This window comes from Grammomys surdaster, unplaced genomic scaffold (genome assembly GCF_004785775.1).
Source record: "Grammomys surdaster isolate TR1022 unplaced genomic scaffold, NIH_TR_1.0 125679, whole genome shotgun sequence".
NCBI lineage: Eukaryota > Metazoa > Chordata > Mammalia > Rodentia > Muridae > Grammomys > Grammomys surdaster.
In genome coordinates this window covers 1,191,760-1,263,848 of record NW_021620516.1, presented here as the reverse complement: position 1 = coordinate 1,263,848, position 72,089 = coordinate 1,191,760, and positions in this window count along the sequence as shown.

The following is a 72,089-nucleotide window of genomic DNA, read 5'->3' as shown; positions in this document are numbered from 1 at the left end:
GGGGTTGTGAACTTGTCTAAGACCCCCCATAATTAGACATCCAAATTCAAAACTCACATAGTTGGGATTGAACATAAGACGCCTTCTCTAACTAAACAGAGAAGGGGGAGATGCCAGAAGCCAGGACCCTCGCCCTTACCCTTACCCCCTACCTTTCCCCACCTGCACAATGTCCTCTGAAGCTTGGCAACTGCAAGATCCTGCTTAGCAACTGCAGATAGACTCAAAGCAGAGTACCATGTCTTCTTAAGAATAGCAGGGAGACCATAACTCAAGCAGTGTACCATATCTTCTGAAGAACTGCAGGTAGATCATAATTCAAAGCAGTGTACCATATAGACCATGACATGTTTCAAGGCACAGGCCAAGAAGATTTTGTACTTTTCCACCACCTGGACCCTCTTACCCCCTCCCCTTGTAAAACATGCTATAAAAAAGCATTTCATGTTCAAAAAAAAAAAAGAAATTAAAAAAAGAAAAAAAAAGAAATGAGAGTACAAGCAGCACTTTAAGTAAATCACGAAATATATTAATAAATCACTATCAAAAAAAAAAAAGAATGGGGCTTATCAAAAAGGAATATTGTCAAGCTATAACTTAACGAAGTCCCAGGGTAAGTTTATAATCCCCAAACTTCTGTGAGTGCTGGCTGAAAACAGAATATTCATGAAAGCACTTGGCAGAAGATCAGCAGGTAGGAACTACAGGTCGCTCCATCTCTTCTCAGGCTGTAATTCCTGCCAGTGCTGATGAAGTATATAGTCTCATTTTTCAATGTTTATCAAAAATATTTTCAAAGAATTAAATATTTTTCTAAAAAGATCACAGCAAAGACCCAGTGTACTTACTCTACAGAGTCTAATATTCACGTCTCGCCATGTCTGAATCCTTATCTGTTGCTTCATCCATCCTTTTTCCATTTAACAATCAATCCAGCTTGTTTGTAGCACATTCCAAAGTCAGTTGCTGACACTGGTAACTTTCTTCTCAGGCAAGTCTCCGTGCACACTGTTTTACTTTTGAATGATCCCCATGAAGGATGTTGCAAAGTAACTTTATACACGTGATACAAATGCTGGTATGCTTGTAGGTCTCTGTCCCTGACAAAATGTAGGTCAGTCTTTCTCTGTGTCTCTCTGTCTCTCTGTCTCTCTGTCTCTCTGTCTCTCTCTCTCTCTCTGTCTCTCTCTCTCTCTCTCTCTCTCTCTCTCTCTCTCTCTCTCTCTCCCTCTCTCCTGAAATTGAAAAGCACCACTTCTCAATGTGTATATGATAGAACACTGAACTGCAGCTATGAGAGAGAGAAAAGTTTCTGTAGACAAAATGCTTGAAAGGCTCTGGATTAAGTAAAGTTTTGAAGCTTTTTGTAACTGAGACCTTTATTTATTTTATAGAGTATGCATATAAGCAGAGGTAACACTTTTAACTTACTTGGGCCAAAGACCCTATTTTTCTATAAGAAGCTGTAGTAGAATGAAGTTCTCATAGGGTAGGTATGCCTATCCCTAAGCCCCACCCTCTTCTCTCTCTTCCTTTTAGCTCACACACTGTATAACTTCCAGTTCTTAGTCCTGCCTGTGATTATTTGGAAAGTGCCTCTGAGTTACTCAAGTCACTTATGCCTTCAATTTTCTGGTTTCTTGCAACTGACTGTGTTTCTGAAACACATCTCTTGTTAATGGTAATGTCATGAGTTTGGGAATATGAAGGGCAGCTTTAACCCTCATGGAATCTTCTTTGATATTAAGGACAGCAGGACAGATCATGCATTGTTTGATATCTCACATCTCCCACGTGAAATTTCATTTAACCTTGAGGTTGCCTGAGAGTGAACTTGGTCATCCAAGCTTTGTCTTCTCCACCAGCTGTCAGGGGGAAGGAATCACAGGTGGAGGATTCTGGAAATGATGTGAGTTCATCGTTAGAGAAGCAGAATAACAGGATCTGAAACGACCTTAATGATGTCACTGGCCTTGAGTCCCATCCTCCAGCAGGAACTGTCATGGATTGTTGACCTTGCTCTCTAATTTCTCCCATGAAGAAAGTTGCTTTCAGTTCTTTCTTATGAATTTGTCATGATATTGCAAATAAATTTGCTACCCTCAAAAGACACCAAATATATTCTAAACACCAGTTTTTCCTTGTCATCTAAGAAATGCCTTTATCATATAAAGTGAAGGAGAAAAGAAGTACAGCCAGTATTTATACCTATGTATGTTTTGTTAGAGAGTCTGGAAGCCTTATGTGCAAGACCACAACAGGGATCGAGCAAGTGTGGTCTGACTCTTTGGAAAGGAGACCATGTGGTGGCTAACCTGATAAAATGGAAATAAAATCCAGAGGCACTGCTCCTGGAGGACTCCATACAAAACATAGAGAAATGAGGGAAGCTTAAACACAACTAGTAGCTCCTGTCATGTCACCCCTTCTCGTCTACATGTATGTCCTTGCTCACTTTTTAAACCTGGCAAAATCCCACACATTCTCTCCCCTGTTTGAGGGTCTGAATGGACTTACCTTGACCTGTAGTATCTCAGCTATCCTGTAAAAGCTGAGTGCATGATACCATACCAGAAGTATAGTGAAATAGTACTAGAAAAGACAAGACCCTACATATGCATTAGCACTCAACGCAGCAGCTTCAGTCTCACTCATAGACACTGGAGAAACTAGTATAAAGCAGGAGTTGAGATTATTTCAAATATGAGGTTTGAAGAGATGGGAACCTTGCGTGATATGGACTTATAAATAGTATGGATATCTCAAAACACAATGTTTCACTCTTCCTTTGCGAAAACCATTGCTGTGCTCTTCCTAATGTCCCAGTTTCAAATCATTCTCTTTGGAGCTTAGTAGTGTAGGCGCTAGTAGTCCTAACTACGTATGCTTGGCAGATGGATGTACTCACTGATCTTTCTCAAGTTCATTCATATGCACATGGGTGATGGGTTGAGAATTAACATGCACACTTTTTAAAAAAAAAATCAGGAAATACAATCTCACACAGAGGAAAGGACTTAAACAGGCACAGATGATTCGGTGTGTGCTGAGATGCAGATTCTAAAGGAGAAGCTACTTGCTCACCACTGTGCAAAGTGTCTTAAAAATGATAACACTAAGGAAAGTTCTGAATAGCTAAGAACATCGGCAGGTGAATGTTGATTCTAAGCATCTTGATGGCAGCATGATACAGGCAGAATAAGATTTTCTTATTCCATTTTCTTGTTCCAACGTTTACACTGATGGCATTTTGTATAATTTCTTAACCATTTGTGTTTTGTGTTCTTTAAAGGTAGAAAGGAGGGATTCCTATCCTATAGATTTCTTTGATACTTAGGTTTTGTGCATACTTTTGGCAAAATATGCTAAGAGCATGTTAATGCCCTTCAAATGTGCTTAAGCATGGTATGGATTGTTGGTGACTGCCCTTTAAAACAGTAAGCACATCTGGTAGAAGTCATGACAGGGAAATTTACATGACTTAGGGAACAATGGGAAGCCTTTCTCCTTAATCAAGAAGGATCTGCTTAGAACAGGTTTATCTTTAAAGCAAGCTAATAATTAGGCATTTTCTCCATCTTCTTCCTGCTTAACTTCTCTGTACCATGGTATCTCCTGCTGGATGAGAGCCATGGCATTTAAAAGAACCAGATCTGGCACTAACACACTGAGCTGCTGGGTGACTTTTTTTTCCTGTTCCAGGTGCAGTTATAAAAAGGCCACTTGAGATCTATGTGTGCACTACAAAAAATAGTGAGATACTCAAACAAACTTTAAAGAGATATAGACAGAAAGAAGTGCTTTTCTTAGTATTTTTTTTTTAAGGTAGGAAGAGAATTCAGTAAGTCAGGCTGTGAGAAGTCCCTAAAAACTGCTAGCTTCATTTCAGCTTTGACTTTGTAGAATTTTTTTTTCTAGGTGACCTGATTTCAAAGCGCTCCATTTCCCCAGTGTGGTTTCTCTGTCAAACCATCCAACATCAAGCTTGATATTTCCATATACATTTCTATGGGAACAAAGGCTTGGTACAAACGTCCCCTGTGCAAGGCTGGAATGGAGCAAGACTGAAAGCTCATCAGATCATTTTCTCCCGTCTCAACTCTTTGAGGAATGAGATCATATCTCTTGAGTTGTTGTTCTTGACTGAGTCTAATCAGGTCACCCAAAATGACCTGGAATTTGCTATGTAGCCTGAATTGGCCTCAAACTTGCAATCCTTCTGTAACCTCTTTTAGAGTGCTGGGATTAGGAGTGTGTTCTACACACCGACCTAAGATCTTATCTTTTATCACAATGCCTTGCATATCATAACCTTGTCATTATTAAGGAATGCATTGGCTAAGGATGTACTGAGAGCTTTAGCTAACAAATCTCTTCCTGTACCATGAACAAGGCATGGTAGGAGCTTCTGTCTTGTTGATGTTCCAAAATGAGCATCAGCTGGTGCCTCTCTTCCATGCATTGATTTCAGTACCCCAGGTCTGTTCATCTGGTGCTTTCTGAACCTTGGCTGATGGCTCCTGGGTTTACCTCCAGTCAGCTGGTTAGAATAAAGAGCCTGGAAGATCAAGTGTAGCATTAGTGTTTTCCTTCAGAGTCCACTGGCTAGAATTTAGTCATGTGCTCAACTCCACCTGCCAGGGGGCTGGGAATGCAACTAAACTATAAGGCCAGAGGAAAAGGTAATCAGGCTTAGTTCTGTCTATAGAACTTATGTTCCATTCAAGGTTGTTTGACAGGTGTCTAGCCTGTGTTGTGGTGAATATCATTGCATGATGATGTGGAACCCTGCTTGTTCATCTGAAAAATGAAAAGTTGGATTAAATGAACCTTTATGTTTCTTACACTCAGTGTATGCTCACTGGACTCTTCCTGACAAGACCAGAGAGAACTGTTATATTTTAGGGAAAAGAGAGTGGGGGGGGGGAGTGTTCTCTGATCATTTACTTAGAAAACCCAGCTTTCCAAAGCATCTCATTCCCCACACAATTTGTTGAATGATTAATATACTTTGTAGTGAATCACATATTTTGCACTACACCACTACTTGCTCCACACCTGAGCTCCACTCCCAATGACAAGAGACCTGGGCCACAAACTCCAACTACTATAGCTCTAAACCAGTGAGTGTATATCTCTCTGTATGTGTGTGTGTATGTAAGTGTGTGTGTGTGTGTGTGTGTGTGTGTGTGTGGTGTGTGTGGTGTGTGTGGTGTGTGTGTGGTGTGTGGTGTGTGTGTGTGTGTATGTGTGTGTATTTTTGTGTCTGTGTGAGTCTCTGTGTTATGTAGTATGTCTCTGGATACCTCTCTGTGTGTATGCATGTTTATGTATTTATGTGTGTGTATATATGTATATGTGTGTGTTTGTGTGTATTTGTGTATGTATCTCTATGTGTATGTATGTCTGTGTGTCTCTCTGTCTCTTTGAGATAGAATGGGAGAGAAAGAAGGAGGGGGAGGAGAAAGAGAGAAGTGGGAGAAAGAAATGGATGGAGGAAAGGAGAGAGCAAATTACACATGGTTTGGAGTTGCTGCCTTCCAACGTCCTTATAACTACAGTGTTTCAGAGATCTAAGTATCAGTCGGCATAAAAATGTATTAGAAAAACTGCACCTATGATCAGGGCCATCATTTTATCTCTTCTTTAACAATGAAACAATCTGTAAATCAAAATAAGAAGACTGTGTTAGGTGAAACCCCAAATGGGTTGAGTTTATGTGGCAAACTATTGATTCAAATTTTAACTATATTCTGGGAAAAATAAGCTGAGATGAATGTGTCTATACTCCTGTCCAATGGTGTAGAACATGCTTGTAATTAATGGGAAAAGAATCTAGTTGTGCTTCAGCCAGTGAAAGACTTCATTTCTTCTTATAGTAACAACAGTGACAAGAGTGAGAATCATATTTATTGAAGGCTTAGTGTGCATTCTTAATAGGAAGCCTTTAACTGAATAAAAAAGCTTTCTAGGGGAGGTAGGTGTTTTTTCATATTTTAAAGATAGAAAAACTAAAGCTCAAGGCCACTCACTTGGGAAAAAGCAGATCTCAGACTGACTATGACACGTCTGTCTCTACAGCCATCTCTAGAGCAAGAATGTTGTCTCCTGAGAAGCCTTTGCCTTATGGTTGAGGGTAACATTCAAGGTTTGCCTCTCCTTCAAAATTTACCTACTCTGGGAATCCTGTGGGGAGCCATCTTTCTCATGTCCAATCACCTGTGCAGCGTGTGCCACTGGCACTGTGGGTTTTACTGATGACATAGTTTGGTGATAAATGTTCTGCAAAGATTAGTTTACTGACAGAGATCTTGCTCCAGCTAATTGCTATAATAAATAACCCCAAAGCTCAGTGGCATAAGCTCTGAAGCCTTATTAGTTCACACTGTGGTTCACTGTAAGTTAGTGGCAGCCTGGGGACAGTATTGAGAATTGAGGGATCTTACTCTGAACGTCTTGGCCCTCTCTACAGGTTCTGGAGTCTTCTAGTGGGTCCTCTAAATCTTGCTAAACAATAAAGAAAAGTCAGTGGATAAGCCTCATACATGTGTAAACACAGGCTAGGAAGTTGGCAGTATATGGGTCTGTCAGTAAAATGGCTGTCACGCAAGAACAAGGATCTGGATTTGGATCTTAAGCACCTACATCAGACCCAAGGGTGGTGACATGAATGTGCATCCTCAGTCCTGGAGGAGTGAGAAACACAGATTCTTAGAGATTTCTCATCAGCTTGTATAGTCAACTGTGAGCTCTGGGCTCATGAAAGACCCTGTCTCAAAACACATGGTGGAGAGGGTGGAGAGTAATGAAGGAGGACATTCTGTTTTCAAGGTACACCCATACACTACACACAAAAAATTAAGGAAAATAGTAAAGAGTGGGTAACATGTGAACCATCACTTCCACTTCCTGTTGGTGAAAATCGGCCGTGTATCCTATCCCAAAGGGAACACAGATAAGTAGAATGTCCATTCTTTCCTAAAAATCACTTCCCTTGTCCATTAAATGGAAATGACAACAGTAGGCAGGAGGTACTTAATAGTAGTTTATTGCTTCTGAATCTCAATTTGTCACATAGAGCTGGAAACCAATACTTCTCTGTATCGCACTGAAGGGATGAATCAAAAGGAGACTTGGAAAGAAGGGTGACAAAATGGAAGAAGGAAAAATAGAAGAAAAGACAAAGAGGAGACAAGGCATAGCTGACAAAGCATCTTGGTGGCACCTACAGCTTCTACCTTGCCTCTCCTGATGCCTCATCGGAGGGAGGGCTGCACAGTGACAAAGACTTGCTACTCAGAATTCCCACAATGACTCACAAAGTAAGGTGGAGATAGAAATCAAGTTGGTGCCCGTGTCTTCTGCAACTAATTAAATAAGAGACTAAGTTAGGAACATGTGCCAGGCCTTCCGAAGACAGTCGCACTATTATTTTTTTTTTACAAGAGTAGGAACACAGAGAACACCATTAATCCTAACCTTTCCCAGACGCAGCTCTAACCTGCTTTCCCACATGAATCACTGTCTTTGAAGACAGACCCAGCCCACTGGAAACTAAGGGTTTGCTCGCCACCGTTGCTCCAGCTTTTGGTTTTGTCTTTCACCACACTTTCTCTTCCCAGCTTAGGGGGCTCCTTTGGTTCCCTGCAAGAGTCTGTTCTTCCTCCCACCGTGGGTATGCCATATGCCATTCCCTGAACCCGTGAAGTTATTCATTGTCTTCTTTCATTCTTCCTGTTCTCTTTGAGGTCTAGCACAGACATCATTAGTTCCACAGAACATTCCTGGCTTGCATGAATGTTCACTCTTGAGTTTTCATGATACCTTGTTCTCTCCTCCCTTGCAGCCCCTGTCACAGTTATTTGGTGCTTCCTGCGGTGTGTGATGGATGTCATCATGATCTGCACTGTACCTTTCAATCTCAGATTGGGGCCAGGCAATGCATATTCATCAAATGGTGGTTATCATTTCACAGCTTTTTAAAGTGCATGTAAATGTTTTGCCTGACAGTCTGTACATCATGTTTCATGCCTGGTGCCTGGGGTTGGATAGAGAAGACCATTTGGTTCCTTGAAAATGGAGTGAAAGGTCATGTGGGTGCTGAGAATCAAACCTGGGTCCTCTAGAAGAGCAGCAAGTGATCTGTCTAGCTCATTGTTTTCAGAGCCATTGTTTTAAAATATCTTGATTTGTTTAATATTCACAGCAATCGAATGATCTAAGAACTATGATAACAACATGTGCACTTTTATATATGTCTACATTTTAGACATAAAATACGTTTAAATATACTATTTGTGAATCTTCTGTATACGTTGTTTTCATGTACACATGTATTTACGTTTATATATTATCATCACTATAATTAAAATGTGGAAACCCTGAATATTTGGCAGCTGCTTATTTGGAGATGTGAAACTTAAGTTCCAAAGTGGCATTTGTTTACTTCCAAGGCCCACTCTCAATCCTAATAAATAGGACTGAGGTGAACCTCAAGAACATTGCATTCAAGGTTCTCCAATGACAGAGCTATCACACAAGCTACGTAAGGTGTGCTCAGCTCTGAACCCAGCACTGATAAAGCTAAGGAAGAAGAATCCATTTGAAAACAGCCTGGGGTATATAGTGAAATTGTATCAATAAAATCAAGAACACACAGCGTTTAGCGGTTGGTTAATATCATTAATAATGTAATCAATACAGCAAGAGTGAAGCAAAAGAGGACTGTAAGGGAATGTTGTTTTAAGGAAAGATATTTTTCTGCTTGGGGTTTGGCCCTAGATTTCCAAAATTTTCTCCCACTGGAATCACCCAAGGTCAGATTAGTGATTTCTGGATAAGTGTGTATTATTGTGTGGTTTGTGAATCAGATAAGGGCTTATTAAGAATTCTTGGAACTAAACCCATGAAGGTTGAACATCATTGGTGAGACTAGGGGATTCATGATCTTACCAGAACCCACTCTGTTGTCAACCAAATAGTATCCCCCAAGTTCCTTATGCTGAAGTCTATATCTCAGTACTTATGCATGGGACTATTACAGGAAATAGGATCTTTATATGGATAATCAAAATAAAAGAATGTAATTAGAATGGGTCATTTCTTGGATGCAAGAAAGCTCAGGCACATTGAAAGGACAAATCGTATAAGGACACAGAGAGAGAAGAGATGCCTATAAGATAGGAAGAGAAGCCGCAGCAGAGACAAGACTCCCAATACCCTAACCTAGACTTCATGCAAAAGGCACTGCAATATTGACTAACATACTTAAACCATTGTAGAAGCTATACTGTATGAGTACCTGATGATCTACTATCCTCTTCCTACCTGTGATGTTTCCTTTAGATGGCTTGTGTCCCTCCACCAAAAAGTGGCTGCTCCTCTCAAGTGACTTCCTATGACTCTTTTCTTCTGCTTGCCAGTGGACAAGGAGTTAGTAACATGACATCTGTGGATGGACTGACTTCAAGAGTTCTGTTAACTTTACTAGAGAAACTAAAAACATGTATTTATAATCACCAATGTCTCATTCAAACTGAGTTTCCTTCAGTGACCGAGTCTGACCACACATGTACAATGCTTGTGGTCACCCATCACTTCACAAAGGCACAGTTATTTCAGTCATTCAAGATGTGTCTTATTCTCATAATTGCTGTGGATTTGCAGTGCTCATTATACCCACCTCTGGTTCTTGGTAGATTGGGTGTTAATAACAAGGGTGTCTATCAGTACAATTTTTTAATTTATATGGTTTCTTCCTGAGATTTTAATACTATTGGTTTCTTTTATAATTCTAGGTATTACATTAAATTCATTGAAAACATTATCCCAAGATGGATGGCATTTTAGAGAACAACACCCACAAAGTGACTACTTCTTTCTAGGTCCCTCAACATGGTCTTGTGACTTCCCCAGCCTTACTGCATCCTCCATACCTTTGTAAGTCAGTCTATAATTAGCTTACTTTAGCACCCTGTCTGTGTCCTTCTCAGACACTAAGAGATTCACCTTGCCAACCATTTCTACTTCATAGTTACGAATAGTAGTGAAAATTGACAGGTCACAGCATCAAAGTCAGCCCATGCTTTCTTATTTGTAAAAGGAAAATACCAAATTCAATGACATCAAAACACTTGATATGATTGGTCAAATCAAATAAATAGACTATATTGGAATATTGAGTAACATACTGAAAATACTGTAGAGACCCTGCTGAGTGCAGCAGTGACTTGTGTTCCTTCTTTTTTATCTGTTCTGCTTGGCCAGCAGAATACCCGGAACACTATGGTTTGTTTTTCCTCAAGATATGAGCCATTTCAGAAGGGAAAGTATACTGATGTTTTTGTATGGAGGAGGCCACACTATGTTTACAATTCTTCATTGTTAAGTTATATCTAGATGAAGTAGACTTCTTTGTTTGTTTGTTTGTTTGTTTGGAAATAGAGTCTCACTGTGTAGCCCTGTCGGGTTTAGAACGTACTAAACCAAGCTTGATTTGAACTCACAAAGATCCTGTTAAGTGCTGGATTTAAAGGTGTGCTTTATCCTATCAAGATTCAGATAGAGAAGGTTTCCATTTACAAGTTCAGAATGTTTCTAAATACAGCTATCTATAAATACCCTTTCCAAGAAAAGCCCAAGAATATCATGCTTTCTTGGTGCTTTTCCATCATTTTAATTGTAGCACTGCTTAAAGACGATCAGAAAGATTGCATGTGTGTGTGTGTGTGTGTGTGTGTGTGTCCTTATGTACACTGTTCTCACGCAGCTATGCATCAAGAGCACACTTGCAAGTTAAATATAGGACAGGATATTATATTAAAATGATAAATGAAGCATCTGCTAAAATTCCCTACTCTAAACACATGGACTAAAATTATTCATAACTGGGGTGGAAAATGAGAAGGGCTAGTCTACATGGACCAGACATGATAAAGAATTCTGTAGAGCTTTGCAGCAGATGGTAGATGTATAATTGATGGAGATGGAGTTCTAAGCATACCCAGGAGGCTGTTGCTTCACTTGGGAGTGTCTTTGAATACTGAAATTTAGGCTCAAGACTGGATTCTGCAGCAGGATGAACCTCCAGGGAGCCCTCCACAGCCAAGGTGATTTCTTAAATACCATGGTGGCTAGAATAGGTGATCTACATGCCCCAACCCCAGAATCATCACTACAATGTCTGTTTGTGAAGACCTGAAGAATATCATCTTTACTAAAGTGTTGAAAGTGGAGGCACTAAGTAGGTCATGCATTGTTTCTCAGATGCCTCATCATTAGCAGCAGGCAGGGTATTGTAGGTCTCAAGCAGACAGACATAACTTCCTGTTGTATTGTTTTGTCTGGTTGGCTTTTATGAGACAGGGTCTCTCTATATAACCCTGGCTATCTTGGAACCCAATATGTAAAACCATGCTGGCCTTGAACTCACAAAGATCCAAATTTCCTTTCCTTCTTGATGGCTGGGATTAAAGGCATGTGCCCTCAAACAAAGAATCATTAATTTTTTTGAGATCATCAGTCTCAACACCAGTTAGAAAACTCAACCAACGTTTAAGTTTGTTCTTAAAGAACTAAGGAATTCAAATTATTAGACATTGCCTTCAAATAAGAAGAATCAAGACAGGATTATTTATGTATGGAATCGTTGGTACAAAGGAGAAGCAACACCCACAATGACAAAAATGGTGTCATTCTGATGAGCACTAGAAAGCACAAAACTAGCAGAGAGAATGTGAAGCTGGAAGACTCTGGAACATGTTGCCAAGAATTCAAAGTAAAATGGCAAAGGTTTAAGGGTTTAGAGGTCCTAAGAAAGTGTGTGTGTGTGTGTGTGTGTGTGTGTGTGTGTGGTGGAGAAGAACACAAACTAAGTGTGAATGAGCAGTTAAAAGCAGAATAAACTGTAGATTTACAAAGATATTGGCTTTCAGGTTTAAAGAGATTATTAGATGCCAGCAGGAGGAGGATGAATGGCTGACACCTACACAGATTGTAGAAAATTTCAGACCATCAAAGGAAAAGAAGAAATACAAAGACACTTTATAAAGACAAGAAAATCGTTGTTGTTTTTTTTTTTTTAAGTTTGCTTACTTGTCTGGGGAGATGGCTCAGTGGGTAAGACTTCAGTTAGAATCCTCAGAGCCCACATAAACTCCAGGTGAGTGAGTATGCTTCTGCAACTGCAGTGCTCCTATGGTGAGAAGGAAGGTGAGGACAGAAGAAAATCTGCAAGGTCAAGGCCAGCTTCCTGGTGGAGACAGCAGTGGAGAACCAAAGAGAGATCCTGATCTCAAGGTGAAAGGCATGAACCAATAGCTGAAGCTGTTCTCTGACTTCTACAAACACCACGGCACGTGTGTAGTACATACACTCACACATGAATATGTATGCACACGCGCAAACATCACACACTCACATGCTCATATGTCGTAAGCACATGCACATGCGTCACATAGAAATAAAATAAATTTAAATGTTTACCTACAAAGGAGTAGGCATAAATCCTCTCATTCATCACCTAAGATGTCAGGAAAAACATGCATTTTTTATGAGAACTCTAAACCCAGGCAGATTGTTGTTCAATCTAAGTAGGTGTATATCAGGAATTTGAACAAATAAGAGAATTCTTAGAAAAGGTACTTAGGAGAACAGATCCAAGGAGATCTAAGTTGAAAATATACAATAAATGGAGAAAAAAGAATATATTAAGTATTTATCAGTAATGACTGTGCTATCTAGTTTACTAAGATATCTAAAACATGAATCTCCAATACTAATAGTGGAATAGCTGAAAAGAGATCAAAGGGAAGGTAAAAATTAAAATGTACTTAGGTTTGTCTAATTTCGGAAGAAGCTATGAACAGACATTAACCTAAACATTTATCTTAAAAAGAAAGCAGATCACGAACACAAAGCACTTGTTACACAACATACACAAAGGACCTAGCCAAACTTTATGACTTTACCAAGCACCTGGCCAGGCTTATACCTGCCCCAGTCCATTCCCTGAGAGGTGACATCAGGCCCAGGAAACAATTCCTCCAAGTTGCAAAATGTACACTGACCCAACACACACCGCCAAAGCATCCTCATTAGTCTCTGCTTCTGTCCTCTGTAATTTTCCATTTCTCTATACCCCACCCCATGACTCCAGTGTCATCTACACGTCTCCAGTCACACTTTGTTCCTTCACTGTTCTCCCTTTAAATCTCTAGCCACTTTCACCTTAACTATAGTTGGAATTCAGTTTGCAGTGGGATTTCTCTCCTTCATTTCAATAGGTTGAATCTTGCTGCATTCAACAAATATCTGGCCCTGTTTCTCACTGACCAACCTAAAACTATGTGCCTACAAATTAAGTGGGAAAATAGGAGTAAAAAATAAGATGACCTACTTCAGAAAGTGTAGCCAAGAGCTGAGGAAAAAAAAAAAAAACAAAAAACAAAGTAGACTTCCCTGGAGTGTCACGGGTAGTTTGAAGGTAAAGGTGGATGAGACTTCTTGCAGCTGCTGTTTAGGGTAACAAATGGTAGACATGTGTGGAAAAGCACAGAAAGAACAAATGGGAGAGAGCTTGAGCCGAGGCTCAGGAGGTAGCTGGGTACTTACACTGGACTATTTGTTATATTTAACCATCTTTTTTTCTACCTAGAACTCTGCAATCATCCTGATAAGTTGTAATTTGTGTTCATGCATATCTAGCTCCTTTCCTAGACAGAACCTTGAAGAAGGCAGACTGCCTTTACCATCAATCTATCTCCCCTGTGTACTGCACATAGTCAGTTCTTACTAAGTACTTTCTAGAAAGCTATTTTTATGAGTGTTTTCACATTAGGTTTCTTCTACAAAATTGATGTTTTGAGATGTAGCAGATGTCCTCCTGTAATTCTTCGTGGAACCTTAGGTAGCAGGGAAAGAAAGGCTGGAACTGCAGACAAGTTCACTCCACAAGGCATGGCTTCAGAGAGAATGGTCTCCTCCAATAACATCCTCTGCCCCCAGTACCAGTGTTCATCTACCTCAATGTTCAGAGAGCTTAGACTCGAGAACTTGAACAGAATGGCTCCTGAGCCTGGAACACCACACACTCCTTGAACCGCAGGCTATCTCAGAGACACCCTACTTACTGTTCCACTGATGCTGCCCAACATACTCATTTGTAACCTTCTTAAGTTTTTCACCCAAACACAATTAGGTGACATAGGATAAAGGGTGCAGTGGACAGAGATTTTACTGGATCCCCTCCTCCTATAAATAAAACAAAGCAGGATAAACCAACATTGAACTCAATATGAATTTTATGTTGTTGGAAGAATGAGGCATGAGTATCTGTAACTGGTTGTTTTCCCTACCATTGAATGTGTGTGCTGACTAGAATCACAAGACAGAGGCCAGAGAATTAGGCCTCTTCCCAAGCGCAGAAGATGCCAATTTATTCTTTGAAAACTGAAGCCTTTGTATATCTTATCACAAAAATTAGGTGTTTTGACAGATGTGACTTTTCATTTTGTACATAAAATAACATCTATATACATATATACATTTTGTATATATCTATTTTGTATATAAAATATCATACACACATATTTGATACACATTTTATTAGTTATAAATATAAATTCATTATAATTTATAAATAGTTATAATATATTTGATATAGTAAATATATTTAAATACTACAGTTGATATATATTGATAACTGATAAGTCATATTCAGTTTTGAGGATTGAACCCAGGCCTTGCATATCCAAGGCAAGCACTTTACCACTGGCCTATAGTTTTAATATTTTTCCAAATTAACAAATAAGCAGTGTCCCTAGAAGATTGTTACTTTCACATAGCTAAAACTATCATTTGAAAATGAACGAAATGTATATCGATGGTTTCTTTTTATTGTTTTTTTCTCTAAATACTGAAATAAGTTGATTGACAAATGCCATCCACTTAAAAATTGGTTGGTTATATTTTTCATGAAGCTTTTTCTGACTTACCCAAGAAAATTTTAGCCTTTCTTTCAACAACATACATTATGTAATGTTGTTAATAAAGACCTTTTACACGGAATGGCTTAGAACACTTCCCTGTAACTTTAACTAACCCATTCATAGTTGTTTGCTGATTAACTGAGATTGAGTAGCCTGAGTAATATATTCTCAAGGATTTCTGATATGTCAAATAGTGAAAAGAGTAGTAACTGGGATTCATAAGGAGTGTTTGATCTTAATTAACCTTAGTGAATATGTGCATCTTTTCCCAAGAGTTTGGCTCTAGTTGCATGAAATTTATTTTTGCCTCATGGTTAATGCACCATTGATACTAATACTGCTGTCAAATGAGATGTCAGTGGCTACCATGGAATCAAAATCAACAATAGTAAATGGACAAAAATCATTGAAAACATGATGCCTTGTGTGGAAAATAAAAACAACAGTACAATCTAGATAACTGGGATCATTGATCATTTTCTCATTAACCCTGTAGCTGATTACAGGTTAGAACTGGTAGGAAGAGTTGGCTCTGGCATCTAAAATAAGATGGGGTGGGGGAGAAGACCTCTGGGTTTAAAAAAAAATGAAGTCTTGATTTCAGTTTTATTCCATACATTCTCAAAAGAAAATACACAGGATCATCAGTAGAACAAAGAAATATACACATGGTTGGTTTTGTGTTGTAGGAAACAGAGATATCACAGTCTTTAATTTATCTATAAATAGGAGATAGAGGAATTCCTGCATAGCCCTCGCGTGTGCTTAAGACAGTGAAACAGAAGAGGCTCATGAGTCCCAGAGGAGAGAAGAGGATGGCAGAAAACTTAAGTAAAGTATAAGCATAAGAAACCCAGGATGAAAAACCCAAGGTGTTAAAATACAAAGGGCAAGCAACAACATCTACTTAAAGTACTATGGAATTAGAAAGTGAGAAAAAATAAATGTATGTTGATGGAGTTCTTATGACAAAACCCGACCAAATGTGAAAGGAAACTCTATACAACTATAAAGCAGTATTCCAAAGAGAGTCAGCTGAGAGATATGAAAAGCAAAACAAAAAAGCCCTCTGTGAATCATAATAACTACAGTGAAGGAAGGAAATATTATCCTTCTCTTCAGTGGCAGAGCCAGTGATGAGTTGCCTCATGCTCCACGCAAGCAACTAAAATTAAATTTAGTGAGTTTTAAAACATCAAAAAACGAAAGAGACCTGTTGGTAAGAAAATGTTGAATGCAAGAAAGAAGATGTGTTGTAATTATGACACAAAAATGTAACTAACACACACACACACACACACACACACACACACACACACGCCCGCACGCCCGCACGCCCGCACGCCCGCACGCGCCATTGACAAAGAATAAACCTCCCCAAAAATACCTAGCAAGAGAATCAATAAACAAGAAGCGATTGGAAAATAAATACAGCATGGACAATATTGTATATGTATTAAACACTAAACTATCAAGTACCCATGGAAAAGGAATCAAATGAAAATTTAATGAAGACCATTGACAAAAATATCAGAATTCAAACCATTAAAATGACAGAAATCACAAATTAAACAGGTCCCGAGGGAAAGTAATTGAAGTACAAAGCATATGTCAAGCAAGGTCGAACATTCCTATAATTGTCATCCCCAAGGAAGAGTATTGAAGTGATGGATAGTACTCTTCTTCAATTCTTTTCCTACCACCCTGATAAAGTATTCTGATAAAAACAGCCTAGGAGAGGGAGGGTTTATTTGACTCATTAAAATCTGTCATGGCAGGGAAGTCATAGCAGTGGGAGCTTGGAACAGCTGGTCACATTGCATCCCTAGCCAAGGATCCAGGCCATGGGAAATGTGCCACCCATAGCAAGTGGCTCTTTCTACCCAAATTAATGCAATCAAGATAATCCCTCATAGGAATGTCATGTTTCATGCAATTCTAGATTATGTCAAGTTGATGATTGATAACAACTCCACGGAACTAATATTGAAAAGCTCCAGAAGTAAAAATAAGTTTGAATTTAAATGTGATGGGGTCTGGAAGGAACTAAGAATGTTTGACCTGGTATTGGTGACGTGGAGATATGGACTAGTGAAATAAACTGAATTCAGAGCAAAAGAATCAATCTTCAGATCTTCCAGTACAAAGGTAGAATAGCTTGGGCTGAGCAATTATTTTATCATCACACATCGTAAAACCAACATAGAAAGAAGAGCAGCAATATAGTGAAACTCAATGTCTGAGAATGAGCTTGTGAAGACAAAAGCACTCCTGGGAAAACCTTTGCAATGTGACTGATAAATAATATATGTGGGTTACATTCAAGTGTGTTCAGAAATGGAGAGAATAAAATTCTGGGAGAAGCTTCTACTTCTGGAAGGATAAAGGAGATACACTTTTCCCTATCTTCATCAAGCTGGAAGCATGAACATCATGTAGAGAACAAATATTAGACTCAGAAGAATGAAGGCAAGAAAGTGATGTGTGTCAGAAACCTGTGACCCAACAGATGACACAGTGGGATTTCCTGTTGCCTCTCATGCCCCTAATTGAGTAATAGAGAAGCCCACAGTCAGAATTGCCAATGAACACTGACAAATGTAGCCTCAACAATAGCTTGTTCTACAAGCCAAAGGGCCACGGACAAGGCAGTCACCAAATTTGATCAAACACAGGAAATGTGATCAAACTACCTCTAGCTGCACATCACAGAAAGCACATTTTGGTGGTGGTTACTCTTTACCACTCCCTGACACTGAGGCAGAGTCTCTTAATTGAACCTGGACCTCACAGATTCCGCTAGTCTAGCTAGCCAGCCTGTTTCAGAGATCTTGCATTGTAAGTGCTTTACTTGCTGAGACATCCCCCCCAAACACACTAAAATAGGCATCTTAAGAGTGAATATAGAAATGCCTTTCAAATATGACATAGAAAAAAGTTAAGAAAGAAAAGAGAAAATTAGTAAAATAGGAAAATAATGCTAACAGAACCACTATGCTGTGTATACATTTCTCCAACTTTTCAGAAAAAGACATTGCTAGTAGAGATGAAAGTATAATCAATATAATGCAAACACGTTTTAATTATATATAAAATATACACAGTGTAAAACAATAAGACAAAATTGAGTCCAAGAACATCATTCATGTCAATTGTATGAGTAACCTTTTTATACTTATTAAAAGAAAAATTTTTCCAATTGATTTATAAAGCCAAACTCAACTTTACACTGTATATGAGGGAAATTCTTTAAATGAGTGATTAAATAAAAGCATACCTATGAAGGTACAGGTAAGATTGATCAGGCCAAATGAAAGTATTCAAATACAATCTTCCCTGGGAGGACCATTTAATGGGTGTGACTCCAGCATAGGCTCATTTCATCTTTTGGTACTTCACCATTTATTCTGTCCTAGTCATGCCAGCTCTCTTGCTGTTATTTAGAGATGTCTAATATCCCTGCATTGCTCTCTTCTCCAAGGACCTGCTTGTTTTCTATTTCTTCCCTTAAAGAGACATGCCACCCATGTCTAGTGACATAGCCATCCCTAGCACTGCAATATTAAAGCAGTATCTACAGCACTTGTCACCAGAGGACGCACACTGTGTATGGGTCAGCTCTGATTGCAACAAAATTCCAAAGACTGAGTGACATAAACAATAGAAACTCATCTCTTGCATTTTTGGACTTTGGAAGTTTCAGATCATGGTCACCTAGTAGTTGGAATACTGAGAAATACTCTTGGTCCTGCCATGTGCATTGCCACCATCTTGTGGCTCATGTGACCTTTCCTTTGAGTGTGCCTCAAAGGAATTTCTCCTCCTGTAAGGTCATCGTTCCTTATCAATTGAGGATTGTGACCATGCCTATGACCTCATTTAATCTTAATGTCCTAAATGCCTGTGATATTTAACCTTAAACATCAGCCTGACTGGAATGAGAAATGCTTAGATGATTAGTAAAGCTCACCACCAGGTGTATCTGTGAGGAATTTTCCAAGCGTGACTAGGTCATGAGGACTTCAATCCAATATTAAGAGATTAGCAATAAGATGGTAATATTGGGAAATGGTATAATTGGTGGGACCTAATTGGAGGACCTGGTCCATCACTGGGGAGCATTTCTTTAGGAACTGTAATTGGCCATGGTTCTTCCCTGAATTTCCCTTTGTCTGATGCTTGTATGAAAATGATATAAAGAGCACCTTCCTATGGCCACGTTGTTCTACCCAAATAATAGGCAACCAAGGTCTGAACCATCTGAAAACAGGAGCCCACATAAGCAATTATCCCGCCTAGTCCTTTCTGTTAGGCAATGTGGTCAAAGCTTTCAGAACTAACTTGCGCAAGTCCTGTCTCCAGGTACACTCATGTCATGGGCTATGGCTTCCACACTGGCATTTTGGTTGAACACAACTCGGTCCCTGTCGTGACTTATTTGTGTACCATCTGCCTGGTGTAGGCTCTACAGCTGCAGGACTCTGTATTCTGTTCATTGCTTTTGTCTCTGCTTCCTCAAATATGGCCTAACATAACAAGCGCTTTGTAAAAATGGCATACTGTCGTGTGTCCTTGTCTTTGCTCATTTCTCTCTTATCTCTAAAACACAGGCAATATGTAAATCTGATTCACCACTTCATTTGGGAACTGAATGCAATGATTCATGTACAAGGCTTCATACTGTATATTCATACTGGCATATTGTAAGGTCACAAAATACGTGAGGTTTTAGGCTTGGTATCATCACTAATATCACAATTGATATTAGGGTTGACCCTTAGGAACGTTCCTCATTATGAACAAGCTGGTAAGATAGTAGTAAGATTCAAACTGGCTCTGCATGACCTAAAGGGATGGTCATTGTTTCTACAAGGAGCCACACACAAGCTTTTCATTTTCCGTCGTCTGCACCTTTAAATGAAGTGTGAGATGTTTATGTGGCTTCAGAACAAAGAGATCCATGCCTTTGGTTTTATAGGTTGTGTGGGTAGTTAATATTCTGTTCTGTCATCCTATTTTAAGTTTTATAATGGGACTGCCTTCTGACCCACACGCATGGCACAGTTTCCATGTTATGTGGGAAAACTCTTCTGGGATTGATGAGGGAGGGAGATAGGATGTTTTATTCATTTCTCCACGAAGACTCACCTCCTCTGGAATGACCTTGAGAGTTCTAGACTCATCATACTGCAATAGGTAGAGGTAGACACCCCCTTGGAAATGCCTGCTAATAAGAAACCCACCAATTTGCTTCTCAGAATTCTCTCTATTTCATTTTTACCTCCAGGAAAAGAAAGCATTAGACCATCATCCTCTTATGACCACTCCTCTGGTCTCCATCCTCACTAACACAACAATGCCTGAAGAATTCTTGGTCCAAACTGAAACTCCCATTGAATCTTGACTCCTTGAGCCTCCCTTTTGTATAACAATTAAATGCCACAAAAGCAACAGCTCAGGCCTGTGGATACTAGCATCCCAGCCAAGTGTGAGCTGAGTCATTCATTTGTGGTGGGGTCATGGAGAGGAAGCTGTCCAACACCAGCTGATAAAACATCTTCATTAAACATTCAGGTCCATGGCATCTCTTCTAATCACCTAATCCAAGAGGGAGAGCTTACTTCTCTATAGAGAAGACAGCTGGAGATTCGTGGCTGTCTATACAGATATACATGTAATGTACGTGACAAGAGAACTTGAAGCTTTTGGATGCCTATCTAATTTGTGTCTCTTGTTCCTCCTTTGAGAAATGGAAGCATCTAGAGAGCAATAAAATTCTTATGATGAAAACCTAGAGAAAAGACAAACCTTGAACTATACATTTAAAATAACGAGAAAAATGAATAAACCACCCTTGAAAAACATCAGATAGGTACCGCTATTGCTTAAGTCTGCCAGAAGATGGGGCCACGTGTACTTGTCTAAAGTCCTTTGCAAACTCCAGAGGTTGGAAGGAGAAAAGGACGTATGTGAAATTCGTACCACAGGATACATTTAGAGAAGGTTTTCTTTTTAAATATCTCTCTCCCCTTCCTTCCTTTCTTCTTTCCTCTCTCCTCTCTTTTCTTTCTTCCAATCATGGTGTATTCTTGGGAAACAGAGAATCCCCACTTTCCTTTTATTTTTAAGTATATGTAATAACAATCTCTCTAGTTTGGCTTTGAAAATGAATAAAGCAAAAGCCATGGCCCTTCCACTAGGCTGTCATTTCTTACAGGTTTTTATCCTATAAAAAATAGAAGTTTAATGACATCTACCATACACATTTGGTGGAGCCTTATTTTAAGCGATGGAAAGCCTCAGAAGAAAGGTAAAACACCAGTCAACAAAGAGGTATTATCTATCTTCAGGGACTGGCCTTAGAGATTTCATTATCACACCACTCCCACATCAGGGAGGTAAAACAACAAAAGGCAGGAAGCAGGGGCTACTTCAGAATGGGCAGAGGAGGGCTTTGAAAGGATGAGCTAGAGGCAGGAGGAATAAGAAGGAACAGGAAAATGGTATGTCTTATTTTCTCCAGCTTTGTAATTGACTGTATTCAACCTTTGCAATGCTCTATTAAGTATCTGTTTTCTTCCTTTACTAAAGGGCTAATTTCCCCCTCTCACTCAACTTCTCTGCTTTAGTCTAAAGAAAAAATTGATTGCAATAAAATACTATAATTTCCATGACAATATCGAGAGTTTCAAAATCAAGCTCACAACTTCTGAGCACAATTATGTCACAGCTCCTGGAAAATTGGCCTCACAGAACAGATTGTGCTAAATCCTAAGCTTGTTCCTAATCAGGGCACAGCATACAGAGCGCCTTTGTCAGCAGAGGGGGTGATTTTGATGAGCTCCATTGAGGCTTGGAGCATCTCCTCTCAGACATTTTGGCAGTCCTGAATACCAGGAATTTACAGAGTTTTGTAGTACAATTTAGTATCTGGTTAAGGTTCAAAAGTAAATGGTTTGACCATGACTAATCTTGCTTATTTTAGAACCATTGTCTGGAGAGATTCTGAAATATATTCTCTAGTGGAAATTGTCACCTAGTTCACATACATGAACACATGAGACTCGAGTGTGCACACACACACACACACACATGCACTCGCACACACGCAGAGACAGACATACATATACACTTTAAAATACTCTGGTGTTTTTCAGTACCAATGAAGTAAGAATTTGTGCAGTTGTATATATCTACTGGCTGGAGACACTTGTCTTGTGTCTTAGTATGTGGGCTGATTGAAAGAAGGTTTTTTTGGGGCTCAATTCAACGCCATGTTCTGAGTCATGCTGTGGTCTGTTGGTGAGAGCAGTAGTGTTGCCAAGGATGCTAAAGCCTTGGATGGTTAGCTCTAGTGAGGTCCCCATAAAGCCCAACGTTCTGCCAGCTTACTGACAGCATAACCACAGTGATAAGAGCAGCTATTCAGTCAGGGGTATGTCAGATGATGTCCTTGCTCAAGATTTCAGATGAGGTGAAGGTCAGCTAGCTTGCTGAGCCACCTTCACCAAACAGTTATGAAAAAGACCACACTCACTTTCATTGTCTTCTTTCTAGCAAAGGGTACAGAAATGAAAAGTGATCCAGATACTAAACATTGTCCCTCGAGAATGCAGGGCACAATGTTGTCTAGGTTATAAATAACCTCATCCCACATTTCTGATTCATTCACGACATCCCTATTGTGTGTCATTGGTATAAGTCTGTACATTTTCCTCTGTATTTTCCTCTAAAATGGTAATGGCTGGAGTACCTGTAGATAGTACAGTGCCAAGCACAAGGCAAAAACACTCAATACATGTGAATCATTATTACTGCATCTCCTGCAACATAGTAAAACATGGAAAAGCCACAGAACACAATAGAATCAATCAACTCCAGTAATTTTCAAGTGTTTTAAAGTCATGAATAACAATGTACAGAAACAAAAGTGTGACCAGAAGCCCAAATTTGTAGAATAGACTCAAGAGAGATGTTTCTGAATAACATAACAGGACCTAGAAGGTAAAGCATTTTTGCCTTCGGGGTCTTAGTTCCCTTTCCTTTGCCCTGGAATGCTGCTGAGAAGGTTTCTAGAACCTTAAGAATTCCAACACTGATGTTCTGATAACCACTCACTTTAAACCTAGTCCAGACCTTAAATCAACAGTCTCTGAGAAAGAAAAAGGTCCATACAGGAAAGATGAAGAGGTTGTCATCTGCTTTACTCTGTGGTAATAACACCAAGGTGTACATGATCTTGATGCTGGTCACAGGCAGTGTAAGACCCTCAGAATGTATTAAGCTGGTAGCATCGACAGACATCTTCAGAGATATAATGGCTAAGGCATTCTTGGCTTAGACCCAAATGTGTGGTCTAGACAGTCTTACAGCACTCAGAAAGTGCTAATAATCTGGACAAGTTTGTGGGACAGGCTTCAGGGAGCTTATTATCCTCTTGAAGAAAGGGTAGAATATCCCTGAGCTTGAGGGAGACATGAGAAATAATGACCATTCACCCATAGGGACCTTTGAGGGAAAAGGTGTAGAAAAAAGAATCTCTAGAAAGATAAGAAAACTAACTGTTCTACCAATTTGTCAGGACATTATTATTCTAACAGAGAAATCATGAGGCTAGCATTGACATTGCAGGGCAGGGGAAGATATGGACTTCATTAAGTGAGGTACTCTTGGAGACTCAGCATAGAGAAGGCAATGCTCATAGTCAGGCTCTGGGAAGAGTAATCAAGTTCTAAGCATAAAATGAAGGGCCAAGGCAGGGAAACCAGTTGAGAGATGATTACAGTAGTTCAGTAGGATATTACAAAGCCCTGGAATAGATGTTGCAGTGGAGTAGGAAAGAAAGGGCGTGGAAGAAAAAAAACATGACTCAGAGAATAGAATGAGAGAGACAGAAGATCTGAGGGTGAGGGCAAGATAAGCATGCCAGCAGGTGGTACTGGCGTTCACAGAGAGAAGTATGAAGGTGACTTGAGTTTTGACCTGGATGAATGTGTGGGGATTGTGGGATACTAAGTAGATAGATGCAGAGGATTCTACCTGCAGGTTGATTCCAGGTCTATCAATTTCGCCACTCCTAGCTTGGTGACTTTGGGAAGCTCATTTAATTTCTCTTCATCAGCAGTCGGCTTTTCTGACAGCTGTGCAGCTGAACTCAGTGAGATAAGACTTATCAAATGGAAAGCCCAGTGAGCAATACTCAGTAGCTGGCTATTTTCTGTCTCGTTTACTCATTACGTTTGGAAGAATGGAATCATTCAAATTAAGTAAGGAGTAAAGATGAACATATTTAGGTCATTCTGCAGATGATAATTGAAGGTATGAGTTATGTTGAAAAGGACAGAGATGACAAATCTTTAAATTATACAGAGTTGTTTATTGTGGCCAAGAATTACCCATGGGACTCAGGAGAGCCAATCCACACAGTTTGCTAACTTAAAGTAAGGAAGAAGTGTGAAGAATAACATGAAGAAAGAAATAGAAAGAGAAAACTTCAGCGACTATATGTTTGGGCTTCAACTCCAGTGGAGATTTTACAGCTGATGAAGCATGCCAGGCAGGAGTTTGACTTGTTTTATATCAAAAACAAAGGAAGTCAGCAATTAAATCAGTTGAACACTTTCTCCTTGATACTATTCTATGGTCCCAGGCCTCTGTTTCAGTTCTTATCTTACTACACAAACGGTAATATAGGATAAGGTAAATTAAACCTAAGAACAGACCTGCCTCAGATGCCCAACCCTGTACTGGAAGCTAATGATCATGCTATCACCAGTGCTACTAAGAATTTAGGGATGGACAAGTATAGAAGAAAGGGGAAATGTGGTGATTTATATAGTTAAGATTCATAAAGATTATTATTATTATTATTATTATTATTATTTGTTGTTGTTGTTGTTGTTGTTGTTCAATTTCCTTGTATCCAAGTGAAGACGACAAATTACATCCTTGGAAAAAAAATCATTTCAAACTGCCATGCTGGCAAGGTGGAGATGTGATGGCAGCAGAATTGTCTTGTAGTGGGTTATGCCACTAGGCATTGGGTCACTGCTGCAGAAGAGCAAGCATACCACATAGCACAATGATAGGTGTGGAAAAGAAAATGGAGAGAGGTGGCCAGCATGGGCAGGAGACAGCAAGAGAGGACTGCAAGAGACCCCAGTGCCAAAGGGAAAGAAGAACAAAGAAATGATTGCTGGAGAACAATCATTTTCACCAAGTGCCTCTACCTCCCACTCTTACATGTATTGGGAGGATATCTTTTTAAACGATTGGGCTCTAGGTAGTACTTCTAGGACTATGGCCTTGAAGGCAGAGTCTTGTGACCCTCAAAAGAGATTTGGCCATGAGTATTCTATAACAAGTCTAACTGAACACCACTTCAAATCCTATCACTACTCACCATCTCTAATTTTCTACACACAATCCATCATGGTATTGACCATTTCAATATTTCCCACAAAATTTCAACAAAAATGCAATAATTATAACAGAAGATTCACAGCAAAATAACTTAGTGATGAGTTTTAAACAATATACCAACGGCCCACACAATTGTGTTGGAGCTTTTCCTCAGCTTAATCACAATTTTTCTTTATAGGTCATGTGATCTAAAAACATGAAGTATCTGGAGATTTGGTCCAGAGGGAGGACTTCTAAACTAGGATTCAGAAAATCAATTCCTGAGTCTGATACATCCTTCTTGCTTTGTGACCTTGGACAGATAAGAACTTCTTAGCGTCAGAATTTTCTCTATAATCAATGAAGTGGAGAATCATTCTCCTGGGTCTGGTCTGGAATGTGGTAAGGGACAAAAGAAATAAAAGCACTGAATATGATTGATTGCAAAGGTTTACTGATTAGAAATATACAGAATGTAAACAAGGCTGTTTCTAAATTATGATAAACTTTGGGAGTTCTTGAGTCTGATGAGATGGTACGGTGGTTAAGAATACCAGCTGCTCTTCTAGAGGACCCAGGTTCCATACTTAGTACCAACGTGGCAGTTCATAGCTCTATGAAACTCCATTCCCATGGAAACCAACATCATCTTCTTGCCTCTACTGGCAAGAATAGGATATGGGCACATATAAGAAAAACAGTCAAAACTCATACAATCAAAATAAAAAAATTTAATCAAATTAAATTAAAACAAAAATAATCGTTGGTAACTCTTACTACTGTAGGCATGCATTCAGTTTCTTGATAGATCACTTTCAGTAAAACCTAAAATATTAATTTCCATGGTTAACAACAGATCTACCAAAGATTATTTTAGATAGACTTTGCTGAGAAAAAAACATAGGGTTTTCAAAAAAGAGTTGATTTCCTGTTGTGTTGGGTGCTCATGGGTTCCACTCATCACTCAGGTGTCCAGACTGATAGGGTATCCGCCATTTCTGATGTGTTGGTCTGCATATATGAGTAAACATTGCCCTGAGGATCTTCACTTTTCAATAGAATTCCCAATTTTAAATGACATTTCTCACTTCTTTCCATAAAGCCGCAGAATGCTATTCTAGGAAGCCAGAGAACGGAAAACCTTTAGCTGTCAATAGCTACAGGTGCCATTCATTAACTTGTAGAGATCATAACATTGGACTATATTGATGGAGTCATCCTGCATTTGTATCATAAAATCAACATTAATTGAATACTGTCCAGGTATTAGGAATGGTACCCAATGTAGAAGATGCAAACAAAGTCTTAGCAAGCTCTTTGCCTTCGAATACCACCAGAAATAGACACTTGATATTCTATGAGCTTCAACTGATGTGGGAGAAATGGATCCCCAGAAGTAGCAAGTTCTATTGGAGCTGTTACCAGTGAAGAGCCAGAGGAAGAGAAATATTCTAGGCAATCAAGACAGGACAGGATGGAGCAAAACTAGGCACAAGCTAGCTAGCTATAAGTGTGTTGCCCTCCCACCCCAGGCAGTATTTGCTATACTGGAAAGTCAAATGTGAGGTAAGATGGTTGGGAAGATAGCATCTGGGTAGACAGACAACCAGTTAGAAAGTACTAACAGCACAAGATGGGAAGGCGTCAGAGAAGAGTTAACCTGACCTTCTCCTCTGAGCTCCCCAGAGCAGCAGATTAGAGATCCAGAGAATAAAGGAGTCACCTACAGCTAGTGGGAAAGATCTGCTGCTGTGTCCACCTGCTTAGGCCTGGATTCAGCCTCCCCCCCCCAATAAATGGGTCACCATGGACAAGGTATTTACCTTCTTTGTACATCATAACTTCATCTTCAAGATGAGAAAGCTTTGGCCAATCGCCTTTGTCAAGTTGACTGGATTTAGAACCACGTAGATGACATATGTTTGTATGAACCTGGAAGGATGTATATAGAGATTTAGCTGAGGAAGGAAGACCTACCTTGGATGTGGGTGGCATCATGTCATCCTCTGAAGCCCTGCCCTGAGAAAAAGGAGAAAACCTTAAATAGCCACATTAGCTGTCTGCTTAACTAATCCATTGTGACTGCTGCTTTGTGACCCTGGTTCCATGATGACAGACTTTCGCTTAAACTCTGAGACCCCGGAAAAACTTCTTTAAGTTGATTTTGTCATATAGTTTGCTACAGAAGTTGAAAGGTGACTAGGAGGAGGAACAGCAACAGACAATTACTGTCTGAGGTATGCTGTGTTAACAGGTACAGAGAACTTGATACTGGGTCTGTGGTATCCTGCCAGGGCTACAGAATGTGGGACCATGCTGGATTCTAGGGTGTGGGAGGGGCCTTCTGACCTTCCTAGTTCAACCTAGCCTACCCTACCAGCCGAAATGTCACCACAGGCGGACCCTGTCAGAAGGCCGTGCAGACAAAGGACACTGTGCACCCAGGGGACCTGAGCAATGTCCTTTTCTGTTGGCTTCACACAGCTTCCTTTTCTGGCCACAGCCAGCTAGAGGGTGGGCGGGCTCTTGAGTAGTGACGCTCCCCCACCCCCACTGCCTCTTTTTACTGCTGAGTCACCCTGCCAACCTCCCCTGGCTGGTGTGACTGAGTTCCCAGTAGGAGGAGCCAGTTCTGGTGCAGAGGAAAGTTAGACTGAGTGCTGCCTTTTTATTTAGCAGGGGATCAAAACTCCTCTGATGAAACAATAGAGGTGGGTTTATGGGGAGAGTGGGCCTTTTGCCAAAGCCTGGCCTGCCAGAGCATGCCGGAGGAGGAGGGCTGTTGTCGCTGGGCCTTTTGCCGTGAACTCACATCAGCAGTCCTGAGCTGGAGGCAACAGACTAGGAGGGCCTGGGTGGTGATTTTATAAGGATGCCCCCCGCGGTTGAGATCCTATCTCTCTCTGCCTCACTTCCCCAGCTCTTCGAGCTGATGGAAATAACTTCGGACTTCTCCAAGCATTTGGTTCGATCCAGGCTCCATGTTAACAAGCTTTCAAAAGACTCTGACATTCGATGCCGACCAATTTAGAGCCGGCTTTCTTCTTCTTCTTCCCATTTAACCTGTGTGGATACTGAATCTCACTGAGGTCATAAGAGGACACATTGCAGTGTTGGGGGACAGATAGCAACACAAGGGGTTGTTCTCTGGAGGTCGCAGTGACAGAGAGGGTTGTATCTGGGAGTGGATCTCACAGGCAGTTGTGTGCAAAGTCACAGGGCTTACCTCATCACCCCAGTGGTGCTGACCCTGTTATTTATTCTTTCAAGTCAAATAGCACCAGCAACACAATAGTAGTCAGCTGGGCTGGTGTGAGTGAGCAGAGACTCCAGACCTCATACTTTACCCTGGCTCTTCTTGCTTCTGAACTTCTTCACACTGACCCTGTTTTGTAACAGAATGGCCATCAGTCTCTGTTGCCGTATTTCGTGGTTTAGAATGCCAGTGCGTAGGACAGACATTTCACAAATTCCAGAAAGGCTTACCTCATTTAAAATACCACTTTCAAGTGTATAACGCCTAGATTTTTTTTTTTAACTCCATGTGGGTCAGTCACTTATAACTCCCAGGGAAGATGAACTTTCTCTAAGGCAACTCAGAGCTGAACCAATTTGCCTGCCCAGCTGGTACCCTGGTTCTACCAGTGTTCCTTGGTGTAGCATTTTAAGAGTTTCCAAAATGATCCATTTCCTTCTCCCATTCACAAGAACCAGACCAAGCTGTGGAAACCCAGAGTATGTATGTGTGTGTGTGTGTGTATATATATATATATATGTATATGTATGTGTGTGTGTGTGTGTGTGTGTGTGTATTTCCTTGCTCACCATCACAATCAGATTACAGAGAAAGCAAGTGTTGACAAAGACCTGCACTATACAAAATTAATTTTTTAAATAAAGTGACCCAGTTTCCTGTGGCATGTCATTTTGGGACTCTGAGCCAGCCCTCCCCCCCACAGAGTGAATCTGAGACTCCGGAGGTGATGTCAGTTCATTCTGCTAGCGACAGGGAGATGGGTTGGCAAGATCCACAATGTGCAGCCAGGTCTCCCACTGCCATTTGGGCTCCTGTCAGCGACACCATTGAGACCATTAATCTTCAACTACGGCTGAGCCTTCTTGGGGCTTTTGAGTTTTCTTGTTCTGTTTTGTCCAGGGTGTCATTCAAGATTCCTTCAGAGAAACCTGTGTCGGGGCAGGAAAATGCTACGTGAATTATGTCCTCGTGAAGTCACCATCTGGCCAATATTCATCTTGTTTAACGAAATACCAAGGATATCTTTCAGACCAGCTGCTGCAGGGCCAGAATGCAGCACACTAGTGACCGCAGCCATAAACCAACATGCAATCAAGTGTAATTAATGCACCTGGTGCCATTTCGGAGTCCAACCCTCACAGCCCACTCACACCTCAGCTGGCTTTTCTTTTTATTGGATGTGACTTGGCTTTCTGGTTTTGTTTTACTTTGTTTTCTCACTTTTCAGGTTGGGGAATCCAGCTTTTTGGTGTCTTATCAGCCCCGGAATCTAAGCAGTAAGTACTATCTCAGGGCTGGTGGAAATGGGAGTGGTTGTGTGCCTTCACCACACAAACAATACAACACTGAGCTGCATTCTCTGCCCAGAAAGGACCTATTGTCCTGAACAGCCAGAGTCTGCTCTGCTAATGCCTCTCACTAGCTGTGCAAGGCCAGACTCAGGAACTGGACTGCATCATGTCTTGTAGCAGATGAAAGAAATGGAGGGACCCCCCAACCTTAGAAAAAGATAAACCTCCCAAACAACCTTGACATTTTTATCAGCAGTTTCCCAGCTCTTTCTTCTCCTGGACACACCCACCTGCCCTTGAAGTTGTAATAGAGAGGAGGTTAAAGACACTTGCCTCTGAAACTGAGATTCTAAGAGCTTTAAATGCTTCTTTGGACAAGGGTTAGTTAGTGCAGTGGGCTAGGAGGCAGAAGATGCTGATGGGTAAGAAGTGGCAGTGGTGGTTGCCTGCCCTGCCCCAGAGCCTCACTGGAGCCATGTAAGACATTGGGGAGAAGAAATAGAAGGCCTTACTTAAGCTGAGTTCAGGGATACCAGGGACAGAGACACCTACTCCCCTGTAGCATTACAGTTACGTGCACAAGGGAAGCACATGCTCCTCTAGTGACCTTGCTGTGGTCACAACAGCCTGAGGCATATGGCTATTCGAGCTTATCCTCTATGTCACTTCTACACAGAAGTAGAATTAGAGGCAGCAATTAAAGGTTTCCAAGGCCCTTGAGTGTCGTTAGGAGCTTGTCACTGCCTTTCTCCAGCTCCACGATGAATGGTTCCCAATTGTCTCCTATCAAATTAAAGCTCCTTATCATAGGCTGTAGCATCCCTTGCTAATTGGTTCCTTCTTACCTAATTCATCTTTTATTCCAAAGCACCTTGTCCCTTCATCCAAGCGCTGGGTCTCCAAAGCCTTCTAATTGCCAGCCCTCTTCAAATCAATTCTATTCAACAGATGTGCCTTGGATTTCCTCTGCAGAGTTAGGCCCTGATAGATGAGAAGGCAGTTAGGTAAGTGAGTCGGATGTCACAGGCTGCATAACCAAGACATTTTCATATTGATGGAAACAGGAAACCTATGTTTGAGTCTTGATCTGTCTTTAGAAGCTGATTCCTGAATTTTTGTTCAGAAATCTTGGGGCTAATGATGTAGAGTGGCTGTAAGAATTCAAGGAAATTGTATGTATGTATGTATGTATGTATGTATGTATGTATGTATGTGTGTGTGTGTATATATATATATGTACAAATACATGCATGCATGTGTGTCTATATTTGTCATCTCAACTATCTCTTACCTATCTTCATATGTTTCACATGCATATTTTACTAGTATATCGTGTGTTTGTGTGTTTGTGTGCATATGTGTGTGTGAGTGTGTGCTGTATGTCCCATAGGAACATATCACCACTTTTACTGGGAACACAGGAAGGAATAATCATTACTGTCTACAGAAATCTATTAAGCCTTCCTAGAGGAGGAGAGAATGGAGTGGAAATTTCCTGCTTCAGGAAACACCAGAGAAAAGGACAGGTTAAATATGTGGAACTAAATCGTGAACCTAGGAGGCAGAAAATAGACAGGTAGGGACAGTGAGTTGGCTCAGTGGGTAAAGGCACTTGCTGCCAAGCCTGAGAATCTGAGTTCAATACTGGCCTAAAAGTTGTAGAAAAAGAACAAACTCTTGAAACTTGTCCTGACCTCCATATACTTGCTCTCCAATAAGTAAATGTAATAGAATTCTTTGGGGGGACAGGGTCTCCTATGTAGTCCTGGATGACCTGAAACTTAGTATGTCGATCAAGCTGGTCTTACACTCACATAGAGCTGTCTGCCTCTGCCTCCTCAGTGCTGAGATTAAAGGCCTGCACTGCCAGATGTTACCTGTCTCCTTGTCTTTGTTCAGCATGGTCCAGGATTTGAACCTTAGGTGGGGTTTCCCTTTTAAAACCCTTTTAGTAACCCTAGGCCTGTGGAGCCCGGTCTGCACAATTACTTGATGCCTAGTGAGATGCATCATTAGCAGAGGATCTAGGGGTGAGGATGGGAAGGAACAACCTTGGAGATGTGAACCCAGCAGCTTAACACAGCCAGGGACCTGACACCTTTTTTCCAGGTGGCCTCAAATGAGTCATCAGGACCTTTGATCCTCCTCATATATCACAGCACAAGGGCCTCCTGTTCCTGGGGAGATTCTGAGAACTAAGGAGGTGGAAACACAAGAACTTGCAGGGAAGGGTGCAGCCAAGGGAGAACTTTTACTTCCCCAACTGGACGAGCCTATCCAGTTTATATTGGCTTGCTTGCCTGGAAGGGCCTGGAGCCTCTTTAGCTGTATACCTTCCTTCTCCTTCCTGAGTAAATAAAACCTAGCTGGGCCCTTGCCACATGCCACATGCCACAGATGTCACCATTCCAGTTCTGTACAGCAAGAGATGGTGTGAACCGCTGTAAGGAGCACAACTCTAATATGAACCTTGAAAGCTCCTGGGAAGACAGAGTATAGGCTGGAACACTTGGCAAAATCCCCCTGACTTGGTAACTGGAACTGAAGTTGAGCTTGCCTGCTTTCTTTCTCTCTCGCTCTGTCTTTGTCTCTGCCTACCGTCCTCTCTGTTTCTGTGTCTCTGTCTCAGTCTCTGTCTCTGTCTCTCAGTCTCAACCCCCCCCCCTCTCTCAGTCTCTATCTGTCTCTCTCTCAGTTTCTTGTTTGTCTTTCTCTGTCTCCCTCCACCTCTCAGTCTCTCTCTGTGCTGTGTCTGTCTCTCTCTCTCTCTCTCTCTCTCTCTCTCTCTCTCTCCCTCCCTCCCTCCCTCCCTCCCTCCCTCTCTCCCTCCCTCTGCACTTAGTAGATTTATCTCACCCAGATAAGATACTCTCTGTACTCCCAAGCCTGAAGTACTCTGGTGAGAGATGGTAACCAGACATACCAGGGGAAAGTACATTGAGAACTGATTCTTGCAAGGAACCATAGGGAACAAGTACTGAGATCACAGTGGTGACCCTTTGGGTGAGAGGAGAAGACTGTGTGTGCAGTTCAGCATTGAGTGTTTCATATTAAATTGAGACCACTGTCAAGATGAAATTCAAGAGTACTGGAGATGAAGTGGGGCTGGGTTCAAGGGTATAAGTCATCAGAAAACAGGAGTAACGAGTGAGTATGAACATGAATGACATATATGGAGCATCTAGTGTGTGAGAAATGAGGAGAGAGGCAAAGCAAGAGGTCTTGGCTGTAGAATGTGTTCTCTCACTAATGATGCTCATGTGTCCTCTGGGAGGCCACGTGAGCTTGGAAGTCTGATTCTAGAGTGTTTGGCAGGTCACACTCTTACCAGATCCAGGTGGCATGAGATGTCTTCATCTTCCATCGCACACCTGCCACCCATGAGCAACTGACCCAGGAAGGCTGCTGGATGTCTTCCTCTCTTTCAGCATTCGTCTCCTCCCCTTGTTTCACCCCTCTGTGCTCATATCCCAGAAGGGGCTGCAGCAGCGTCTGAGTGCTCCTGTCTGCTCTCTACCTCAGCTGCTGCTGTGACACTGAGCATCCAAGGTGAGATCTTTCACACAGTGGAGTGTACAACGCAGTCTGAGACTTCTCTGGAGTCCATAGTCTTTCTCTTCCTCCTCTCCCTCCTTCTCCTGTCCCCTCCCCCTCTCTCCATTCTCTCTCTATCTTCATCATGCTATTACAGTCAAAGCCTCCTCCTGCCCAGTTATTTCCTTGATTTATTGTACACTTCTTCTGCCCAAAGCATAGAGAGAGGTCAAAGCATTGGAGAAGAAAAAGATGATTGAAAAAGTCAAATTTTGCAAGACATGTGACACTTCATTCATGAAGTTGCCTCTGACTTCTGACTTGTGAATGTTGGCTGTGCTTGTGTGACCCTACAACTGGCTTCTTCTCAGGTTTCCCTCTCTTACCAAAGCAGCTCTATAAGAGGAGCCCTTGCCTGGTTTATGTTTGAGCCTGCGATCACAGAAGATACGATAGGGCTTTCAGAGTGCTTACCATGTTAAATAAGGCAATCTATGGTAATTTGATTTTCTGTTGCTTTGAAAAACATGGCCAAAGATCAATTTGAAGAAGAGAGGGTTTATTTCTTTGTTTGGCTTACAATTCCTCATTAAGGAAAGTCAGGTCAGGAATTCAAGGCAGGGACCTGGAGGCAGGAAAATGGAACAGAGACTGTGGAGGAACACAGCTCATTGGCTTGCTCCTCATGACTTACTCAGCCTGATTCCAGGACTACCTGCTTAGGGGTCATACCATTCCTGCATCAGTCATTAACCAATAAAACACCTCACAGATTTGCCTACAGGCCAATCCGATAGAGACATTCCCGTGACTGCGGTTTTCTTCGCCCAGTTGACAAACTTGTGTGAAGCAAACAAAACAAAGAAACAAACAACAACAACAACAACAAAACTGAGAATATTTAGTTATTATTTTAAAAACTAGCAAAAACTGGCACAATATTTCACAAAGATGTCATATCAGAATACACACATTTCACACTTCACCATATAGACCTGCAGTAAATCTGAAAATACACACTCTCCCATTTAGCTAGCCACTTGACCCATGGGTACATCTCTAATCTTAATCTCTAAGAATACGAAATATAGAGAATGTGTTTATTTCATAAGTTTGTGATATATATTAGATGAAATTGTCTATGGTTACAATACTAGGCCCATAGGAAATGTTCAATAACTCAACAATTATCTTGTTTTTCTGAGGTAGAATGAGAATAGAGGAAAATGACTTCTAATGGTTAGGGATGTGAAAACAACAAACTCTGACTGACCTTAGCAGTTGAGGGAAGATAATATTAACACTGGTATGATAGCTTTCCATCACTGTAGCAAAATACCTGAGTAATCAGCTTACAAACAAGAGCAGTTTCTTTTGACTTGCATTTTGACAGATTTCAGTCAATGGTCAGTTGGCTCCATTGCTTTTGGGACTATGGCAAGGCAGCACATAATAGAGGAGCACATGGAGTGAGGAAACTGTTCACTCCCTGGCAGCCAGGAAGCAACTAGGGAGAGAGAAACGGGGCCAAGCTCTCAACATTACTTATGGAAACATGTCAGCTATGAGCTAACTTCTTACTACTAGAAAGGAAGGTTCTATCTAAAGGATCAAACCACCCCCTAAAGGTTCTAGTACCTTATGGTATAACCATGGGGACAACATGGGCCTTTGGGAGTTATTCAGACCATAGCACTTGTCACATTCTAGCACACAGAATATGCTTTTTTTTGTTGAATTCTCAGCAGAAGTCTGCAAGGAAGTAATGACCATTTCACATGTCAAGTTGAAGAGATCAAGGCTCAGGGAACTTAGACAAATCTGACAAAGGACATACAGCCAATAAGTCACAGAGCTTATTTTCAAGCCCAAATTTACTTGACACAGGAGTAGGAGTGTCCAAGCTCATTAATCTGTGTAACTATGGAAGGTGACATGTGGAAAATGATGGAAAGAAAAGGCAATAGCTTAGGAAGCTTAGTGTAGGCTCAGGAATAAAGACTTTCTTCCACAAACACTAGACTATTCCTTCTGGAATCAGTACAGAGGGGTGTGGAAGATGCAGATTATATTCTCTTTCTTATCTCTGGTAGTTAAATGCTCAACAGTGTCCCATTGCATGGAGCAGAGATGCTCAAGAAAAGGACTGGTACTGCCCGTCTGTTTTCTGTTATCATTGGTCTTGCTGTAATGCTAAGTGTGGACTCTTATGACTTGGAATCTGCTCAAGTGACCCTGACCCCAAGTTTCTGATTGGTAAATAAAGATGCCATCAGCCAATTGCTTAGCAGAAGAGACATAGGTGGAGATTAGGTTTTCCAGGCTTGGGGTCAGAAGAGAAACATGAAGAGAAGAAGGTGCCGGAAGAAGTAAAAGCCATCATGGGTTAAGTGAGCCATGAAAACTTGGCCCTGGGGGCTGGACAGTTGGAATTAAGAGCAACCCAGATGAAACATAGTAAATAGTAAGTAATAATTCATGGTTATCAATGGGATATTAGATTCTAATAGCATAGAGGGTAGGTATCTTCCCAACTCTTGTGCTGTTTAAGGCTTATTATAAATAGAAAGGCTGTGTGTATCTTTTGTCCGGGATCTAAGTGATCAAAGTCGAGGTAGAAACCCCAGGACAGAATTAAATAATTTCTACAAAATATTGGAGTTTTTTTGTTGTTGTTGCTGTTGTTTGTTTTTGTTTTGTCTTTTGTCCATGGCGGGTGTTTGTAGGATTCCCAGCTCAAATATCAGTGTCTGGGCTCTCTGCAAATAGCAGCTGGGCTCTGTTTCGAGTCAAATTCTGCTACAGACTGCTGCTCTGGGATATCAACTACTGCTGGACTTTGTGTTCCCCTCCCAAGCGGCTGTGCCCTGAGGTTCAGATGAGTTCTTCTGAAGACAAGCTGCCTTGCACAATTCTCTGGCCTCTCAGAACTTCCAGTTTCCTTTGCAAAGTGGGAAGGATTCAGAGGAATTTGCAAAAACTGTTTGGATAGATTAAACTGGCACCTGTTTGTGAACAGCCTGAGATCGATTCCAAGGCCTTCTATTTGCCATCTCAATAAACTTCTTCCTTCTACTCCTACCCCAAAGCAAACACAATTAAACCAGTAATTGAGTTTAATTGAGGAAACACATGTAGGATACTGAAGTAGGCACTGGGTCTATGGAAGTCAGTTTTACTCTTGTCTCTCTGTTTTCTGGAGAGAAATTTCAGACACAAACTAAAATGACTACAGGCATCCTCCCTGACTCCACCTCCAGAAAGCTTCTGTGGAGGCACTTTCCACACACAGAGCACTGACATCTTCTACCCTTGTTTTATTAATCTTCAGAACAATCCTGGCTCAGAAAAAAATGCACCCAGGTCCACCTAGTCACGGATGTGAAACAGGCAGAAGTCTACCTACCTCCTCCAACCTTGAAGCTGTTCCTCTGAGAGCTAACCTAATTGTAAGTTCAGTCCTCACCCCTTCCAGACACATTTGTCTATGCAGGGCCAACCGCATGTCATGGCCTTTATCAAAGTAACTTTTTAAGTAATCAGTCCTGGGTTCCTGCTTCATTCAGTCTTGCTACTTCCTAACCCACAGCCATCCTTTTCATGCCCACCAGAGAAAATGTTCTTAATACTCCTCCCCCATTTATATGCCCTACTTATACCCTCTGATTGAGAAAACAAGACCATAGGTAATGTCTCCCTTGGGTCTCTGAATAGAGATTCTACTCTCTCTTTCATTAAGGGAAATTTGTACTCATGCCTTGAAATCTGTGGGCTCCTACATAAAGCCTCTTAAAGCCATTACAAGCCCATCATTAGTACTGTCTCCTGCAATTGTAGTCACATTAACAGAAAGAGAACATGGTGATCTGTGACACCTAAGTGTTCCTGGGATGAGATGGAGCAAAGGTGGTTTTTAGCCCATATTGAGGTGATCTGAGCTGGATTTTAGAGGAAGAATTAAATGCATATAGTTCACAGTACCCAAGATTCTCAAATGTCACCAAGAGAATGCCAATACTAAAGTCTGATGAATTGGAACAAACATTCTCTGAATAAATTAGGCAAGGTGGTATCTTCTGTTTCTCCAGAGTGGGCTGCTGTCTGGTAGCTCACCTGGCATTGATCCAGGCATCCTTCTGCACAGTGACATTTACTTATTATTTTAAAAAGCTTTTATTTTAAGTGTGTATGTTATGTGAGTACAGGTGCTTTTGGACACCAGATGCACCTGGTCATGCTGGAGCTGAAATTATAGGTAACATGGCTGCTGGAACCAAAGTAGGTCTTCCAGAAGAGCAACATATGCTCTTGCTGATATTTCTCCAACCCCCTTTTCTCTCTCCCTCTTCTTCTCTTTCCTTTTGAAGAGTGCATTGACACTTAGAGACCTCACTGCCTAAGCGATGAACTCCAGGTCTCAGTGAGAGACTGTCTGAGAAAAATGATAGAGACAGCTCCTGGGGATTGATATGACCAGAGGCTAACCTCTGGCCTCCACAGGCATCACACACATCATGAGCAAACACCCACTATCAAACAGAAACAAAACCACCCACTCCCTGTCTGTGCCTTGAGCAGCCCAGGGCTCCCAGAAAACAAGATTATCATGGCAATCTCTCTGGGCCACCAAAGTTGAGTTCTGTGAGCCTCTGACAGTCAGAGCCAAAGAGAACAAAGGAGCCATCACTATCATGACTGGCACAGTATCTCCTAACAGCCTCTGTAAGGATGCTGAATACCGTCTTCTTTTTGGTCCTGTCCAACTTTAATTGTGCCACCAGACAAGCTGTGTCAGGAATCAAGAATCTCCATTTGTGCAATTCTTACTTCAACCTCATTATTACCCTTCTTTAGACCTCACCCACCTGAAACCTTCCAGCACACGCCTTTCATTCCAAGCCTTTCATTCAGCTGAAGGACTAGCTTTGGGTGCTCTCTCTGGAGTTTGCATATAGTGAGGCTCTAATATTTCCTCTGCATGAAATATGTCTGGGGGGGGGAGTGCTTATTTCTTTTCATTAACATGAAACCATGAGCTTTCTCATTTTGTTCACAGTGCTTCTGTCCTTTTTAGACTGTGGCTTTTGCTAGAAGGCTTATTAATTCCCTGCTGCTAAGAGTGGATTAGGCCATCTGTCATGGATGTTCACCTGATAGAGACAACAGGAACAGCAGCAAGGGACACTCTTGATCCGCCTGCTATTACTGGCCTAACCACTGGATCCCATTCCAGACCCAAAGTCTCTGCTTCATTTGCTACTGGAAAGACCAGGAAGGTTTTGTGTTGCTATTGTTACCAGCTCACAGGTCTGAGGAGGATAAGGCTCTGAGGGCCTGGAGGGCACATTCAAGATCAGTTAATAAATAAGAGAACCTGCCTACCTCTGACCCAACATGTGATATTACTAGCAATAATTTACTTTTTTGTAAAACAATATTTTATTTTTCCTTTAAAAAAGCACAATAAATTTTCATAAGCACAGAAAAAAAAAAAAAAACAATGAAACTCCCACCTCACCTGAAAAAGAACCAAAACAACCAAACACTAACAACAACAACCACAACCACCCTAGTTATTCTATGGTTTTCCTTCCTCCTCACAGGGATGTTTTCTTACTTGGATCCATTTACATTCATTTTTAGAAGCTACAGTTTGACAGGCATCTCTACAACACATTTTCGTGGAGGTTGGAACAGCAGCCGCCTACCAGGTCTGCCACAGCCTGACTCTGCTCCTCTCAGCTTTCCTGGCGTCACTGTCATTGTCCTTATAAAGCAGCCTCGTCTGGGAATGGTGTGCATTTGTTAATTACCTTTGCAGAGCCAGCAGATGGTGCAGAAAGCGCTGTATTGTCGGAGGACCCGAGCCAAAAAAAGAGACGAGGGAGCGAGGGTGGCATCTGTTTATTTGTTTAACTTCTTTGCAAGAAACGGTGGGTATAAAAATAAAACCAGTCATCACTAGCCATTTCAAAATGAAGAACATTCACCAGTGGGTACAAGTAAACTTCTATTTCAGTCCCTAATGTCTTGGTGACCCAAAGAAATATTTGAAACTCAGAACTGGCCATGCTGGAGTTGGTGTGGAGCTATTAGCCAGTCTTGGAAGCTAGCCAAGTTTACCTGTCAGATGGAAACAGACCTGCCCCATCACATTCCTGACCCTCCTTCCATATGGAAACCACCCAGCAAAACAGGCCTGCGGATGAGCCCCGCTCCCAAGGCCAAGTTAGCTTCAAATGAAGAGTGCCCTGTCTTCTCCGAATATGTCAATAGACCAGCCTGTACTTTTAATTCTTTATCATTGTCCCTTGAAACAGAAGATTCCAGGTGGAGCGAATCCTTAAGATTGTCTAGGTTAGACCATTTTTCATTTTAGAGACTAGGACTCTGGGACCAGGAGTAGCAGTAAGTAGGCTTTGCTCAATTTATTGAGACTTTATGTGACTACCTCTCACTCCCAACCTTTTTGGCTGCTGTAACAGAATATCTGAAATGAGGTAATGTATTTATTTATTTATTTAGAATATTTTTATTTATTCTTGGGTGATTGCACACATGTATACAATGTACCGTGATCATATCTATTCCAATTTCTTTCTTCTATTCCCACAAGAAAACCTGCAACATATCTTCCTAGTCATGTCCTCAACTATTTTTTTTTCTTTTAAACCCACCAAGTTGGAATTAGTGGTGCTCACTGGAATGTTGACTGATCATGTTAATTTGACTTGTGGAGGTAACTAGAGCTATGAGGAGTCCATGGGTGCTATGACCATGCTATGTTTGCAACACTTTTCCCTAACCTTATGCCTCTAAGTTCTTTCCTCCTTCTATTTCAGATCATACCCTAAGCCTTGTGGGAAATGATAAAGATGTGTCATGTAGAACTGACCATAAGAATGGTTAGTCTAGGCACTTTGACTTTATGATTCTGTCTTCGTGTCAATTGTTGCCCTCTGTGGAGAGAAGTTTCTCTGGCCAAGGTTGAGAGCAATATGAATTTATAGCCAGGAAACAGAATAATTTTTATTCCAAGACAGGGTTTCTCTGTATAGCCTTGGCTGTCCTGGAGCTTGCACTGTAGAGCAGCTGGCCTTGAACTCACAGAGGTCCACCTCCCTCTGCCTCTCAAATGTTAAGATTAAAGGCATGCACGACCACTACCCAGCTGAAATAAAATAACCTGTAAAGACATTTTGTAAAGAAAACTCTGGAGGCCACAAAGCCTGAGAGCATGGCACCCATGGCGGGAGAGAAGTTTTGTACTGTGCCTTAGTGCAGAAGGACAATAGCATACTCATGAGAGAGCAGGAATGAGTTTGGATACTAATCTCACATGTGAGATCATGTTATCGGCCCATGAAGGAATGTGGGGCCCTGGTAACCTACACATTTTTCAGGTGGAACCACTTCCAACACACTGAGGATGAAATTCCCAACAGACGAATCTGGAGGGATACACTCAAACTTTACCAGTGGTAAAAATAGAATTGGAAGAGGGTCTCTTTAGTATAGATGTTTTCCCAGACCTACTTTGCCAAGTAAGTGGAAAATAAAGAGATCCAGTACAGTTTTAGAAGATTTCAGCAACATTCAGAAGGAAAATGTCAGAAAATCTGTCTGTCGGAGGAAAGAAGCAAATGACCCAGTACCTGGAGATGATGGCCCCACGGCTAGAGAAACAAGAGATAAGCTGGATCGGTAAGATCTTCAAAGTAGGGAGGAAGGTTATTTGGGACTTGACTCAGATGAACCTTGTCATCAGAAGTGTGGCATCAGCAGAACTAAGTCGGAAAATATCATGACTAAGTCTTATATTGGTCATGAAGATGATGTGAGGGGCAGCTGGCAAGGGAAAGTAGGTTGGGTATGTCACAGATGAGAATCATGGGTCAAGAGAACAGTAGGGAAATTCCATAGGATCTTCTTTAACTCAGTATCACCAATGGTCATGGACTTGTCAAATTCAACTGTTACTCTTCTGATCTTGTCACCCATGGCACTGTTGTCATGACTACCTTTATGACTTTTGTTCCCTTAGCATTCTAGTTGCTGCTTTTTTTCTGCTTTCCTTCCTCCCTAGCCAATTTTCCTCTATTGTTTCATGTTCCTTTGCTGTCTCTAAACACTGGTGACCACCGGACTCATGTCTTGACTCTTGGCCTTCATTTGAAACTTCTTCTAGAGTTTACACATAATCATTTTGGTAGTAACTCTAAAGCTGGAAATTTTATCTCTCTAACATTAGTATCTACCATATACACTTATAATATATAAAATTGAGTATGAAAACTATACCTATAAATTATACATATATAAAACATACATGTATCTATCATTTGCACACATGCACACACACACATGTGTAGGCACATATGAATCTCTTTGGAAATGAAATGGATCTTTAAGGCTTAGAGCAGAATTAGCTAGATCACTGAGCTCATAACTCATGGTCATAGTTGGCTGGTGTAATGAACACTTCATAGTTGGTTCATTTTGCTATGTTTTCACATGGCAAATGGATGAATTCCATCCATGAGGATTTTCTCTCATTTCCTAACCAGTCCCTAAAGCCTATTCTTCTAATGCCATCTCAATGGAGGTTAGGCTTCCATATATAATTATATTACTCTGGAATAGCCAGAATCATTCAGGCAGTAACAGTGGCCACACCAGCTCTCATCTTTACTAGCTGTGGACATGAATTCTCTTTGTTACATGTCCTTGCCAATACTTTACATTGTTTGCCTTTTTAATAAAACTGTACACTGAATTAAATATAACAAGTGCATGTACTTATGTGCTATGTATAACCAACAAATTACATTAGATCTTCATTTGTACTTTGCTGATGAAATTGAGCAACATTTTAAAAGATTACTGATTTTTGAGTGTTTTTTTTTTTTACTTGGGATACATTTTTATGTCTTTTACTTGTTTGTTCTTTTAGTTTGCTTATATTATATTGTCATTACATTTTATATGTTGATTATTTGTTGCACATATGTATATATAGTTCAGTGCACAGCTGACATAATTTTCTTTAAGTATTCTCTGCATCAATAGAATTTAATTATAACATACTTTAAATTTATTAATATGTTATACTTAGTGATTTTGTGTCTTAAAATAGTCTTGCTTGCCTTAACTTAAGAAATATATATTCTTTATTGTATCACAAGAAGATTGAGAGCTTTTATCACAACCTTGGATGCCAAATGCACCTGAGATTTATTCTCCATAGTCTGAGTAGTAGTTTTATTGGTAATCCTTAATGAGTGCCTTTTCATTCCCCTCTGATTGCTCATGCCTCCTCAATCATGTATTAAGTTCAATGCATTTGTATATAGTTTTGGGAGGCAGGACTGTCTCTGTCCTGTCCAATTGAAAGTATACATTTTATTGTCTTGCTTTATCCAATTTACTTTTCCTTTTATTCTGGTGCCAGATTTTTTTCTCTTCTTCTCAGAGGTTGCCTTTTTTCATTGCTATAACTCAAAATGTGTCTCATGCACATATTGAAAGAAGCTTAATCCTCTTAGGTAGTAATAAGATAAAGGCTCTTTTGGTAATGGTACCATTCTAATAGATGGTAGCATGCCTTAAGAAAAGACTGTAGGGAACTACTTCTCACTTTTTCGCATGTCTAACTACCAGACTGTGAGGAGGAGACAGCATCTGTCCCTTCTGAAGCACCCAGCGACAGGGTGCCATCTTGGACATCCAAACTGCTTTCACCATTCCTTAACTTTCAGTGTCTATAGCTATGAAGAATATACTTCCTTTCAGTGAATTATTCAGGCTCACATATTTTGTTACAGTAGCAGAAACAAATACTACCCATATTTCACTTCTGACATGAACATAACCCAAGCTCATTAGGGTGCATTCTTCATCCTTTTAACAAGGAGATGAATTGAAAAGTGGTTACCTGGCCTTGAATAACCAGGAAGCCAACAGAAGATGCAGCATGGCTGAATGGGAATAGAGAGTAACTCTTTGATGCGAACATTCAGTCCAGCCATATATAGAGCAGATAATCCTTTGAACAGCTTAGTGACCTAAACCAGTGAATGGCTCTCTTTGTTAAACATGTTAAGGAGGGTTTTAACCTTTTGCAGTGAACAAACACAGATGGTCAAGATAGGTCTAGCTGGCAGTGAATCAAGGGAATATCCATGGCCAGAGTCAATATTTTCCTCAGATCGTCTGTTTTCCTCTGCTCCCACCCAAGGACATGTGGCTGCCATGATACATAATCTCAAGCTTGGAGACTTAAAACAGTACAAATGTTCAGTCACCTGGCATCAAGGTGTGGATAGGGAAATGTTCTCTATGGAGGATGTAGTGAGCCTCTTTCAGCTCTTGTGGCTGTTGGCAATCCTTGACCTGTTTTCTTCTTCAATTAACTTTCACATCCATGTATCTCTTGTTATTGGATTTGGGGTCCATGGGCATAATTTAAAAGCATATTTGACTTTCATTATCCGCAAAGGCTCTTTCTATAGTAAATAAAATAACATTTACAAATTCTAAGGATCAAAGTATGTACATATCTTTTTGAGGGCCACCATTTAACCTATGTCAGAGACTATTTTTTTCCTTCTTTATACTGAATCTCAGAAACAGTAAGATGAGTTTTAAACTTGAATAACCAATCATCACTGAAGCTAAGATTCACATTCTGGTCAGCCTGCCTCAGTGTGAGCACACGGGTATCACTTTGTTGTTTTAAGACAAGGTCTGGCTACGCAGCCATGGCTAACCTGGAACTTGTTATATAGACCAGGTTGGCCTTGAACTCACATTGATCTATCTGCCTGCCAATGTCTTCCAAGGGCTGGATCAAAGACATGCCCCACCATAGTTAACATACTTAAAACTATACATGCATACATACATACATACATACATACATACATACATATAAATAGATAGAGAAGATATAGATATAGATGATATAGATAATCTTTGAGAATTTTATACATGCATTCAATGTATTTTGATTAAATCTATGCCCACTACCTCCCCTCCAACTCCTCTCATACCCTCCCACTTCTCTCTACTTCATGTTCTGTTTTTTCCCTAAACCATTGAGCCCCACTAGTAAACACCATGTTGATTAAAGCTATTCACCTTCTGGTTCTCCCTCTGTTGTCTTCATTCATTTCTCAATCTTTTTCTTTTAAAACATGTATATCCATTCATTCATTGGGTGTGTACATGTGCCTTCATGTATAAGGTCACATGAGTGACTGCATGCTAACCCCCAAATGTGGAGGCCAGAGAACAACTCATGGAAGTCACTTCTCTCCTTCCATTGCACAAGTCCTGAAAATCAGTCTCGGGTCATCAGTCTTGGTAGCCAGTACCTTTACCTGCTGAACCACCTTGACTGCTGTGCTTGCATTCATTACCATGACTTGATAGGACCATCCGACTCATTGAGATTAGACTTTGTCTTAACAGGTGGTCAAGAATGTTTATTATAATCTCATCCCTTCTAAGACTCATGTGTGTCTTCCACTTCTGCATTTTGTTGTCCTTTATCATCCATTCTAATCTCTAGGGACTTGCCTTGAGCCATTTGTGGTATCCATCATACTCTAGTCTCAGAAAAGTAATGACTTCAACCTTAGAATTCATACTTTTATTGCAGATCAGAATTCTAAAAAAAATACTAGAATCACAGGCATTTGTTCTCTTTCCTCTTCCTCTTTCTTCTCTGAGATAGCATCCTTGGTTTGCCTAGGTGAATCTCAATCAACTCTCCTGTCTCAGCCTCCTGAGGAGCACTTATGTACATTATTGTTTTAGGCTGACATTTATGTGACTCCCCAAGTAAAATGAGCCCCAGCCAGACCTGCTCCTCCCCTCTCCTTGGCCTGGGTGGCATTTTCTCTATCATCTTGTACCGGATCCTTCTTTCCACTCGGGATCACTGTTTAAGTTTGAACTCATTGGATTTGTGCAGACTAACCATTAACATTTTTGTTGAGAAAATAAGATGAATTTTGACCACAGTTTTAACATTGGATAGCATAAAAGGATGCTTATTTTAAATATTTTAAAGAGGTTTTAAGGAGATCATGGCTTTGGTGGTTACTTTGTTCTTACTTTTTTTTTTAACACCTTTCTAGTCCAATTAGTGCTGCTGCCCATATTTGAATAAGTGTGAGGTCATCTGATGGAGAATGGACAACCTACCAGGAACTGTATTTTAATTTTTTAATCTTTTTGTTAGACATACTGGTGATGATAGAAATAATGTGATAGATTTTATATAAAATAAACTAATGACAACATGACATGTATAGAAAATATAAGAAAGAAAATAAAGAAGATTACAAAATGTTAATTACTATGGAGAGTTAGATGCTTGAGGAATATATATGTATACACATATATGTTTATATATATGTATGTGTGTATACATGTATGTGTATACACACACACACACACACACACACACATATTTCCCTGACCTTTGTGGGTTCTTTCAAATATACCACAATAAAGCCATGAGTGTGCATGAAAAACTGAATATTACATTTTCCAAACCATTTATGACCACTAAGTTTAAGATGTGTACTTAGCCATTCATAAGTACCCTCCTAAATTTTCCCAGAACCCAGCCTGCTTCATATTTCAGTGTTTTTCTACTAATTCTAGTAGATGTGTATGTCAAACTCTATCTTCTTACATTAGTGTTTCTATAATGTAAGCGCTGGCTTCTTCAACTGGGGAGTTCACATTATGAGCATGTGGACTAGTTTAACTGCTGCTCATGGATACATAAGAAGCAGCTCTAAGGAGAGAGCAGCACATGGTCAATGCTCCATGACCAGAGTTAACACAATGAATCTAGACTTTAAACGCCCAGGGACTGAGCCCACACACCATACATCAACTTGATGCTTAACATAGCCTAAGTGCCTTGAACTGAGTGTTTAGGAGCAGACTGTTAAATGAATTCTCATGTGCTCTGGGCTACACTTTATAGGAGGCTTGCTCAAGTGTCCTGCATAATCTATGCTGTATGTGAAAGGAATTTAGAAATCATGAAGGAAATCCCAGGGTCAGGGTTGTGCTGTAAAAACACTTTGAGGAATTCCTAAAGCATTTCTTAACTCTTTTTCTTATTCAGTTTTAACTCCCACTCAAAGCAACACGCACTTTAAGGTTTTAAGATTGAATTTTAGCCCAGTTGAGACCACTAATGAGTAACTCAGCCAGATTGGGTTACTTCAGAAAAAGACTTCTAAATAAAAATTTCCTGATATTTGATGTGTGCATTCAATTTTTTTCTTAAAATATACTTTGATTTGGAAGGCCTCCTTTTTACTGTTTGGTTCGTTTTCCCAATTCAGGTGCAGTCAGGTCCTGCCACAAAGAACTGAATGTGCGTGTGTAATGCACATAGGTGCTTATTATGTCCTAAGCAGAGAAGGTTGACATATCAGACATAGAATCATGACAATAATCTAGACAGTCAATTTCTTAGCCAAGTGTGTATTTTTGAAGGGCCAACCATCTGACTTGGCCACTTAACTTTATAAAAAGGAATATGGAGTGGTAGTTAAATATTAAGAACAACCCAACTTTACAACATTTGGACTAGTTTTCCTTGGAACACACGCATGTGAAGACTCCAAGATGAACTATTTAGGACCTGCCAATCCTTGCATCTATTTATCTGCACACACACAAAAAAGTAGTTTCTGTTCTGGGCAATAGTAACAAAATTCAAGAGCAGATACATACCAACGCCAAAAGAATGATGTCACCTTTGTTTGTGCCCTCAAGTTAATCGGAACTAACTCATTGTTTTTTCAATTGTCTTTACCTAAGTGGCTCAGATTCAAACAGTGAGTTTATATTAGCATATCAATTATAATTTTAAACATAGTTTGCATATTTATTCACTTCATAAGATTTCTTTTGTGAATAATGCCTCCTGGCTGAACAAAGTAAGCACTATCAGGAAATGGGATGCTGGAGCTAATACAGAGTTTAAAGGTAGATTGACAGTCTTGGGGTAAAATTGAAGCTGTCCCCTGTGTAGTTCTATAGCAGGACTTCCTCAGTGCTTGCTCACTGATGGTGACTTTCGCATGTCCTTATCTCTGATAAATCAACTATAAAGCTCTCAGTCCCCTGGGATCTTCTGAGTTCCTTTTGTTTCAGGAAACATCTTGTGTGGGAAGACACTGCCCTGCTAGTCAATATTCCAGTTATGCTCAAAGCCCGAAGGAATTGAGAGAACAAGGAACAGTGGCACACAAGCCCCTGGTACCAGAACTACTGGGTTCTAAGCCCAAGTGGACAGCTCAGCTTTTTGAGGAGTTCTGTGTCCTCACAAGAGGGTACTGGGACAATGCTGGCCTTATACTAAGTCAACTGACCAGACCTTACCTCCTGCCACCTCCAACCCCACCCTCCCAAGCTTTGGGCACTGCCTGGTAATCTATCAGGGACGAAATAACAAAGGCCAGTCTATTTCTCTCCGCCCTGGATGTGCCATCGGGGAAACAGAACATGTTTTCTTCAAAATCCAAAATAGTCAGCTTTCAGCCAGAAGGCCAAACTTGCTAAACTGGGAAGGGGTGGGTTGAGATGGGTGGTTGGCAGGGAGGGAGGGTGTCTATAGATTTTCTGACTTTGGCTAGAGCTTAGGTTTCTGGAGCCAGTGAGGGTGGGGCTTCAGAAGGAGAGGGAAGGGACCTTTGCCAGAGCTGGCTGCCTTACATCAGGCACACTGTTAGCAAGAAAAGCAAAAATCCAAGAAGTTCCAGGGGGAGGGGAGATGTCTTTTCTCTGCTTATGTATTTGTAGAATGTGAAAGGTAATCACGTGCTTTATTAGATTTTCAGCCAGAATGCTGATGCTCTGCAAAAATGGAGCTGGCAAGCAAAACCAAACTCTCTGACCCCGTCATCAGGAGTGTCTCCTTGGCTTTAACAATCAGATTTCTTCTTCACATTTCACTTGTAAACATGACATCTATCTTGTTGTCATGCTGGGGTTAGGCTTAGCCTCCTTGACCCCAGGACCATTCTCTGCTGTCTGGTCTACAAAGAGTGGCCATCTTAGGTAGTGTTTTTGATGAATTATTTGCTGGATTTAGCTTCCTATTTCTCCCCATTGACACAAAATAAGCATAGTATCTTGATCTTGCATTCCAAATATCCTAAAATGTATTCTTAAAGTACTTTCCCAAACTTAATTTTACTATAATTTTTAGTAGCTTATTCAAATACAGCTTGATTTGTTGCCCTTTCACATGCTTCCTGCTTTGTGAAGCCAGGTCTCACTTCCTGCTGCCCAGTCCTCTCCCAAGGGGCTTCTTTCTCTTCATCTACATCCTTTTCATGGTCCAAGATCAAGCTGTACTCAACACTCACTTTCACCAGATCCACCCTGCAGCGCTACAAAGGCTTCATAAGCAACGTCTACTAAGAAACCTTTCTCTAGCCTTGCCTTTCAACCAACTGTAGAACCCTGTGAGCCTCAGGGTGATCAGCCATTACACAAGAAATATTACTGGGTTCTGTGGAATGCACTTGAGAAAATCTTATGCAATTTCCTTCATGCCCGTCATGTAAGTGCGTCAAAGGTCTCCTTCTTACTATTCCTTTCATTTATTTAATGGTGCCCAAAATGTACTTATTTCTTTATTCTGTCTTTGAGACCTTAGAAAGCCTATGAAAAGTTCGAGTTACATCAGACATACATCCAAACCATCATATTCTGCTTGACTCTCAAAGGATCTGGAAAACTACTCCAAAAAATACTAAGAAAGTTTTTTTTTCTTTTTTAATTTCTTTTCAGATCATACTATCTTGTGCTTACATAGATCTTCAGGGCTTTCAAACTATCAGCTTTACTGGGTGGCCATATCACCTAGGATGTTAGGGAGAAAAGACTCATATCGTGATGAAGAGGGACTACGAGGCTGATGTCACCATCATTTTGGAAACAATTCAAGTCATGGGGGCCTAGGTTGATATTTAATAAGAACATACAAAGTGAATGAATTAATGAAGCAAGATATAGCCCCTTTTGGCTGAGTGCATAATTCATAAGGAGTTATAAGAGACTAATATTTTCATACAAACCCCTTCAATTTTTTTGGAGGGAGAAAGGGGAACATTCCAATTTTGAGAGAGGTACTATGTAAATTTGCAGAGAAAGAGAGATGTACTAGCTTCTATAAATAGGAAGCACCGAGACTGAATTGCATTCTAAGAGGTAATTTAGGGTGCAAGTGAGGTCAGTCATCCCCCATCTCTCTTATACTGTTCAACGTTTGTCCAAGGCAATCTCCCAATGCAAACAGGAAGACAATGCCAGCTTCCTGATGAAGGTCTCAATGATAACAGCTAACAATGGCGTAGAACTACACTGGGCTTCATCAACAAAGCCCTGGCCACTCCATCTCAAAACAGCGCTCCAGTCATTTGGAGAAAAATCTACATCCTGTGGGTATTCTGTAGTGACAGAGACTACTGTCCTCTCATTCTAGCTCTGCAGTAGCAGGGCACTCTGATAGCTAACTCAGATTAAGTACTTATCAAACGTCAGCCTTCGATTTGATCTTTAAACCTATATAATCAGCTCCCTGAGTTCCAGAAGCAGCTATATAATGAGGTTCCTGTTCCTCTGGAATTGCAATCCAAAATAAACTCCCTCTTTGCTAAGTTACCTTGGGTGTGGTATTTTATCACAACAGTAGAAAAAAAATGTAAACCAGATGTATTTTTACAAAGTGTTTTGAGATCTTTTGAAGAGACAGTAATATGATCAGAAAGAATAAATAGGTAAGTGGTTTGAGTTCCATGCCAAGACACTTGAGAGTGCTTATAAAGCAGAGCATCGATCAGCGATGGCTTTGAGAAACAAAAGAACTTAAAAGTTTCACTTGAGAAAGATGTAGAAAAATTTGCAAGATGAAAAAGTTGGTGGGTTGCCTTTTCCTTAATGGCAATGTTGTTTTATCTTCAAACCCTCTGTGTTGGTTAATTTTTATTGTCAATTTAATGCAATCTAGAATCTTAAATTAAAGGATTACCTCCATCAAATGGGTCTGTGGCCATGTGAGAGTTTGTCTTGACTGATGGCTGATGTGGGAGGGCCCAGCCCATTGTGAGCGGCACCATTCTTACTAAGTAAGAATTTTAACTAAGAATGTGAACCAGGAAGCAGCATTCCTTCATGATCCTGCTTCAGTTCCTGCTTGTACTTTTGCCTTTATTGCTCTCAGTGATGAGCTGTGACCTGGAAATGTAAAGCGAAATAAACCTTTTCCTTCCTAAGTTGCTTTCAGACTTGGTGTTTATCACAGCAAAAAGCAAACTAGGACACCCTCCCAATTTCCTCTTCACTAATCTTCACAGCGTGGTTGGTGTGAGTGGATTTACTGTCAAAACTGGTTAATGGACCAAGCTTCCTAAGCAGTGAGCCAGCCACTGCAGATGCAGAGACCATGCTGACATCTGGTTTGTATTCACCTAATCACAGGGTGGTGAAGGGTTCCCCAAACATGGCTCTAAAGGCTGAAACATGAAAGAAACTAGGGCTAAATGGCTACATCACACAAACTGGATTCTGAGTGGTGAAAATAACACAGCCAAGTTAAAATATCAAAGACAAACTGGAGCCTTTATATATTTTTTTTTCAATTAAAAGAGCCAAAGCCTATCTTTACAACATAATTTTATATCAGTGAAAAAGAAAGGCATGTGACCCCACAGAGGCAGATAGAAAGTATAAGCTGGTGATTTTCAAGAGAAAAATATGTACCCTTGATTCATAAACATGTTAATATCAGTAATGAAAAACATAGCTTACTATGAAGCAATAATGAAATACCTCTGTATGCTTACTATGCTGGGAGAAAAAAAGGGAAACAAAGCTTTCTGGTGTTTGCCAAGTGATGGATAAATGAGCAATCCCACATACTGCTTTGCAACAACATTTTGGAATAATATCCATATGTATACATCTATTTTCAGTAAAACTTTACTTATTGGGACTAATCCTTAAGAAATATCTAGGCAAGTGTTACTTCTATGGGTACAGAAACATCCACTCTAGTTTATTTACAAAAGAAAAGAATTAGAAACACCCCGAAATTCAAAGGCCACAGGTTGGTCACAGGAACTATGTTGTAAAATTCTGAGTAGCCACTAAAAGTTATGATCTGAATAGGTACATGTAGAAATGCAAGGACAAACTCAGTGTAGGTCCTAGGGAAGCAAAACTGTGACAGGAAATGAGTCACATGTTATGAATCTAATTTTAGCAATACACACAGATTCATAATGTCCACATAGAAAAAAAAATTTCCCACAGAACATCAGCCAGATGTTTTACCAAGTTAATTTTGAATGACTGGTTTTCAGGTGCTTCCTAGCTGTTTGTGATACTATAACAGAAGGCTATAGACTGGGAACTTTGCAAAGTACAGAAATTTATTATTCATAGTTCTGGAGATGGAAAAGCTCAAGACCAAGGTTGAAAGTGTGTAAGGAGGACAGGACAGCTTCCTGCCTCTCAAAGGCTGGCTCTTCACAAACCTCATCCACGTACTTGAATATTGGAGAGGAGACTCTCCAGGTGGTTTTGTTTAAAAAAAAAAATCATACTTCTAGTCACACTATTTGCAAATACACTTTGATTTTTGGTTTTGTTTTCAGGTGTTTGTCTCAGTTTATTTTTGTTCTTTTGTTTTGAGTTTCATTATTGGGTTGATGTCTGGATTTTTTGGCAAGGGAGGGAGAACAGATAAGGTTGGGTGGATGGAGTGGTGGGGAGGACCTAGGAAGTGTTGGGGGTAGGGAATAGCATGATCAAAATATGTTGTGTGAAAAACAAATTAAAACATAAAATTTAAAAATTCATCTTCATATTATAACTCCTTAAAAAAGTTAAGAAGGGGGGAGATGGTGTAATCTGTAGTTTTGCCACACAGACATGAGGATTTCATTTTAGATTCCCAGTGCTCATGTAATAAGTCATTGTGACAGTATGTATCTGCAATGCCAGGTCTGGGAGGCAGAGGTAGGAGGCCATGGGGCTTACTGAGCAACACTACAGTTAAATCAGGGAACTCCACATTGAGAGACACGGTCTCAAAATATGAAAAGCAGAGAGCAAGGTAACACCCAGCGTTGACCTCTGACCTTCCCCTCATCATACATGTATACAAGCACCCACACACATGTGCCTATGTATGCACTCACATTAATGAATGCATGTAACATTCCATACAGATACCTTAAAAACAAGCATACATTTTAACAAAGTAGATTCTGATGCAAACAAATACTGACGAATCCTGGGCCAGAGCTGTAAGGTTAAGCAAAGGAAAGCTTATAAACAATGTGCTACTGAAACACAGGGAAGCCTCTGCAGAGAAACTGACAAGTGCATTGTGAGCCATTCTCCTTTGCTGTTCCCCTTCCTCTAGCCACTCAAGTGTCCTCTTAACATAGTCTGACAGTGCACTAGACTGGAACATCTCTCCCATCTAACTCTGACTGTAGAACATTTACAGTGATCTGGACTGTTCTGGATTCTTAGGCTGCATCAAAACTTCCCATCCCCTGATTCCAGCCTTACACACTCTAGGCCTTGCAATTGTGCAAATGTTGCTCTATTTACCAGCAAAGGCATCCATCCAGTCTTTGTCCAGAGATTAAATTCTCCACCTACACTCTCTAGGTAGGCAGACTAAATCAGTCTTCCTGAACTCTGGCTTTATTTCCATTCTAGTGTGGGTGAATTCTGCTGTGTGGATGCTGTGATTTCCTATTCCTTCATGACATAGGGAATAACGTGTGACCTTCTCACACTGGCATTCTGCCCTTCAAGCTGCGATTTGACACTGTGACTTCAATATTGCATGAGACCAAACTCAGCCAAAATTCTTTTTTTTTTATTAGATATTTTCTTTATTTACATTTCAAATGTTATCCCCTTTCCTGTTTCTCCTCTGAAAACCTCCATCCCATCTCCCCTCTCCCTGCTTCTATGAGGGTGTTCCCCCACCCAACTACCTCCTTCTGCTTCCTTGCCCTGGCATTCCCCTATACTGGGGCATCGAGCCTTCATAGTACCAATGGTCTCTCCTCCCATTGATGTTCAACAAGGCCATTCTCTGCTAAATATGCAGTTGGATCCATGGGTCCCTCCATGTGTACTCTTTGGTTGATGGTTTAGTCCCTGGGAGCTCTGGGGGGTCTGAATGGTTCATATTGTTGTTCCTCCTATGGGGCTACAAACCCCTTCAGCTCCTTCAGTCTTTTCTCTAACTCCTCCATTGGGGACCCTGTGCTCAGACCCATTGTTGGCTGTGAGCATCCGCCTCTGTATTTGTCAGGTTTTGGCAGAGCATTGACCAACACTTTCATTAGAGTGCCAGGTTCTACATCTGATACTGCTTTATTAGCCTGCTACCTCCCTCTACTCCTGTAACTCTGCTTCTAGGATGTAGTCACTGTGGAAGAATATGAGTTTGATGGGAAAGGTCAATGGGAAAATTATTAGCTCCAAGTAAGCAGACAGGAGCTTTGTGACTGAGCAAGTGTCTATTGTTCAAGACATCCCTGATGTGGAGACATGTGGCAACTGAGCTTGACCAGGCTCATCCACCTCCAGCACTTAAAAAAAAAAAAAACAAAAAAACAGAAAGGTCTACTTTTAATGTTTCTGATTGTCAAGTTTATGTACCACAGGGATTTTTAAAATTCCATTTAGAGGATTTCTTAGTCTATGTAAAACTTCTTCAGGAAATCCCTCCTCCAATCAGAAAGGTATGATGTCATGACAAACTGTGAGTTAGCCAGGCCAATGTTTAATGAGAGCTGGCTTTAAGGAGATCCTTTGGACGGTGTAGATGTGAGAGCAGTCCAGGGCCTTTATTTTGCTGCAGGTCTGGACAATAGTGACAGAAGTAAAGAAAGAGAAGTAGGTCTACTGTGGGTGCATTTTAGAGGTAAAATCCATAGAAGTTGAAGATGTATGTAATTTAGTGAGTGAAAATTGAAAAAATATGGAATTTTTTGTTGTTGATTTGGCTTTTAGACTTGGCAATTGGCTATAGGTAAGGTGGCATATTTACTGGAAGGCAAGGGATTATAATGGGTCAGGTAATTGCTGTCAATCAACTTATAGCATGTTGAGAGTAAAAAGGAGTATTGGTTTTATCACATCATATTGAGATACTTGAGGCATCTGAATGAAGACAGCCATTATGTACTTGCTTATAGGAAATACAAGGTCTGTGTTAGAAATAGGAGTCCTTCAATTATCAATGTTGGAGTGGAATTTTAAATCATGTGACTTCATGAGCACAAACAAAGGAGGGTAGATAACACTGATGACATCCAGAATGAAATCAGGATACATGAACTCCTGCATCTCTTCATTCATATAAAATATGAACATTGAGAAGTGGGGAGCTCATAATGACATGTAAATTTATATTTCATCACCAGCATTGATAAAGGCAAGTAATAAAATATGCACTATCAATGAAGATGAAAAGGAAGAGTTTGTGGTATCTGAGGAAATTGTAGACCATACAATCTCTGTAGGTATGATAAAACAACATAAGCCAAAGCGACTTATAGAGGAAAGAATTTATTTGGCTTACATCTACAGAGAGAGAGTCTGTAATGGCGGGGGAAGTATGGTATAAGGAGACTAATGCAGAAACTGTGAGATCAAATCACCATCATACACAGAAAGCAGAGAGAGCACACTGCAAGTGAAGCAAGACTGTAACTCATCAAAACCCACCCACAGTGATTACTTCATCCACAAGCCTACATTCCCTAACGGGTTCATAATTTTCCTGATCAGCCCCACCAACTGGAGAACAAGTGTTCAAATGCTCAAGCTCTTGGGGGACATTTTTCATTCAAACCACCATACTGACTAAGCTCTATCCAGCATAGGTACAAGAGGATAAAAATCTGTACTCATTTTAAAGATTTTTCTTTAAAGCAAGAATGCAGCCAGCATGATCTGCTTGCACTGGGCCACCTATGGAAGTTCTTTTCTGGATGCAACTACACAGAAAATGAGAAGCCATTACAGGTATGGTCTAGGATACCCATGTATTGCTTAGGTTGGTGGCATACTTTGGCATTATACATATGGTTGTGGTTTTGTAGTCACACAGAGTACAAGAGTTATGAGGTCATAAAAATGTCCACCAAGATTTTAAAAGGACTGCCTTAGTTGGTTGGAAAATGTAACAGGACAATATTCCCTGAAAGAAGCCTCTAAGAGGATAAGTCAGGAATCTATAAGGGTAAATCCTAAGCTATAATAGAGACACCAGGATGTTAGAGATGCTAGCAACATAGTCTATGTACTAAAAGCCACACACGGTGATTAGAACCAGTCTATAAGCGACACCATGTAGTCTGCAAATGACAAGGCCAAAGGCAAAGTCTCCTCATATTAGTAGCAGCTCAGACATTCTCCCTTCTCAACCTTTAGGGGTTGGGGAGGGAAATGACAGAGCCACACAGTATCACAAGCATAACAGCTTGAATAGGATTTAATTTGATTCCATTAAACACACATCAAATTTCTAAGAAAAGTCTTTCAGGGTAACAGCTTAATCAGCAAATACTATGATCAATAGCTCTATGGCCTTGGGAGAGCTGGTTGTCTAGAACATATTGAAAATAAATAGAACCCTTGAATGAGATGGACAAATGACTTTGGGGTTGACAGTTTCTTTCACCCCCTAAATGCCTGAGCTGCCCTTGAACATGAGAGTCTAGTTGTTAACTCTGTCCAGCTGTTCAGCAAAGTCAGCAAACTCTGATCCAAGGTCAACTTCATCTCCCAGGTAACAATTCAGGCTCTCTGCCATGAGAGGCACATTCCAGAGGCTAGGGAACAAAGTGGTGTTGGTAATCTGGCACAGAAAGCATCAGATCTCAGAAAGCAGCCCAAAAGACAGGCACAAAGGCCACAATTGCCTCTGTTTAGTATTTGCAGTTCCAGGATTTCCCTGTCTGCAAACATAAGGGCTGAGCCTACAGCCATAGATACAGCCTATATTGAATGCTGGCTGGATCCTATTGTGATGACTTACTGTGTTTTATAGACTTCAGGGGTCTGTCTTTCAAGACTGTTCTCATCCTTCCTGTCTCCTAACTCTCAACCCTATGCATATACCCTCCCCAAAATATCTCAAAACCATGTAGTGGGTTAATATTTATTGAGCACTCAGTGTCTTTTAGACATCATGCTGGGAATATTCATTTGCATTTCATGCAGTCTCATAAAAAGGAAGCTAGGACCCCAATGGTGAGCAAGTTCAGAAAAGCTAAGTTACATGCCTGAAGTAGCATTGGGATTGGAGCGTGTATGTTCTCAGATTCCCACTTTCAAACTTCCCAATAGAAAGATGAAGCAAACAAAACAAAAACAACCAATCACTAGGAAGTATTTTCTCAAGATTAGAAACTGAGGTGAAACCTCATCCACCTAATGCCTGCCTGGGACCCAGCTGTGCGACTTTAATATCTGTGCAGGACATCTTAGGGACAGGTTGGGACAGGTTGGGACAGATTGGAACAGGTTGGGACAGGTTGGGACAGGTTGGGACAGGTTGGGACAGGTTGGGACAGGTTGGGACAGATTGGGACAGGTTGGGGCAGTATGACTTTCCACTTTACTCCTTCCTGAATGCAGACTTTTTTCCCGAGGTCTTAAGGACCACAGAAGGACAAAATACTAAATTCAGGATTAAGAGACATCTACTTTAATCATTTTCACCATAGTCAATCATGCTGTGTCCATTATTCTGTTAATGAAAATAAAATAACAAATTCAGTGAAAGTTTTTACTCTCTTGTTATTTAATACAAAACTGCTAGTTACTTTCTGTAGGTATGATAAAACAACATAACCCAAAGTGACTTCTTGAAGGAAAAGTGTATTTAGCTCATATCTCCAGAGGGAGAGTCTATAGCGGTCTCTAGCATTATATAGTCAGCATGTGCACCTTGTAGGAGAAATAGCAGGTGACACAGTCCAGATAGTTGTCCAGGGACTCAACCACTGTCCAGAGTTGAAGTTAGACAGGTCCAGTGAGCACTAAATTCTCACCAGTGAGAGATGGAATGAGAAAATGGAATGAAACGTATCTAAGGTCATCAAATGTGAATTGTAAATTAAAAGTGTCAGGTTTTTTTTTACTATTATTTTTGCCTCATGTCTTAACAGTGAGACCAAATATTCTACTGTGGAGTCAACTGTCCAAACTAATTCTGGTTAAGAATTTTAGTATATACACAGTGATGTTCACATGCGGCTCAGGGCAGACCACACCAGACCAAATGGTTCCAAGTGAGGTTTATTCAAGGAGATAGGGCAAAGGTGGGGACAAGAAGATGGGAGAAGAGGAAGAGAGAGAGGAGAGAGAGGTCAGGGACTCTGTCTATTTATATGGGCAGTGATATAGCCTTTTGCAGGTAAAGGTGGGAGGTAGCCAGGTGGATTCTGGGAATGTATGATGGTTGCCTTGGCAACGATGTGGGGGTCTCCTAGATGTGATGTCACTGGGTTCGGAGCCTGATACCAACACAGAGAATCTTCAAATTAGTATATTTGAATTGCATATGCTTTTATAAATGATGTATTCTCCACCAAAATTAGATGAGCTTTCCCAGTATGTAATTGGTGCTCAATTTTAAAGGACTTAGCTACATATCTCTGATTTGAGTGAATTAACAATCATCAAGTTTGCTGTGGAGGCAGCTGCCACCTCTACCTTCCTGTGCTGTAGCAATTAGTGATTGCTGAGTATCCACTGTGTGCCAGGTACTGTGCCAGGCATGGAGCGCCTGTCTTTTAGAAGGTGTGATGATTAATTTTAGGTGTCAACTTGACTGTGTTTCCTGGGTATCCAGAGAGCTGATAAAAGACTTCTGGGTGTGTCTGTGAAGTGTTTCCTGAGGTTAGTGTTGAATCAGGAGACTGAGCAAATGAGAGCTGTTCACACTCGGCAGATATTATCCATCTCGGGGCACAGACAGTAGGGAAAAGGATGCAAATCAGATTCTCTTTGTGAATTTCTTCAGTACCTTCTCTTGCTCTTAGACACAAGAGTTCCAGTCCTGTGGGCTTCCAGACTTGGACTAGATAGCAGTCCCTAGCTTCTGAGATTCTCTAGCTTGCAGGCACTCTACATGGGACTTCTTGGGTTCTGTAATTATATTATCCATTCCACTAAGAAATCCTTCATATGCTCATAGACACAGCCTTTCCTGCTCTGAGAAAATGTGGCTAATGTAGGAAACAGTGGACAGAGAAATAAAGTCAAGAACAAAATGATTTAAAATACTGATAAAACTCTCTAGAAGCAGCAGCAGCAGCAGCAGGTTTGGGGGTAGGATATGGTGAGTGTGTGCATTGGGATGAAAGGAATCCATTTTCCATAGGCTAGCAATGGGTCTTTTACAGGCAGAGGCATCTTAGAATCAAGAAGGATGAATGACAATTAACTGAGAACCATATCCCAAAGTGACAGGAAAGGAGGCTCCTGAGGGGTAGGAAGAGGCAGGAGGAGACAGAAGATGGACTTTCCTGTGTACAAAAGCTTGAGGGGATATGTGGGTTGTTGGGATGGTACTCTATTCTCCATTCAGACTTTTAAAATGATTACACTTTTTTTCATAGATGTTTTTCCTTTCTGCCATTTTAGGAAGATAGTGATCAGAAAAAATTATTGTAATGTCCTTGAAAATGCTAAGAGGCAATTACCAGCTATAGTTGGGAACTATGCTTTACTAGCATAGTTTTACGGGCATGATTTTTGAGTTGGGGGCAGGGGAGAGGGAGAAGAGAATCAAGGCATTTCCTAGTTGTCTACTGTTTTCAATAGATGGTGAAAAATTTTGCTAAAATAGGGAGAAATATACTTGAGAAATATTAAAGATGGAGTGAGCGTCTTTGTGTGTCTGTGTGTCTAGGTATATGTATATGTGATGAATATATGCGTGTATGTATATATATTTATGTATGTGTGTGTATATGTGCATATGTGTGAGCATATGTGCACATGTGTCTGTGTATATATTTATGTATATGCATACATGTATGTGTAAATGTGTATATGTGTGTACATGTGTGCATATGTGTGTGTGTGCATTGTACTGGAGCAATGTAACATTTTTATGTAAGATAAATTTTTAAAATGACAAGGTAAAAAACATTGCCCTGCCTCTCACAGCCCAACAATGTCATGGGATCATTACTTATCCTTCCAGTCTTTTCTCCTGATACTTAAGTTTTCACTGAATAATGGTATACAGTTATGTACAGAATAACTAAATGTTTCTTAGTCCTTATGATATAGACAAGCAGAAATTCCTTCTTACTGACCCTACTGTGTAACTTTGGGAATATGAACATCACTCCTTCCTCTATAAAATAAAGATAAGACAGATGTGTGATTCCAGGCCTCACTGTGGGTATTTAAGAGAAGCCTTCAGCTTAAACCCTTGCACAAGCCAGGCACAGAAACTGTTAATTATTGTTATAGCATTAGGATTTATATAATAGTGTCTCTGGAACAAACTTTTAGAAGTGGAATTGCTACTCTCAAGTACTGTGTAATTAACAAAAAAAATTAAAACAAAAATAATTTTCCAAACTCTACAGTGATTCCCTGAACTTTTTTCCTTGAAACTTCCTGAATTTTTGGTATAGCTCAGAGATTTAGGGAAATTTTTTAAAGGACAATAAAACATTTATGTACTAAAACCATCATAATCCCAAACCACAAGTCTGCATTTTAAAAAAATCTCCAATGGTAGAAGTTATGTGACAAGATTATGTTCAGTTCTTAAGGTACTTTAATATTTCATTCCATTTTTTTATCAGAAGGCTGGTTTGTTGTTGTTATTGCTTTTTTGCCATAAATTTATGTCAGGTTATTGTTCCATGAAGGGATGTTCTATCTGAAACAAATGGGACAATAGCAGTCTCAAGTTTTTTGGGATGCTTGCTGGTAATAAACAGAAGCAATGGCAAAGGAGGCTTGAGGTCATTGCAGGGGTTGTCCTTCTATGTCCCCACACCACAGTGATGCTTTTAATCACACTGAAGCTACTTGAAGGACAGACATCCAACTACAGAAGAGGTTGCTGACTGTACAAGGCACTGGGCAGGAAATAAATGAAACTTTCAGTCCTGAACAGTAATTAACTCATTCAAAAACTCTAGTGAAGACTCAAGGTGAGCAGTGGAGTCTGCATTGCAGACCGAAGTGGCTTCTGGGAAGTCCTTGCTGGGACTGCAGTACATGGAAAAATGAATGTGAGACAAAGAACCATGAAGGTGCTAGCAATGACTTAGGAACTGAGCTAGCACTGATTATTGTCCTTATGCAAGCAAATTAATCCAGGAGCCTATTCAGTTGCAGAACTTATTTGTTAATAAAATAAATAGTATCTACCAAGGCCACCCTCTGATTCTGAAAATGACTTGATGACAGGTACACCATCATGAAGGGAACCAGAGGTAAAAGAACAATATAGTAGAGAATCGGTTCTGTTGCGGACATGGTTAGTGTCTTGTTTCCTAGGAACTGAGATACACTTTGACAACAAAGGAAACTGCAATGTGTGCAATAGGTAGTAATCCGTATAGTGTTCAAAAAATGTATCACAAACTGGAACCGTGCAGAGCCATACATTTGTATCTCTAGAACTCCAGAAGACTCAGGGTTTTCCTTGTTAGAGTCAACTGATGATCAAAGAGTGTCTTGTATATCTTGAATGTATTGAACAGTGGAAATTGTTCCTTTTTCCTTTTGCATTTCCCAGAAAATTGATTAGTATAAAGAAAATGATAGGAAAGTTTTTTTTAATTCTTCTCTCATACATCTGTTGTAATTTCCCTTCCCTCCATCCTTCACATCCTCCTCTCATCTTCCCTCTCCCCCAGATCCACTCATCCTCCATTTCCCTTTAGAAAAGAGCAGGACTCCCAGCGATATTAACTGGACATAGCATAAGTAGTTACAATTAGCCTAAACACAAACCCACATACCTCAGATGGGCACAGGGAATAAGTAGGAAGAAAGGAAACCGAGAGCAGGCTAACGAATCAGAGACATCCCTAACTCCCATTGTTAGGAGTCACTAACCTAACAACAACAGCATATTGCAAAGGACCTAATGCACACCTGCACAGACTCGATGATTGCTATTTTAGTCTATCCTGTTTGCAAAATATGCTGGGGCAATAGAGGTGCAGAACCATAGAAATAGCCAACCATTGATTGGTCTAATTTGTGGCCCACACCACAAAAGGAAGCCTATGCCCAGAACTGCCTGAAAAATCAGGAACCGGATAATCCAGAGACTAAGAATAGAAAAAAAGAATGATTTTTAAGGATATTCTGCTATACTCATAGATCTGTGCCTAGACCCATCATCATCAGAGAGGAAATGTATTTAAAGGGGCCAACAATAAATATTTAATGTGGACCAATTACTTTACATTGCCATATAGCACAAGGACTCCTAGTATCCCATAAATGAATGCGCATGCCTTGTTCTAGTAAAACTGAACTCACAAAAACAGGTGGCAAATGTGAGGATTTGGGTCCCACAGGCCTCAGGTTCCCAGTGTCTGTTCAATTACCATCTTTTCTTACAAAGCAGTTTAGATGCTGGGCATGGTGTTGTTATCTGTGGATTGTTTACAAACTTTAGGAGCAGCACACCCCATTTATTTCATTCCTCCTACTCCAAGCATCATAATCTTGCTTTGAACAGTGAGATAAGCCCATAAAGAAAAGAGGTCGCAAAGGAGCTGGAAGATGCTTTTAAGTGAGATTTGGTAAGGATGGTGGAATTGGCAGTTACAGATAAGAACTCTAGGTTGTGGCTCAGCAGTAGAACCCTAATGTATCTGGAGTATAGGGAGCCCTGGGCTCCATTCCCTGTACCACAAATACAGAAACAAAGAAGTGAATTACAGTCTACTATTAGCTTCTCAAAAATGAACAAATGCAAAGAATTTATGGTGTTGAGTGAGAACAAAGAAAATCAAATGTTCTTAATAATAGAAATGCTAAGGTGCACAAGGTCTTGAAGTCTTTGTGGTGGGCATGACGCAGTACATTTCAAAATAGCTAACATTATCTCATAAATAGAACACCAGAATACTGCATTGAATTTGAGGACAATGCCAAGCTCCTTACATTGCTTAATTATTTAAGTGTGCACATGTGCCAAAGTTCAATGCTGGACTTCCTGAGTCTCTCCTCACTATGTTTGGTTTTTGTTTTCTGTTTTTGTTTGTTTGTTTGAGATAGGACTTTCTCTGAGCCTGGAGCTCAATGATTCTGCTAGTCTGACTGTCCAGTGAGCTCCTGGAATCTGTTTTCACATGCCCAGAACTGAGGTTATAGAGTTATACCACTGGGCTTGACCTTTTCTGTGGGTGCTGGGAATCTGGATTCAGGCTCTTTTGCTGTCATAGCAAGCCTTTCACTAACTGTAATGTCTCCCAGTATGAAAGAATCTTCAACTAAAGAGGTTTATATTATTGTGTGTTCCCCATCAGCTCAAATAGAAGTTACTCTGCCCCTATGTAGGAGCTAAATTAACTAGTAACTTGATGAGGAAACTGTAGATGTCTTTTTTCTCCTATCAGGTATCAGTATCAATAGCTGCATAGCGATCAGAAACAGAGCCATGAATCTGTTCGTGAGTCCTAAGTGATGTTAGCCCAAGCAATATTGCTGGATGCCAGAGAATCATCCTGGTTTTCTTTGTATTCCAAGGCACAGACATCATGTAATTTTCTGTATGTCCCTTAAGCCACATAGCAATGAGCTAACTGAAGGCCAGCTCCTTGACAGCTCCAGAATGAGAGCTGATCATCAAAGAGACCAGCCACATGATTAGAAGGGGGAGATTCTAACTTCAATCTGAACCTCGGGAGTGGCTGGTGAGTAAGGTAAGTTTTTAAATGATTTATTCAATCATACGTACTCAATGAACCTCTGATGAAAATGCTGGGCATTGAAGCTTGAAGCTTGTTGCAGTTTTCCAGCTAACAAACATGTCAAGGCTCAGGAAGAAGTTGCATCCAGACTCCATGTGGTCAAGGTACCCAACAATTCTCCTAGAAATCACTTTGTGAGTTTCTTCTTTGGTTCTTCCTGAGATGGATCATAACAACAAGAACCCCTGTAATAAATATAGGATTTTCCTGAATTCTAGAATTCATTCTAGAAATGATTGGACTGGAAAGGTCACAGAAGATTTTTAGTTTTAATCAATTTATCTGAAGTGCAAGTGATTGAGATCAGTCCCTGGTGTCTAAACTGAGAAAAATGGTGTGAAGTGAGGCTGTGCCCTTTAACTTGAAGGTCTGCATTAACACTATTGATAAATTCCAGAACTGATTAGGTGGTGTCAGACTACATATAAAACAACTTCCTCTGCATAAATAATATTTATTTGTCTTTTAAATAGGTTTACAGAACAATATCAGCCTTTAGTTAATTGTTCACACTCTCTTACAATTTTTTTTAATTAGAATTTTTACCAAAGTGGACACTAAAACCCATAACAACATTAATAGTATCTCATAGTTGGTCTCTAATATTTTTTTACAATAATACATATTTAAAAATAATATTAAGATAAATAACAACCAGGCAGCCCCACTTCAATTCAACTTAAACATACATGTAAAATCAGGCTGTTTGTCTGTTGGAAGGTACTAGAATGCACCCTAAACTTACAACTTACTAAGTTTCTTTATTATTGTTGTTGTTGTTGTTATTATTATTATTATCATTATTACTGTTGTTGTTGATATTATTGTTTGGGGTGCCAGTCCACCTCACCCCCAGGAGAAGAAACAACAGTAATTGAGACAAAACAAAATGTGGAATGTATTGAGCCAGACCCAATTTTGGAGCTACCTGTCCATTTCATTATATAAAATTAGCAACAGGTTATTCATCATCCATCATCATCTACCTCAAAAAAAAAATGAATAAACAGTGGTACCATGCCACCATCAAAGAAATTCAGTGGGGCAGGTTCCTAGGATCTTAAAAACAAAGAGCATTTGTAGGAGTGAGTAGCAGAAAATGACAAAAATGGATTACAGCTTATGGAGACCCTTGCAGGTGGCACAAATAAGTATAGACAGTGAGGGATGCATAGGCACACACCCAGGGAAGCAGGCCCGGTGACATGGTGTTTTTAAAGAAAATAGAAATGGAGGAGGCAGAAGTGTTAAGTAGGAGCCAGAAGCTGAGTCTCCACAGGCACAGGGAAGTGAGAGGAATGAAAAGGTTCCATTTGTGCTACTGCCTTGTCACTTAACTTCGTAGGAACTTGGTAAGTACGAAGCAGAATGTAACTGTCAGTATCAACATGAGCAATGCTAGGCACAAATCACCCACTGACAAAACATGAGCCAGAGAAGTTTCTGCACTTCTCAGAGCCTCTGTTATAGAAATCCCCAAATGGAAAGAAAGAGCCTCAAAGCATGAGAGACTAAGTCAGGCTGATGGTTCCAGACAGTGGAATTCCTGTGCACACACATAGGGTGGGAGGCGGGGGGGGGGGTCAATGCATGCTTTGTATTTGCATGTGCATGTGTTAGGAAGAGGAAATGTAAAAAAAATAAATAAAAATAAAAAAAAGGAAGGGGGAATGTTAAAAAGTATAAAAGAGAATGTAATGGATTACGTATAACATGATGGCAAAGGGGAGATATTGGGTCATGAGAATCAGAAAGCAGCCCAGAGGGATGGGAAGGGGGCTGAAGGTAGAAGACACATGAGAATTTTCATGGAGGATAGAGGTAAAGGAGGGCATATGAAGAGAGAGAGGTAACATAAAGGTTCTTAACCTATAAATTGCAACACCCTTGGGGTCACATATCAGATATCTTGCATATCAGATATTTAATTATGACTCACAACAGTAGCAAAATTACAGTTTGGAAGTAGCAATGAAATAATTATGTGGTTGGGATCACCACAACATCCATCTGTATTAAAAGGTTGCAGTATTAGGGAGGTTGAGATCTACTGCATTAAAAGCTATTTGGAAAGCTGTATGGAAAACCAAAATTATAGAAACTTCCTAATATGTGAAAGAAATTTAAATAGAGTCATCATGTAATGGGGAAGACACTACTGAAACTAACTAGATATCTTATGCCACGAAGTAAGACTCAAGTGCCAAGAATTGGCACATCTTATTGAATAATCATTAAAAGGGTCCATGGACATTTCCAAAACTTCATAGACTATTGTGAAGGCAATTTTCTTCCCTTCTGCAATCTGACAGTATGGTCCTATTAGGCAAGATATCACTTATATAATCAAACATGAAGAAATTGAGCTTGTGCCAAACTAGAAGCTTCACCCTTACTGGATAGCATTCATGATGATGGAAAGGATGATGTATACTGGCCAAAGAGAAAAGTAATCATCCCTACCACCCAGCTAAAATTCCTATGATTGACAACAGTGACTTACCTGCAATATATACTAATGTTATGTCCAAAGAGTAACCAACAGCTTTAAAAAATAGATCTAGGGTCTATTCTGTAACATCAAACCCATACTTCAAATGCTAAAATTACTGAAAACATAGGAGTAGATAGGTCAGGGGCCTAAGGAAAAACTTACTATGATTATTTTTCTAAAGAAATACAAGCAATAAAATGGCTCCTAAAGACATATTACTATGCCTAGAGACCAACAAATTGCTTAACTCTCATCAGAAAAGCTCTTCTAGAAGTATCTAGTAATTATCATAGACACCCACAATTGAGCAATGTATAAAGAGTTAGAAACTTGGGAGCATTCAACTCCAATGGAGTGCCTTTATCAAACTCTACAATTCAGGGCTCGGAGATTTATGCAGAAGAGGGGTTAGACAGTTTCTAAGGGTCAGAGATTGTGGATGACCTCAAGACACAACAGAGATGACACACATGCAAACTAAAAGGACATAACAGCATGCACAAAACTAGCACAAGCTCAAACCAGACAAAAATCTCACAAAAAAAGTTAGACGAAAGAAGCCATTTTCAGTTGATATCTGCTGGAAAAGGGCAATTCTATTTTTCATTCCCCAACACCCTCCCCCCCACCAATGGTATGACACTGGGTACATCAACTCCATTCATGGACAGGTACCATGCCTAGGAGGAATTGGCTAACATGAACTGGACTCCGTGTTTTATTTGTGTACTTGGTTTTGTTTTTTTTTTTTTTGTGTATGTGTGACTTTTGTATTATTGATGGTTTTTGATTTGTTTTGATTTTCATTTTGGGATTTTAATTTTGACAGAGACAGAGAAAAAACATGTTGAGTGAGTATAGAGGTAGGTAGTTCTGGGAGACACATTGTACGAAAAAATAGAAAAATTTGAAAACATTACGTTCTTCAAGCACAAGGTCCAGTGCCTTTAAAACACAGACATTTAAGCACTGATAAACTGTATAACATAAATTTATTAAAGGATAATTTGAGACTATCTTAGAGTAGCAACTATTTTTACTCAACTGACAATTTCCTCTGTACTGCTACCCATGTTTCAGACTTCATCACCTCTCAGGGCTCAGCAAAGATGCTCATATCTCAATCTCTCAATATTAACTGCTAATTCTGTAAAAGCAATCAGCAGTTCCTTCCCTTGAACACTGATTAGGGAGGCATCATTACATTATGCCATTCTGGCCAAGGATATCTCTTAGATGGCATCCAGGGAAGGTTTTCATATACAATCATTCTCATCCACATTTGTATCATCTGAGGAAGGACTTGATCTCTAGAAACTGTAAAATTGTGATAGGATAACAAGATGGCATGGTCTAGGCTGAAGCATGTATCTGCCTGGCTCTCTGAGAATGTATCACAGAAAAATGGGAGGTTGCAATGCCTTTGAAATGCTCTTTGTCCTATTCAAATTTTTGGAAGGAGGTTCAGAGTTTAAGAGTAAGGAGCCCTCTTGAGTGTTTAACTTGTCTTTAAGTGTTTAGCTTGTCTTTAAGAACATCAACATGTTGGCAGCCAAAGTACATGGCTTGAAACTGAAAATGGACCCCCAGACTGAGTTATTAATTTAACAGGCTGGTAAACCAAGGATGGGTAAGATTCTCCATGGAGCCTTACCAACTTAAGACAGAAGTGCATTGCATTTGATAATGCATATTCCATGACTGGTAAGGAAGATACTCTTGGCAGAATGACCTAAGACAGGCTCAGTCTTGTTTATAAAATTAAAAAGGGGGAGATGTCACGAACTTTTGGGGCTGCTTGGCAGGAATATGACATTGGCCAAGGACAAGGAAATGGGCTGCTTGGCAGGACTATGACATTGGCCAAGGACAAGGAATTGGGCTTCAGGCAGGAATCTGACATTAGGCTAGAACAAAGAAGTAACTGCAGGCAGGACTGTAAATCTTAGGCTCGAACAAAGAAGTAATTTCAGGCAGGAATTTAAATCTTAGGCTAGAAAAAAGAAGTAATTTCAGGCAGGAATCTAAATTTTAGGCTAGAACAAAGAAGTAGGCTTCAGGCATGAAAATGACTTTGGGCTAGGACAGGGAAGTAGGCTCAGATATTTTAGTCATCCTGATAAGCTCTTAGAAAGAGTGATCACATGAGTGATCACAGAACTTTGTTTATTGCTTTGCTTGTTCTTTGACCATTTGTGTTTATTGTCTTGCTTTTTCTTTCACTATTTGCATCTATTGTATTGCTAGTCCCTCAACCTAGAACTGACCTACTTGCATGCAATTAAAAGATATAAAAGCAGACTTCCAGTGGGTGTGGGGGAAGAAGTGCCCTGAAGCCTCTGCAGTAACCACACAAAAGTCCTGCTTCAGAATTTCCAGTTGGCAATGGTGCCATTCAGTCAGGGCTCCGAGTTACATTTTATTGGTGGATATCCTCTGACTCAAAGCAGAAGGTTGTAGGGCACAGCAGGGAACTTCCTACAACTTCTACAAGTGAGAAGCTAGTGTATATTTTCACTTGTCCTTTTCCTAAGTTTCCTGGTCTGAATAAGAAAACCTATTATTTACAAACCCATCACAATAATCCTAAGGAGATACTGCAATGTAAAATCAACAAGGTCATGGAAATGATTCTGCAATTCACCTAGCAAAAGCAATAATATTCTCTGAAATACTGCATAGAAAAGTTATATGGCTATGAAGAGCATTATAAACTATTAAGCTACATAATGCTGCCAGAGAGATGTCGTATGTGTTCAAGTATCTATGACAACATAGCATTAAGGGAGAAGAATGACTAAAGCCCATTGTCTGCCACCAACAGAAAGGATACAAATTCAAATATGTAGTTAATTTTAATCATGAAATTAAAAGATAATTGAATTCATAGTGCTGGTGAGCATATGTTTGATGGATGCCCATATTTTGTGGGTGAAATGTAGGTTGGGTGGGTTATGAGAGACAATTGGACTTTTGTAAGTTTAGATAAACATGTACTTTTTGATATTCTTCTTTTGAAAAAATTCCCTATGGAAATAATTCCAAATATGTAAAATCTTTCATGCAAGTAGATAAATAATGGGAAAAATGAAAACAAATTAAATTTGCCATATATAAGAAGATGTAAAGTCAGTTACGGTAACTTTGTTCTCCTCTAGTGCAAGTATTTAAAAGAATGGCTTGAAGAGTAAATTAGTCATGAGGAATTTCTACAATTTAGTGTGAAATGATGATATGGAATCAGATACAGCATGATCATATGCTTGAAAAAGAGCAAATGGTGACAGTTAAGGAAATGTTAAAATTTCTATCCAGTGGAATACCAATGATGTTGAAGCTGAATAATGACCTATTTTCTATTCTAAAATTTTTCCAAATACAGCCATAGTATAGTGATTAGTTTTTTAAAATACTAAATTTTTGCTTAAGGATGTAAAAGGCTTCAAGTCATATTACACAATTTTTCTATTTAGAATCAGATAAGGTCACCAACAAGCAAAGTGTTGTTAATAACAATTTTCTGGAGATAGAGAGGTAGCCCAGTGGGTAAAAGCTTTCATTATACAAGCCTAATAACTGGTGTTTGATCCCCTAAATCCACCTAAAAACTGGGAGTTTCTAGAATTTACCTGTAATCCCAGAACTCCTACAGAGAGGTGGGAGGCAGAGGCAGGAGAAACAGCTGGAAATTTATGTAGCATACTTCAGAAACAAGAGATCCCATTGCTCTAAGGAATATCTGAATCCACAGAAGTCTTAGTTCAGAGAGCATGGGGACTCAAATTTGACATTTACCAGTTTTTCAATCTTGAAAATGTTACCTGACCTGTTTGAGACTTCTCTGTACAATCAGACAGGGTTACCAACAGCAGCTGCCTTGTGGAGTTGCTTAACGGTTGCCTGGCATTTGATAGGGATTTTTCTCACAACTATCGTTCATACTCAAGAGTCTACCTGTCTATCACTGCCTACTGTCAGGAATGGTTTCTTTTTCTTTCCAGTATACTTTTGTCTCATAGACACATCCTGGTGTATACCGAGTAGCCTTGGGAAAGGAAAGAGCAACCCTGGTGACATTTCTCCTCCCTCCCTATTCCTTGTTTTTCTTCCAAGACTTGTTTCTCTGAGGGTCTCCTCTATCCAGAGTGAGCTACTGCTACCTTAGAAAACCAAGTGCCAAATCCTGAACATCAGGTCTGTTTCGGTTTTACTGTCAAAAAGCCAAACCAGAGGTTAGTGGGTTTCTGCATCACTTTTCAAGTTAACCTACATTTTTGGAACATGAAGCTCAAAGGAGCCATTTGGAAGCTAGTGTCCCTCTGTCACTGTATGGTGGAGATTCCTTTTGGTTGAGAAACCTCCTCTGTTAGTGAGGCTACCTTCAGTTAGCAGACACATTTTTTTTTTTATTGGATATTTTGTTTACATTTCAGATGTCATCCCTTTACCCCATTTCTTTCCCCCTCCCGTGTCCAGGAACCCCCATCCCATCACCCCTCTTCCTGCTTCTATGAGGATGTGCCCCCACCTACCCCCCCACTCCCACCTCCCCACCCTCGAATTCTCCCACACTTCGAGTCCAGCCTTCATGGGACCAAGGATCTCCTCTCCCACCTATGCCCAATAAGGCCATCCTCCCTTACATATACAGCTGGAGCCATGGGTCCCTCCCTATGTGCTCTCAGGCTGGTGGTTTAGACCCTGGGAGCTCTGGCTGGTTGGTATTGTTGCTCTCCTCATGGGGCTGCAAACCCTTTCAGCTCCTTCAGTAGCAGACACATTTCTTGTCTACTCAGCGCTGAGTTTCGTGTGACTTCATGAAGGGAAGGGTTGTGACTCTATCAGTAGAAACTGACTTTGTGACTCAGAATCAGAAGGTTCATTAAAGACGCCCATGTAAATTTCCACAGGGCTCCAACGCTCTCACCAGCACCACCACTAAACTGGTAGCCTTGTGTAGACTTGATTGTGACTATTTTTCTACCAGACCTAATAGGTCAGAGAAGAATATGAGGAAGACCTGTGGAAGCATTTGTTTCTTTCTCCGAAGAGTATGTCATACAAACTAGTTCTTAGCAAGGAGGTCACAGATTCTGCAGATGATCTGGGTACTTATAGATCCTTTCTCCACATTTCTCTATTCTCTATGACCAAAGAGGAGACTATGAATTGTGTTAGCCCTTCTCCCTGCTGCCTTTTGTGTGGTTCCACTGATGTCAGGCCATGTGTTAAACAAGAGCCTCCCCAAACCAGAGTCCACCAAAAGCACTCTTGTGCCATCATCATGAGCTATTATCTGTTATCCAGAAATGATGATAGGAAGTCTAGGCTTTTGGAGAAGAAAGTAGAGTTTTGGAGTTTGCCTTAGCACTTTATACCAGGAAGTGAAGGAAATGCGTGATTAACCATTGCCTCCAGTCCTTGTTTGAAGGTTGCTTTAAGAGCCCCCATATCCTGTGTTTCTTAGAAGGAGGTTGAGTGAGCTGCCATGGGCATCGGAGAAGGTCTGTGGAGGGTAAGGGAGTACAGAGACGCAATCATGGATTGTGGCAATACTCTCAGCACTAAACAGGTAAAGACCTGCAGAGGATTGTCCGTCACGCTATGGCAAGTTAGAAGGACGATGAATGTCACAGTGTCGAAGATGCTTATGCTATGTGTTGATTCCCTTGGGTTCCTCCTTGCAAGGTCACTGAAGTTTATTTATATCTCTCTGCCTGAGGCTACAGCTTGTATCTAGAGGCTTCTAAAACTGGGACTGGAGCCAAGTAGCTTCTGGCTCAGATAAGAGGCTCAGGTACCTAAATAAAACCTGGTCTGGACTGGCAAATTCAATACCACAGTGAAAAGCAACTGGACAGGCATCAGCCTCAGAAAATTAAGCATCCTAGGACTGAGAAAGCATGGGACATTTCCACTTAGATAGATGTGAAAGGCAAAACTATAGGCGATGCAACCAAAACAATCACCAGAAAGGATTGTCTATGTGATGCCGTGAGCAGTCACTACAAACACACACAGTCTGAAGAGAATTGTAAGTGCCGTGTATTAGCATTTGCAAACGAAAAG